The sequence below is a fragment of the Andrographis paniculata genome, unplaced genomic scaffold (genome assembly GCF_009805555.1).
Source record: "Andrographis paniculata isolate CXL003 unplaced genomic scaffold, ASM980555v1 Contig9END, whole genome shotgun sequence".
NCBI classification, from domain to species: Eukaryota; Viridiplantae; Streptophyta; class Magnoliopsida; order Lamiales; family Acanthaceae; genus Andrographis; species Andrographis paniculata.
Genome location: NW_026137639.1, coordinates 3353605 through 3425693, shown reverse-complemented (window position 1 = coordinate 3425693; position 72089 = coordinate 3353605). Strand labels below are relative to the sequence as shown.

Sequence of the window (72089 nt, the reverse complement as noted above, 5' to 3'; positions counted from 1 at the left end):
GCACATCATGCTTGTTGATTTGGGAAGGAATGATGTTGGAAAGGTCATATCTCTATGATATTAAATATGGCTGTGTGGTTTATGACTTCATACTCACTTAGTGTTGGTGGCTTTTAAATGAATCCATTTAAATTCCTGCGGCAATAGTTCATTTCAACTATCCTATAATATTTACTTTGTTTATCTTCTTTTTCATGATTTCTTACACCCTCTGAGCATTTTCTTCCTTTTGTTTTCTTCACTCCATAATTTTATCTTTTGCTATAATATATGAAAGAAAATTTTGTACCCTCCAAGTTATAACTCTATGTTCATTTGTTTGTGTTTAGATTTTCATTTTTCCTGACATATCTTACAAGTAGATGCTTTAAATACTTTTTAGAACTTCAACAGAGCTAAAGAAAACTCGATGGCTGGTGTTGGGATGTAGATTACTATTCTTGAGTATAGCTGTCTCTAAATATTTTATACTCAATTACCTGTCTGTATATAATTTTATATGTTTTCATTCTCTCTAATATTTAGTTAGCACCTCATATTTTGTAGGTTTCTACTTGAATGTTAACTCTTGTCATTCTAGTTTTATTATTTTAGTTGAATTTATGTGTTCAATAGGACATATATAACTTTTGTTTCCAAAAGAATATGCAATAGCTTAGTTTTTAAGCTCTATTTTAAAAACCTAGTTTTCTTATTTTTTCTCAGGTTTTCGTAGTTCACTCAGTTATACTCCAATAAGCCTCCTAGAATATTATAACCCTACTTTTTGTTTAGTACCTTAATTTCTCTCACAAAATCCTAAATCACTCAATCAATCATTGGATAAAAGCACACGTGCATGTGCATGTAAGCACCACTTACACATTATCCGGGTTAAACCAAATACATCATAGTGCATTATCCACTGTTTTTGTGATTCAAGAGAGTCAACATCAATAGAATATGTTTTAGTTAGGAATATTCATGAATGTTACTAAAGTTCCAATCTTTTTTCTTACATCAGGAATGGACTAAGACTAGATTTGGCAATGCAGGTATCGAGACCTGGATCTGTGAAGGTGGAGAAGCTAATGAATATTGAACGCTATTCCCATGTCATGCACATCAGCTCCACTGTATGTATATTTCTCCAGAAATTATCTTGTCATTCATTTTCTGATTATGTGCTTTTGTACAATTTTGAGATGATTAAGCAAGTGATAAACATTACGAATTAAATATTGGTGAGAAGTTATTTCAAGTTCCATCTAGTGTGTGCAGTACTTTCAGAAAGACTGGAAGATAAATGCTCTTTCATATTATTCCATGCAATACTGAAGTCATTAATTAATTTGTTATTTTATCTTTGTCAAAATATAGCTAATGTATTCTTATTTGGATGACTATGAGATGGAACTAACACTTACAATTAACATTTTTTTTTTCCTCTGATTATCGATTTTAAGGTTACTGGCGAGCTCTCACCCAATTTGACCAGTTGGGACGCTTTGCGTGCAGCGTTGCCTGTTGGAACTGTTAGCGGAGCTCCAAAGGTTGTTGAGTAAATTCTATATTGTGTGCATATTTATTATACTTCTCTATTGCACCCATGGTATTCATCTTTCTGATTTTCTTTCTTGTCACCATTCAAGACATACTGACTCACAATGGCTTGCTGTTAAATTATGTTTAATTGTGATTCATACCAATGTTTTTAGGAGAATCTTGAATAGCATATGCTGTTTTTTTCACTCTTCATTATCAAGTCACATAATTTTTAAAATGGTGCAACTTACATCCCCATTTTTGAGTCGCCTTTGCTAAATTCAGTGTTTATATGTTGGTTATTATATATATATATATATATGACAAGGCTTTTGGTGTTTTGACATATTGTTATTTGAAGGAAAATAATTAGTACTTGTAATCTTAAATAATGCAGGTGAAAGCCATGGAATTGATTGATGAATTAGAAGTAACACGACGTGGGCCGTACAGTGGTGGATTTGGTGGCATTTCCTTTACGGGGGACATGGACATTGCACTAGCTCTGAGAACAATCGTATTCCCATCCAGCATGCGGTACGACACGCTCTACTCGTACAACGGCAATGAGAGGCGCCGGGATTGGGTTGCTTATCTCCAAGCTGGGGCTGGAATAGTTGCGGATAGCGATCCTGATGACGAGCAGAGAGAATGTGAAAACAAGGCTGCTGCTCTTGCTCGTGCTATCGATCTTGCTGAGTCATCGTTTGTTGAGAAGTAACCAACCTTACGCCTGGTTTGTCTTGTAGATTTCCCCATTTTGCTCAGCTCAGGTACTAATAACTGGAACTAAGTTGATGGATGGTTTTATGGGAAATAAAAAACAACGGGAGTTGGCGTTGGCTGGGTGTGATCGATCGTTGCTGTGCTGTAGATTGTTATAATGCTGCTGAGGAAGTAAGTGTGCTTTTCATCTGTTTGAGTTTTGTTTATGGTTAAGCTGACTCTATCTGTTTTGTTTTTCCTTGGGTCAAGGAATGGTACCGTTAACCTTATCATATCAATGAGATGGAAAGGCTCAGTCTTCTTTTGGGCGTTTGTCCGATTTGTTTTTTGTGTGTTTGTTTGGGGGTTTGGATTTTGAGTTGGGATTCGAATAGTAAAAATTTTGAATTTAAATAGTTGTATGATGTGATATAAATAGGAGTTATGTGGTGTTTTGAATGTAAAATTAATTTTTAGTATAATATAAAAAAATGAAAAATAGGTGTTTGATTTGATGTTTTTGGGGGAAAAAATTGAATGAATAGTGTAAATTCAATCCAATCCTCCAAACAAACACACGTAAGTGTGTACTAATCGTGTGTCCCCAATTCAACTTAATCCCCTGTACCATACACACTGGTGTATTGGTCGGAGATAGAGTGTTAGGGTGTATTTGGTACATAAAAATGAAGACCGGTAAATGAAAATGTCTTTATTTCTCTTGTTTGGTTGAAACAGACAATTCAGGATTGAAAAATAAATTATTTTTTATTTTCTAATTTCATTATTCTTATATAGTCAGAGAAATAGAGAGAAATGAGTCAGGTTATATGTTTATTTATTTTATAATTTTATATTTAATCTTTATGATTAAATGTTTGTTTATTTTTTTATTATTATTTAATTTTTATATTATTCAAGTTTCATAAATATTATATCTAAATTATTATTACAATAAATTATCAAACTAAAATATAATTTTTTTTATTTAATTTATTATTTTTTAATGTTCGATGTATTTTTTATTTTTTATTTTTAAGTAGGCATATTCTATTTATGCCTTGTATCTCTCCTGAATTCCATTCTTGCAATTGCATGTTTGGAAGTAGGCTGCCCTTAGGGTGTGTTTGGAAGTAGGCTGGGACCGGGCTCCCACTATTAATTATTTCTTCAATCACTTAAAAATGTACTCATTATTATTATTTTTTTTAAAATCAAATTTTTACCACTAGTTTTAATCACTATATGTATTTTTTTTTTCTTTACAATAAAAAATACAATATATATATATATAACTTTTACTTATAAGAAAAAAGAATATTTTTAAATAATAGATAGAAAAATAAGCATATATATTTTTGTTATATAATAATTAATATAATATATGTGTATGTATGAGTGTATATGTATCTATATATATATATATAGAGAGACTAAATAATAGAACTGATTGATGCGACTTTCTCACTCATATTTTTTTTCAGTACACGTATATATAGGAAAAGGAAAAAGGATGTCTGATTAACAATTGATCAACAATTACAGGCGTCATACATATGTATTATAATAATATGCATCCACATTGCGTATACGCGTATTTATAACATTCCCCTTTGAATGCATTTATACAAAGAACGTGTCTCGTTAAAACCTTATTAGGAAAAAATCCAATGGGAAAAAATCCTAATGAATGAAAAAGAGTACACCATTTTTGTATAAATACGCTTCCCCTATTTTGGACTTTATTTGATGTCTTTTGTCCAACGCATTCCAATTTTTTGCACCAATTTGTTGAATGTTGCAGTCGCTAGCGCTTTCGTAAATAAATCTGCAAAATTTTCAGACAATCGAATTTGTTGCACATTAATTTCACCACTTTTCTGAAGATTGTGAGTGAAAAAGAACTTCGGAGATATATGCTTTGTCCGATCGTCTTTAATATATTCTCCCTTTAACTGAGTTATGCAAATTGCATTGTCTTCAAACAAAATTGTAGGAGGTAATACATCATCATAATTCAAGCCACAATTTTTCTGAATATGGTGAGTCATAGACCTCAACCAAACGCATTCACGACTGGCTTCATGAATTGCTAAAACTTCAACATGGTTTGAAAAAGTAGCTGTTATTGTTTGTTTAGCAGATCTCCAAGAAATTGCGGTTCCACCACAAGTAAATAAATAGTCTGTTTGAGATTTTTTTTATGTGGATCAGACAGATAACTAACATTGGCATAACCAATTAATTTATTTCGAGATTTACTCGAATAAAATAAACCGAGGTCATGACTCCCCTGAAGGTAACGAAAAATATGTTTGATACCATTCCAATGACACTTTGTGGGGGATGCGCTAAATCTGGCCAGTAAATTTGCTGAGAAAGATATATCTGGTCTGGTACAATTTGCAAGGTACATTAATGCGCCAATAGCACTGAGATATAGTACCTCAGGGCCAAATATTTCTTCATTTTATTCTCTTGGCCTAAATGGATCTTTACTGAGATCGAGAGATTTGACTACCATTGGTGTACTCAAAGAGTGAGATTTATTAATATAAAATTATTCTAATACCTTTTGGATATATGTGGCTTGATGAATAAATATCCCATTATTAACATGATCCACTTGTAATCCCAGACAATATTTTGTCTTTCCAAAATCTTTGATCTCAAATTCTTTCTTTAGATATTCAACTGCAATTTGGATCTCTTTAGGAGTTCCAATTAAATTGAGATCATCAACATATATTACAATAATAAAAAAATTTGATCTATTTTTCTTTATGAAAACGCATGGGCATATTGGATCATTAGTATAACCTTCTTTTATTAAACATTCACTGAGACGGTTATACCACATTCGCCCTGATTGTTTAAGTTCATACAATGAGTTTTTCAATTGGATGGAATATATGATTCCCTTGGGTTTAATTTGTATGTTTCAGGCATATTAAATCCCTCAGGAACTTTTGTATAAATATCAATATCCAATGAGTTATAAAAATATGCAGTAACTACGTCTAAAAGACGCATATCAAGCTTTTCTTGCACTGCTAGGCTCATAAGGTATCTAAATGTTATTCCATCAACAACCGGAGAGTATGTTTCATCAAAATCTACTCCAGATCTTTGTGAGAATCCCTGAGCCACGAGACAGGCTTTATATCTCACAATTTCATTATGCTCATTTCTTTTTCGTACGAACACCCATTTGTATCCAACTGGTTTTATACCATCTGGTGTTTGAACAATTGGTCCAAAGACCTCTATTTTGTTTAATGAGTCAAGTTCTATTTGAATCGCATGTTCCCATTTTGGCTGGTCAGTTTTTTGCCGACATTCATAAACCGATTTTGGCTCTGGATCCTCATTTTCTTCCATTATATCAAGTGCTAAACTGTATCCGAAGGCATTATCAATAATTGTCTCTTTACGATTCCAACATTTTCTTGAAGTAACATAGTTAATTGAGTTTTCAATAATCTTATCATATTCTTCAAGATCGTGCTCTTCTTGACCAATTATTTCAAGGTTGACTTCCTCATTAAATTGAGGTTTATCAATGCCATTCCTGATATTTTTATGATTATCATAATTGATTTCTCTGTTCTTTCGAGGATGTTTGTCTTTGGAACCGAGTGGTCTATCACACTTTAAGCGTGTCGCTGATTCATTAGCACTTGCAATTTGTCCATCAGGGACAATTATTTTAGCCAGAGCAAGCAGCTTGGATATATGATCAAGTGACTTTGCTCGAGTCATTGAAAGCATCTGGCAACTGATTTGTAATATTTTGCAAATATATAATGCGTTGAACTTCTAGTTCACACTACTTTGTATGAGGGCCACAAAAATTCTATGGGATTTTCCAATTAATATCCCTTTTCTGTTCATTTCTGTCTCCCCCTAATGTCGGAAAATATGATTTATCAAAATGACAATCTGCAAATCTTGCAGTGAATAAATCAAACGTCATAGGTTCAAGATATTTTATAATTGAAGGCGATTCATATCCGACAAAAATGTCCAATCTACGTTGATGACCCATTTTTGTACGTTTGAGGGGTGGAATAAGAACATAAACAGCACACCAAAAAATACGTAGATGAGATATATTTAGTTCGTGACCAAATACTAATTGCATAGGGGAATAGCTATGATAGTTTGTCGGCCCCATTCTTATGAATGTTTCTGCATATAAGATTGCATGCCCCAAGCTAAAACGGGCAACATAGACCTCATCAGTAATGGTCTAGAAATCAATTGCAATCTTTTAATAAGTGATTCTGCCAGGCCATTTTGTGTATGAACACGAGGAACTGGGTGCTCTACATTAATTCCAATCGATATGCAATAATCATCAAATGCATTCGATGTATATTCACCAGCATTATCCAGACGTATAGTCTTAATGGAATTATTGAGGAATTGTGTCCGTAAATTAATAATTTCAACAAGCAATCTTGCAAATGCCATATTGCGAGTAGATAATAAACATACATGTGACCATCTGATAGATGCATCAATAAGCACCATAAAATATTTAAATGGCCCACACGGTGGGTCTATTGGTCCACATATATCCCTGTGTATTCTTTCCAAAAATGTAGGTGATTCAATACCTACTTTAACTGGTGATGGCCTGGTTATCAATTTTCCCTGAGTGCAGGCAACACAGGTTAACTCATTTGAGTTTAACACTTTTTGACCTTTTAATGAACGGCCATGCGAATTCTCAATTATTCGCCTCATCATTATACTACCAGGATTCCCAAGGCGATTATGCCATATTTGAAAATCGGTAGTCTTTTGATCTACCATGAGGTGTGTTTCAACAACACCTAATCTGGCATAATATAAGCCAGTAGATAGTGAGGGTAATCTCTCAATGATGCATTTCTTTTTATCAATAATATTGGTGATTAATAAAAATTCACCATCGGTATCACTCATAGTTTCAATGTGATAACCATTTTTCTAAATGTCCTGAAAGCTCAGTAAATTTCTTCAAGCTTTAGTGGCTAACAGTGCATACTGTATCACAATTTTCATCCCTGCGGGGAGAAATATAATGGCTTCTCCAGAGCCTTCAATTAATTTTGCATGCCACTTATTATATTGACATTCATTCTTTCTTTTCAAATGGGAGAAACATTTTTTGTGTTTCAATATAGTATGTGTCGTTGCACTGTCAATGAAACACATATTTGCATTATCTTGATTGGCATCAATTAACCTTCAAATATAAATAAACGCAATATTAATAAAGACAGATATATGTATTACAAAATGCATTACAAAAAGGTAATATACGATAATTTAAATATTACAAAATATAAAATAATATAATATAAAATTACATAGTATTTCTGTCACTGGGGATTTGTTGGATCTACGAAAAAATCTGCTATATCAAGATGCGTTGTGTCGTAATCCAGAAGATCATCATCAGGGTCGTCATCGTTATCAATGTGATTAGTCTTGACCTCTTTCCCATTTTTCTGCAGTGAGGCTTGATAAAGATCGGCTAAGTGTTTGGCTATTCTGCAGGTATTGGCCCAATTGCCTTCAATGTCACACCGATTACATATGCCGATTTTTCTATTTCCCTATTTAGCCTTTTCGGCTATATCCTGTTAATGTCAAAACTACGGCGATTGTAAGGGGTATATCGACCGTGTTGACTCTCACGACCGCGACCACGTCCACGACCTCTACCACATCCTCGGCCTCGTTTATAAAATGTCACGTTCGCTTCAGGGAACGGACTGGAACCAGTGGGTCGGGACTGATGATTTTTCATCAGTAACTCATTATTTTGCTCAGCTAATAAAAGACATGCAATGAGCTGTGAGTACTTTTGAAAGTTTTTCTCACGATACTGCTGTTGCAGGACAACATTCGAAGTATGGAAGGTAGAGAGAGTCTTTTCCAATCTATCATTCTCAGTAACATTTTCTCCGCAGAGTTTCTACTGAGATGTAATATGATGGATAGCAGAGTTATACTCTGTAACAGTTTTTAAGTCCTGCAAACGTAGGTTAAGCCAATCATGTCGGGCTTTGGGGAAAGTGATATATTTCAAATGCCCAAATATCTCCCTCAATTCATTCCACAAATCAAATGGATATTTCACCGTCAAATATTGGGACGGTAAAGAAATGTCCAGATGGTGACGAATGAAAATAATAGCCTTAGTCCGATCTTGGCTTGTAGCAGCATTTTCACTGGCAATTGTATGAACAAGGCCTATAGAAACCAGATGCATTTCTACATCTAGAGATCAAGTCAAAAAATTATTGCCAGTGAGAGACAGAGGTTTAAAAGAAAATTTTGAAAGATTTTCCATAATGTAGAAAATAGATAGTATAAATAGTATAAAAATAAAACTTACCAAAAATGAAATATGCAAGAGTCTTTGTGCTGATAACGTGTTATATAATAATTAATATAATATATGTGTGTATGTATGAGTATATCTATATATATACAGTAAATGCTAGTTTAAGAAAAAAGTTTAGAGAGAGACAAAATAATAGAATTGATTGATGCAACTTCCTCACTCATATTTTCTTCCACAGTACATATATATATATATATATATATGAAAGGGAAAAAGGATGTGTGATTAACAATTGACCAATAATTACAGACGTCATAAGCATGTATTACAATAATATGCATCCAGATCGCATATATGTGTCTTTATAACAATTTTCTATAACATAGAGTATATATATATATATATATTAAACTAAATTTTTACTAGTTTTACCTTAATTTCAACTTCTAGTCCTACATTCAACATGTTAGTGACTATCCCGTAAGGGATGGCCTGGTGGTGTAGGGGTTGACCGTGAGGTCATGGGTTCAAACCCCCGACGCTTCAGGTCACCAGCTACACATGGTTCGCCTAGTGTAACTTTTCGATTTTTTTAATTTTGTTGTGGTTGCACAAGAGGTATAATATTGATATATGTATATATTACATTAATTTATTCTTATTTTTTATTATAAATAATTTCATAATTATAAACGGTCAATATAAATAATCATATGAAAATTCTAAATAATAATAAATTTTTGATATATTTTAAATATAAATAAAATTTAAATGCAATATTTTTTTAAAAAATAATATTAAAATATTTATTTATTATATATAAGTATCAAAATATTTTTTTCATTACATATTTTAGACTTCTCACATTCTAAGTATTTTAGTTTTAATATATTTATACAATCTTTTAAATATAAAATATTATTATTTTTAATCTGTCTCAAACAATAAATCTATTTATTAATAATGGAATATTAAATAATATGAAGAGGAAATTACTTGTGTTATTATGAGTTTTTTTACTTAAATTTTTTGAGCTATATGATTTTTAAATATTATTAAAAAATATAATATATACATATTAATAATATAATATATTTATTTATTCACAAAAGTTAATTATTTAATACAAAATATCACTTTTTATAATACAATCCTCATATTTTACATATAAAAAAAAATACATCCATTTAAAGACATAAAGTGAACAAACTCTATGATTTGTTTGTAAAATTGAATGAAAAATAATATATATTCCCTCCATTCATTCAATAAACATGCGTTTACTTTTGGCTTGAACTTTATTAAATATCACTCCCTCCGTCCAGCTACAAAGTATACATATTTTTATTTTGGAACGTCCAATTACAAAGTAACTATTTCATTAAATACCCCATTTTTTCCACAAATACTCTTAATTTACATCACATCATTACTTTTATACCAAAAAACAAAGGCAAAAATGTCATTACACTATTTTTACCAATTCACTATTATTTCTTAAACTCCGCGCCAAAAGTAAATGCATATTTTATCCGTGGACGGATGGAATATATTTTAATAATAGTAGGTGATATTTTATTTTTATTTAAAAATTTACACGAAGTATCTATTTGTTTTTTGCTTGTCGAATTTTAAAAATAAAAATAAATTTATTAGTATTATATAATACAAATACAATAATATTTGTATAAAAATATTATACAAATATATAGATATTTTTATTGTTAAATACAATAACACAAAAAATAAATGAAGATTTTGTTAAGAAAAAAAAAAGTAATATCTAATTAAATTTAAGAGGCGTCACAAAATTTGGAAAACAATAGTGTGTGTTTGGTTGTAGGTTTGAGTTTAAATAGTAGAATTCTGAGTTGAAATAATTATTTAATGTGATATAAATTTGTGTTCATATAATAATTTTGAATAAAAAATTAAATTTTAGTGTAACATAAATAATAAAAGATAAGTATTTGGTTTTATATTTTTAAAATATGTTTTTTAGAAATAATTAAGGAACTTATAAAAACTCAAGGAAACACATTTTCGGATGAATTCAAGTAAAATTCCTTAGTCATGAATTTTTGAAAAGTAAAAGAAAATTTACAATGAAGCAATCTGCATTTGGTTATGATCATAAGTAAGCAACGGTCTATTTACTATATAACATTTGCCGTACTTTTTTATCTTTACTTTTGTTCTTTATTCAATATCGTATATGTATCCTCAAACGTGCACCCTATACGGATCATTTATGAAGATAGCTCAATATGAAATTCTTTATTTCTAATTGAATTTAATAACAACAAAATAATATAACAATCTTCCGCAATTTTGATGTTATAGTTATGATACATTCTCAGACTATTCATTATCCACAACAATTAAATGCATAAATGCAAATACCGCGATAATTGAATTTTCATCTTAGTATATTACACATTTTATGTATTCGGGAATCTAAGTGTCCCAAAGATTGAACCTATCAACTCATACCGAACACATGAAGATAATTTACAAAAAACCTTTATTTTTCCAATAATTTACACACAACACTTTACAATTACTGTATCCCAACCACTTTACGAACATATCGAAAGTCAAGTTCAGAACGTTTCTTGAAGCGAAAAAAGTTCATGTTCGTACTAGTAATTTATTTAGTCTCGCCATTGCATCGTAATGTTTTGAAAGAATTATTACAAGATAAAATCTCAACCTAACTTTCTTGTAATTTTAAATGCTTAACTTGAGATATGAATGCATGCACTCTAATCCACTACATGCAAGCTTTCAGTGTTGAATTCAACCCCCAATGTTATGCTTAGAGGAAATTGGGTGTCTTACATGTTTAGATGGACTTTATTCCAACCCCATTGACATTTGTGCACTAATTTAAGGGTGTGTTTGTTTGGGGGTTTGGATTTTGAGTTGGGATTTGAATAGTAAAAATTTTAAATTTAAATAGTTGTATGATGTGATATAAATAGGTGTTAATGTGATGTTTTGAATGTAAAATTGATTTTTAGTATAATATAAAAAATAAAAAATAAGTGTTTGATTTGATATTTTTTGGGGGAAAAAATGAGATGAATAATGAAAATTAAAGTGTCTGCTAAGTTACATTGCAATGAAATATAAACCACAATAATATCCTATATGTGATAAGTTCTTGTATCATCTTGTGTATCCTAGCTATATATGGAGATTACTTGTTATAGTTTTCACTATAAGCCTTAGACATAGTAATTTCATAAACTAAGTTACGAATCCATTTTTCTTCCTTATTAGCACGACTAATGTGATAATACTGTTTGAATAAATATGTGTATGATGTTAAAGAACATGTTCCTTTAAGTTTCATCAGGAAGCAATTAGATCATGTTTAGGCACATTTTATAAGACATTTCAAATATGATATAATAAATAATCTATACCAAGAAATTGTAGTTCCCTGCCTTTTTTTTTTTAATTTACGGTTAGGCTAGCGGGATAGTGTTGTATTTATATTTTATTTTATTTTTTTGTGATGACGTAGAAATTCGTAGTTGTTATTTTTCGAGTGCGTTTTGGGTAAATCTCCGTGTAAATCTAAAAATATGCAAACTAGGCCCAGTAAGACAATTTACACTAGGCAAACCATGTATGACAAACAAAACTTGGAGGCGTCGGGAGTTTGAACCCATAACCGGATAGTGTTGTAATTTTTGTAGAATGTTGTGTTGTTTGTGAAGAATTTCATTAATGATCTCAAGCACAAACAAAAGGATGTGACTTTGTAATACGTTTGGACTTTATATTTAATAGGGTAAATGTTATGTATAATACATCATGTGTTTTATTTACTGCGTGAAATTTTCTTGTGTTAATGTAAAGATTATATGAAACACCCTCCTTATCCAAAACTAATATTTTGTTCTAAATAAAGACCAAAATTAAGCAAGTTTTATACAAATAAAAAATAAAAATATCTTAATATTTTTTTGAATAAAATAACTAAATAGTTCATTAATCCTTCATTTTATAGTTTTTAAAGATAAATTCTTGATCAATTATTTATTTATTTATTTTATTAAAAAAATATTTAAAATATTATATATATATATATATATTTTGTATAACTTGGGTAATTTAATTCTTTATTTAAAAACAAACATCAGTTTTTGACAATGAGGTGTTTCATGCAAACTTTACAGTAACACAAAGGGGTTTCACACAATAAATAAAATAAGAGTGTTTTGTGTATTTATACTAAAAGCACAAGGGAATGTTATATAATTTACGCTATTTAATAAGAAGATAACAAAAGGTTCACTCCTAAGGCATCAAATAGTACTGTATTGGCTAAGGCTAGAGTTGTTAATAAGTAGGATCAGATATAATTTTAAATGTTTGTGTTTGTTCGTTAAGCATTCGAGCTTGTTTGTAGTATTCGAGCTCAACTCATTAAGCAATTTCATTGTTCAAACTCGTGTTCATATTCAGTTCAATTAACCTCATTTGGGCTCGTTCGAGCTTGGTTAGATAAATATGATATTTTATTTTTATTTTTAATTTATATATAATAGTTTATTTTATTTCACTACAAGAAAAAATTATTTTTGTAACAAAACTTTTTTGTCTGTAAATCTACTTTTTCCGTTACTAATGACATTAGAGACGGAATTACGAATGGAATTATGTTAGCTAAGTGAACTTTAGGGACGAAATTCCGTTACAAATAAATTATTTTTTTTGTAGTGTTTATTTTCAATTAATTTATATTAGGGCAACTGGGTTGTGCAAAAATTAGGAGGAGGGGCTCCAACCCACCCCCAAATCCCCCCGTTTTTTCAGCCTCGTACAGTGTTAACAATACACTCTACTCAATTTTTGGAGTGTAGTTTTTGTGATATTTATGTATTTTTGTTAGTTTTTGGAGTATATTGTGTAATTTTATTTTATTTTTAAAAATAATATATAATTTTATATTTTAAAAAAATTATATGAAATTTTTTTTTTAAAAAAAATAATAATATATAATTTTATTTTTTGGAAAGTGATAATTTTATTTTTAAAAAATAATGTAGTATAATTTTATTTTTTTAAGTGATATAATTTTACCTTTCGAAAAGTGATATATAATTATATATTTTTTTTAAAAAATAATGTGTAATTATATATGTTTGAGTTATATTGTAAAAATAAATTAAAGGTGGAGTGTAATTTATAAATATAAAAAGTTATACTACCTCCGTCCGACTCTAAGGGTCTCATTTACTTTTTGCATATTGATATTTGAATATTAATTATTATATCAAAACATATAGTACAAATTAAAAAAAAAAATTGCAAAAATACTTCAATTAGTGTCTCATAATACTAATAGAATGACATTTGTACAAAAAATTATACAATTATAAGGATATTTTTAATGTTAAGTACAATGACACAAAACGTAAATGTGACCCTTAGAAGCGGACGGATGGAGTATAAAATAATATAAATGAGGAATACATAGAGAATATACTTTTTAGAGTAAAAGTTGAAGTTTATGGTTGGAGTAAAATTACTGTAAATTAACTGTATTTTTACTGTAACTACTACAAAAATGAAGTAATGAGTTGGAGATGGTCTTATAAACATATTATTTTAATGATTATTCACAAACGTTCACAAATAAGGCTCGGACTTGTTTGTTAATTGTTAACTATATGAGAATGTGTAACATATTTATGATAGTAGTTGTATGGAAATGTACATAATTATAGTCCTAGAAAATGCGACATAGCATAATCAATGCCACATCGATAACACAATATCGGCTAAAAGATAATCAATATTACATCGATAGTCCAATCTCGGCTAAATGATAATCAATGCTACATCGATAGCCCAATCTTTGATAAACGATAATCAATGCCATATCGATAGTCAAATCTCGGCTAAAAAATAATTAATGCCACATTGATAGTCCAATCTCGACTACATGATAATTATACCAAATCGATAACTCAATCTCGGATAAACGATAATCAATACCGAATCGGTAGCCCAATCTCCGCTATAACATAATCAATGCCAACGATAATCAAACAAAGCACATGAGCACAACATATCACATATCTCATTTGATCAAATATATAATCATGTATTGTCATAAGCTAATTACATCACAGTCAAGTTGCACAGTTCATCACGTTCAACACATTTATCATATCAGAAGTTTCAAATCACATATCAGCCTAAATCCATGCAATCATAATTCACATGTAAGTACACGATTAAACACATAATCAATGCCTAATCATTTCAGGCATAATATGATAGCCATTCGACTTACGATATTTACGTTCATACTTAACTACAGATAGAAATCAACAAGTAGCTACCCGGACAATCCCGTCTAACAATTAGTATGATCTATAATAACAATCAATCCCAAATCATAACATGAACGCCATAATAGCATGAGCTATATGCTTATTCATGGGAGCTCATTTTTCTAACTAGTCCGTTGGTTTTAAAATTTTTTTTTTTTTTCATATAGTAAAACACTATATTTTAGTTATAAAATTCTTATATCTCATAATATTCATATCGGCCAATTATTACATAAAAATTATTAAATGTATGAAGAAACATAAAGTTGCAACACACTGTTATTTTTAATTCAACTCGGATCGATATGAAATTCTTAGAATATAACACTAGGGCTACGAATAAGCTATTAACTGAATAATTACATCAATTGAATAACTAAATAGCCAATTATAATTTTCAAATAATTTCTAGTTTAATACGCTAATATTCAAACTCATATTAAAAATCATAAGTATACAATACACATACCAAGAAATACCGTATCAAAGTCAAAATTGAAATCAGACAACTACATCTTTTTCTTTTCTTCCTTTTTTTTCTTGTTTTTCTTCTTCTCTGCATTTCATTTCCTTCCTACCAAGTTTGGTTTATTTGCTTTGGTGTGATGGTCAAACGTTATATATATATATATATAATTTATATTTATTCTTATCGACATTTATTCTTTTAAAATATGTTCAAATATAATCGATATACAATAAGGGATATAATTTATTCTATAATATTAATTTATTGCTCCCATTAAAATTATTAAAATATTTATTTGATATAATAATATTATTTTATAAATTCTAAAATTGAAATATTACACTTAGGGTGTGTTCGTTTGTAGAATTTTGATAAAATCCTACTATTCAACCAAAATTTCCCCCCCAAAAACATCGAATCAAACACCTATTTTTTATTTTTTATATTATACTAAAAATCAATTTTATATTCAAAATATCACATCAACGCCTATTTATATCACATCATACAACTATTCAAATTCAAAATTTTTACTATTCAAATCCCAACTCAAAATCCAAACCCCCAAACAAACACACCCTTAATGGATTGAATTCCTTGAACTGGAGCAAAACCATTAAATTATACTTACTAAATAATTATAAGGATGATCATTTGGAGAAGGACTATCTACCGTTGAAAATGAGGGGAGGGGAGGGCTTCGGGATGATACAAGGTTATTCTTGCATATTAGAAGTTATTTTTTATGTCGAGGTCTATGGATTTGTGAGCCTCTGTAATATTGTCAAAGACTTTATTCAATATTTGGAGTTTTATACCTGAGTAAAGGGAATGTTACTCGAATATATAATGTGTGCAAAGTTTTTTATCGGGTTGAAATGGTAGAAAAATATTTTGTGAATTATTTTAGGACTTTAAGAGGACATATGAAGAGCTAAATGAAGTCATGTCTTTTTGTCCCGATTTTAGAGAACAACAAAAGCAACGGAAACATATAGTCATTATGAGTTTCTTGGTTGATCTGCGAAACGAATATGAACCAGTAAAATCTCAAATACCGGAGAGCTCTGAAATCGTTTCTCTACAATCCAGAGTCCTCTGAATCGACCTACATCAAGTCTCTTCTAGTGGAGCCGTACTGGGCAAGAAAGAGTACAAGCCATCCAAAGGTAAAAATCGATAAGGAACATATAAAAGTAACCCGAACATCATATATCACTATTCAAAGAAGCCAAGACATGTTAATAAATATTGTAGAAAGTTGCAACTAACTGTGCAAAAGGATCAATTCGCCTATGAAACATCTCCAAAGGGTCATAACTCTAATTTATCCATGTCTCAAGAGAGCCAAATGCATTCATCTACTGTTATCTCGGCTATGGCCACCTTAGGTAACTCTAGTACATGTCTTATCACATTCTTCGGCTCTTGGGTCACTGATTCATGAGCCACAGATCATATAACAAGTAATTCTAATATTTTCTTAACTTATCAATCATATTGTTCTCAATCTCCAATTACCCTTCGAGATGGATCCACTACCCAAGTTGTTAGGCTAGGAACCGTGGATATTGCACCAACCATTACAGTTTTGAGTCTGCCTAAGTTTTTCATTAATTTAATTTTTGTTAGTAAAATTATCTGTCCTTAAACTATAGTGTGTCATTCTTTCTTGGTTATTGTGTATTCAAGATTTGGAGGCGAAGAGAACGATTGACAAGGGATATAAGTTAAGAGGATCGTATATCCTTGACACTTCTATCCGTAAGCCTATCATCTATATATAGATTGGAACCTCCTTTGAAGCTCGTTGTCGTTTAGGTCATCATTCCCTTAAAAAAATGAAAATAATGTGTCCTAGTTTTAAAAATTTATATTTGTCCAATTTTGAGTCATGTCAGTTTGCTAAATATCATTGTGTCAGTTTGAGTTCTAGGGAGATTAATCTTGTCAAGGCTCCTTTCGACCGTGTTTATTCGGTCATTTGGGGTCCATGTCTTGTGTTTTCTAAAAATGGATTAAAATATTTTGTTCCATTTGTTGATGATTATTCTCGAATGATCTGTATTTTCTTTATACGACACCGGTCATATTTTTTTGACATTTCAAAATTTTGTGTTGAGATTCGTACTCAATTTGATCTCCAGGTCAAAATTTTACAGAGTGACAATGCTCATTAATTCATGTAATTTCTATATTGAAAATTTCAAAGTTATTATTTTTTTTATAAAAAATGTAATAATATTTAATAATCATACAATTTTATTTTTTTAAAAATATATATTAGTTAACATATACTCCATCAATCCATTAAATTTTTTCATGTTTTTCTTATTTGTTTATCAACGAAAATTTTGTACTTTTTTTTTTTATATATAGTAAATAACTCTTACATATTTTTTAATTTATATTATTGTGTTTGTTTGTATGCTTTTTCATTGATTTTACTATATGATTTTATATATTCAACACCTAAAAATTCTACACCTACTCTATAGGGTTCACGAGCCGGACAAGAACAGTTTTATTTGTGCAGGTGATTGAAATTGTGTACTGTCCTTTGTCAAAAATTTGTTATGGCCTCAATTAATCCAAGCACCAAAACCTCATCTCCCTTTCTACCTTCTTTTTTTATTTAAGATGGGAAGACAATCCACCCTACCGACGACACCTGGGCGTTGTTGTGGAAGGCAATTTTAGTCCACTGCCATTTGCGAGCTATTCTCCATGACGAGCAAAAGAAAAGAAAAAAGAAAAGAAAAGAGAGGAGAGCAAAGGGAAAAGAAAAAATCACCGAATATTTCAGCTGCTAGCGGCGGTGGACTTTGCCTTATGGAGAAAGCCCGCGGTGCAACTTAGAAGAAAAATGAGAAGAAAGACAGGAAGGAGAAGAAGACAAGGATATAAGGGTGAGTCATGGTCTATTGGCCCATCATTTTGGCCCCGGATGGATGATCTGGATGACTAAACTGCGAGAAGGTTGTACTGTAATGATCGGGTAGAACATTTTCAGTCAACATTGGCCTAATTTAAGTTAATTCAATCCGTTTTGATGGTTGATTAAAAGTGCCCGAAGGCTGGTAGTTTTATATATGATTTTATGTTATAACCGTTTATCCGAATACGTGGGTCATAAAGCAAAAACCGACCAGCAGTTGGCACATGATTGAGTTTACTCGAATGATGACAATTGAAAGGCAGTTTTACGATAATGTATATATCAATCATCATTGACGACATAGAGCATCTTCAATTCTTATCAAGATTTCAAAAAATATTTATTGAAAATCACCACTTTACTTTTACTCGTATATTTTACTTGTTTGTTTAGTTAATTAAGTTCAGTGCTATGAGGTCATCATCTCAAACCCAGAAATCAAATTCAAAGTTCTATTGGAATTTTACTTTTATTTTGTTGAAAAAATCCAGTTTGACAATAATGTATAATATTTTTTAAATTTATATTTATTTTTATTCTAAAAATAATTCTTTTATAAAAATATAACACCAACTATTTTATTACTTTATCACAAATTAATTATTACATCCAATATAATCATTAACACTCAAAATCTTAAAAACAAACGGACTATTTAACATGAGCCAAAAAAAACCGGTTTGAACCCATGACCTCACAATCACAAATTCAACCCCTATACTACCAAACCATCCTTACAAAGACTCTTTGCTTTGCCTTTTGATTTGTAATAATTCTTTTGACTGTTTAATTTTTGTAGTTTGAATTTATGAGATATTCTAGGGTAAATATTCATATTGCAAAGAAAAGATTGTTCTGAATCCAAAAGTTAATTTTATTTTATATTTTTTCTTTTGCTTTTAAAATTTTATAATCAAATTCCACTTGATCATGCCTTTCATATTTTCTAAATTTAGTTTTTTCTTTAATATTATTATAGGAATAGTCAATAGAAATATTAGTTACTTCTACCGTTAACCGCTATTATATATATATATAATATAATATGTATATATATATATATGTTGTGTGTGTATGTGACACATGAAGTGTAAAGATTATGTATAATTATTATATGTGTGTGTATGTATGTTATGTATTAAATATTCAATGCATATGTAGGAGAGAGATTGAGTGAATGATGAGATAAATTTTATTTCATTCAAAACTCATGTATATAAGTGAAGATATGAATACATATATGGTAATAAATGATGCTACATCACATCGACGTTGATGATATATTTAGATATAATTTATATCCACATCTTGAATACGTTACAACAGCTGTATCATTGTTGGTAATTTTTTTATTTTTTAATTTTTTTAATATATATTGTTTTTTAATAATTACAAAAAAATAATAATTAGTTTTATGTATACTTTTAAATGTTGGGTGATGTTGTGCTGACCTAACTGCTATTATGTTTTTATGTACTTAACAAAAATTTTATAGTGAATGCATTTGTGGTGGTTCTTCTTCCTTTCTGCATTTGCTGGAAGGCCTAACTTTTTGTTTAGAATTTTTTTTTTTTTTTTACAATTTTATCATTTTATAGGTATTTTATGCCTTGATCTTTGCTTTATGTGATTTTTTTTCTATGTTATTTAAATCTTAATTGTTGTACTGTTTTATATTAGTGATGCTTGGTAAAAGAATTAAAAGTTAATTATTTATTTTTATGATCTCAAATAATTGGTTAAAAAATAAAAAAAACTAATCCTTTTTACTTTTTTATATTATGATGTTTGGTGGATAAAAATATGAGTCTAAGAATTTTCTTTTTATGATCTTATATTCGGAATACTTGGTTGCAAAATAATATTAGCCAAAAATTTTCCTTTTTCTATATTTGGAAAATTGGAAGAAAATAATATGATTAAAAATGTGCAATTTCTTCTTAAAATATCTTTATTGCACCCCTATTTAGATAGATATTAGTATATGATTTGGCAATTTAAATGTTTTTGGTTTATTCATTTCATAGTCATTTATTATATAGAGAATATTAGGTGACTAAAGAAAGAAAAACATATTAATGATTTACAACTATTGACTTTTTCAATAAGAAAATATAGTCTACCGTACATTTTTTATGCTATTAAGTAAATCAGCAAATATATATATAGAAAAGAAGTACTTCTTTCGTCTCAAACATCGTGCAACATTTGTGTTTGACACGAAAATTTAAGTGGAGTGGGGAATATTAAGTATGATAATTTGAGATAATTTGGATGAAGAGATAAATGATTATTTGTTTTTTTATTTGAGTGATGTGATGGGATAAAGTGAAGTGCATATTAATATATGTATATAAATATTATTAATTATTTCTAAATTTTGAAATGTTGCAGTCAGTTTGGGACAAACAAAAAAGGAAATGTTGCAGGGTGTTTGGGACGAAGGGAGTACTATATTAAAAAATTATAAATTAAATTACTAAAATATATATTTAAGATTAAAACACTTTAAATTTGTATGATTAAAAATGTAGTACTGTTAATATTACAAAGAAAATATGTCTACACATTTAAAAATAGATATTTTATTTATATAAAAATAGATATATTTATATAAATAAATTTATAACGTATTTTGTTATATTTATAATAAAAATTAAACTAAATGCTTTGGTATTTAATATATACCCCCAAAATTAATAATTATGTTTGCTTTTATTATTATTATTATTATTTTTGTTTTAAATAATAATTTAATGTATTTTTTTTTGTTACAGCAAATAGTATATTTGCATTAGAGCCTAATAAAAAAATAAAAAATTAATAAATTAATAAATTATCAATCTTATTCTTATATTTATATATATATATATATAAAATTAATATATATAATACATGATAATGGGATATATTTATCTACAAAGACTAACATATAAATTAATATCATACGACATAATTTCGAACAACAAATTTAACAATTGATATCAATACAAATAAAAAATATATCAATACAATATGTCTATATTTTATATTTTTTTCCACTTTTTTAATTAATTATATTATACCATATATATATTTTAAAGAAAAATAAAAAGCGAATCATACATTTAGTTATATATAAATAATTATAATATTATTGAAAAATGTTAAATAAATTTATACCCATTATAAAATTACAATTTTTTTGTATTAAACCATGCGTATAGAAAGAGGATAATATAATAAAAAATGCTACTACTCTATCCAACAACCATTCACGGGCTACAACAAACTTAGCATAAATAATTAATCCATTTATGCCTCAACGCCTGCTCCGCTCCACGCCTCTAATTTTACAAAATAAATTTTTTTAGTACGAGTGGATAACGTAACACGTGTCCAATGAGGTTATTTTTTATTTTTATAACGTGGAAGTCCGTAGCAGTTTAAACTTCCGATCGAACCTAATACTATGCAAACTAGGCTCAACAAGCAAGTTACACTAAGCTAACCATGTATAGCAGATGATCTCACGATTAGAGGCGGAATCGGACCAGGATGATAGGGGGGCTAATTTTTAAAATTTTGAAACGATCATCATTTATTTGTTATCCAATAATTTTATCAATAGAGTTATCATATTTCGAAAATCTTGCAAAATATCAATCTACATTGACAACTGCATATTATAAGATGAATTTTGTATTATATGAAATTGATAAATAATAAAAATATTTATTAAAAAGAAACTGTTAAAAATATCATTTCCTGTGGATTTGATTGAGAAATTTTTGAAGATTTTTTTTTATTATTATTTATTATTTTTTTTTTTCATATTTATTTTTATATTATCAAAAAATTATTATTATATAAATTTTTTTATTATTCAAAATTTAAATTTTCATATAAATATTCTATCAATTTTTTGCAATTTTTTAATTTATTTATTATTTTTTATATTATATAATATAAAATAAAAACAAAAAATTAAAAATTATAAGGGGGTGGAGTGGGGGGAGGGAGGCTGGAGCCCCTTGTCCCCACATACATCCACCCTTGCTCACCATAATAAGTTCAACCCCTACACCACCGACGGCAACGAGGTTATTGATTTGACGCAAAGGGGCATCCATTATTGTCACACTTCATTGGATTGGCGGATAAATAATACTCGGGAACTTCCGTGTCACATAAATTATTTATTTATTTTTACTTTGGTTTATTTTATATATTTTTTAAAATATAATTATATATTTTAATTATATTTTAAAATTTAAAATTTATTATTTTTTAATTTTAATTAGATTGCATAATTATTTTTATTTTAATTTGTAATTAATCTTATTATATATTCTCTCTCAAATGAAACTTTTTATTTGAGTAGCAGAATTTAGATAGTATAAATTAGTTATTTAAATAATGACAATTAATTATGTGATGATTAAAAAAAAAATAAAATATGTATTTAAATATTTTTAGTATTAATACTTAATAAAATATATATAATATAGATATTATTTTGTAAATAATAAATTTTATATAAATACAAATAAATAAAAAATACATTTATTTATTTATTATTATTATAAATTAGTTTTATAAAAAAACGAAAAGTTTCAAATAAATAAAAATATTTGTTAATTGAAAAGAGAAATAGAAATAAAGAGTTTGAATAAATATTATAGATAAGATATTGAAATTTTAATTAAATTGATTTGTATTTATTAAATATATTTAAAATTAATAAAAAAATTAAAAAAAAATGATCATTTGTGGTGGGATCAAATAGATACCATAATTATTTTACTAAAACACTATTTAGTTATTTATTAATTATATTTTACATAAATTATCGTATAGCAATATGAATAATTTATCCGGATCGAATGAAGTAAATAAATAGGAAGTCTACGAGGTTATTGATTTGATGTTGTTGGTTATTTATAAATAAATAAATAAATAAAAGGTAAATTATATAACCCATAAATAAATAAATAAATAAAGGGTAAATTATATAATCCTACTGTAGTTTTAGTAAAAATTATGTTTTATTTATTGTGTAAAATTTATACTAAACACCATCTTTGTCAAAACTGATATTGGGGTCTAAATAAAGATTTAAATTAAACAAATTTTTGTAAATTAAAAATGCAAAATATTTAAATAATTTTTTTGAATAAAATAAATAAATAAATAAATAATTAGTTCATTTTTTATTTTATAGTTTTTGGAGACAAATTGTTATTTAATTTTAATAAAAACTATAAAAATAAATAATTGATCAATTATTATTTATTTTATTAAATACATTACTTAAGATATTCTATTTTTTTTATTTATATAAAACTTAGTATTTTTTTTTTAGAACAAACGGTTCAAATTTTATATTAGGGGAGTATTTTATACAACTTTTACTAAAAACACAATTTATGGATCTGTCTCTTTACAATGGTTTGGGAAAAAGTTACTATTTTACCACTGTTGGTCCGGATTTTGGAGCCAGACCGCGAACACTAGACATCTTCTGACAGGCTACGCCTTAGCCTGCTATTGACTGCTACGGACACTACAGGGTTACTTTTTTTTTTTTTTTCAAAAAAAAATTAAAATATTTTTTAATTTTTATTATAATTAAATAAAAAATATATATATATATATCATTTTGTAGGGTATAAAATTTTTAATAATACAAATAAATAAAATTTTAAATATATATATTAGATATAATATAAATTCATAAATCATACTATAAATTTTATCAATTAAATTTAATACATATTTATATTATTTTATTCATTATCCATTAAATCAATACACATCAAAAACTCTTCGAACCCCAACCAAACTCAAACATAAGAGAAACAACAAAATTCAAACTGACACCAAAATTCAAACAAAAATCCAACCCCAACTCAATTTTCCCTAAATTCACCTGAAGAAACACACCCTATATAATAGAATCTTTAAATCATCTAACAGATGCAAAGGGAGCATGCATTATTGTCGAAGAGGAAGAGGAAGAGAGGGAGAATCTCTGACCTGTGAAACGCTTGTTTATAAATTATGAAAAAACAAAACACAGAGACACACATCAGAATCAAACAGCCACACGATATCATCATCGATATCGTATAACGCACATTCCCCTTCCCTTCCCCTTCCACCGATTTAATTTGACAGAGATTCTCCATTTCCATACAACCTACCTAAGCTGCTGCTGCTAAAGTTTCTAATTTGCATTTTTGAGGCTCAGGCTGTGTGTTCCGTTCGTCTTCCCTTAATTCTGATTTCAGGTTTTGTATATGTTAATATAGTAGTTGGTTGGTGAAAGCTTATCTGACTGAAAGGGTGGGTTTGGGTTTATTTCGCGATCCATCGATGCCCACCGTCAAGGTTTACATAGTGTAAGTAAGCAATAGCAGCTAACTTTGCAATTTCTTGTTGAACTGGAAATAGAAATGGAATTGGAATGAATTACAACTACCCTTGTGTTGTGTCGCAGCTATTATTCGTTGTACGGACATGTCGAGCAAATGGCAAGAGAGATTCAGAAAGGTGCAAACACCGTGCCTGGTGTTGAAGCCACACTTTGGCAGGTCTAAACGATTTCATTGGAATCGATCAATCTCTTCGATTTTGGATTTGGATTTGGATTTCCCAAAACTTCAGTTTATTTTTCATCTTTTCATTTTTCGGAATTTTGAGTAGAGAAATTGCGAAGATGAAAGTGGAGGTGAGGAAGGTTTAGGAATTTTTCCACAGTTATCTATTCTATTCTCTTTTTTTTATTTCATTGCTCTTAATTCATTCTAGAGAATTTTCCTTCAAGTAGGATTAGATTTTGGGCAAGAAATACGTTCGAATTGAAATTATCGAATTTTGGAGGAATTAGAAGAAAAATATAAGGTGTTTGAAGCTTGTTGGCTATGAGATACATACTCTATTTTGAATATTTAGACTAAGAGGTCAATGAAGACAAGGCGAGGAAGATAAAAGGATTTATAACAGTTCCTTCATATCTTTTGAACTTGAAGGTATCTTAGAAGATGCTCATAACATCCCCACATATATATGTTTATTTACTTAGAATCATCGATACTTGTTTTATGATCAGTCAGTCCTCTAGGATATTATGTGACTTGTGAGAGATTGTTGATTAGTCATCATGAACTCATTGCTAAAAACCCAAATGTCATGTGGCACTAGTAGTTGAGGGTGGGTGCTCTCTTCTAATTAGGTACCCGAAACACTGCCTAAAAGGGTGTTGGAGAAAATGAAGGCTCCTGAGAAGGCAGATGATGTCCCCGAGATCAAGCCTGAACAGTTGGTGGAGGCTGATGGCTTCATCTTTGGTTTCCCGTCACGATTTGGAGTTATGGCTGCACAATGTAAAGCTTTCTTCGATGCCACACATGATTTGTGGGCTACGCAAGCACTTGCTGGTAAGCCTGCTGGAATCTTCTGGAGCACTGGCTTCCATGGCGGTGGACAGGAACTTACGGCGTAAGTAAATTCTTCGTATTTATAATTCCATATAGCCATCTCGTTTCGATTGCTTATATATATATACATATATCAGGTTCTTTGAATAATGTTTAAATCATCAAACCTTTGATAATGTAAAGAGAGAGCTTATGTTAGTTTTGTGAAGCTTATTCATTAAGGTGTGTTAGATATGTTTTGAAAATGTTTTGAGTTGATATATGAATAGTAAAAGATTGAATAGAAAATAAGGGTGTGTTTGTTTGTGGGTTTTAGTTTTTCGGGTTGGATTTTTTAATAATAAAAAGTTGAATTTGAATAGTTGTTTGATGTTATATAAATAGATATTGATGCGATATTTTGAATGAAAAATAAATTGATGTAATTATTTTTTAGGAAAAAAATATTTGAATAGTAAAAAATTGTAGTAAAACTTACAAAAGAACACAACCTAAATGTTTGATTCAATGTAAATAAACGTTGGATGTGATGTTAAATCATCAAACATTTTATATATGTGATGTGAAGAGAGAGTTCATGTTAGTTTTTTGAAATTTATTCGTTAAGCCGTGTTTTTTGACATGTTTTGAAGTTTTGAGTTGATTACAGAATAGTAAAAAGTTCAAATAGAAAATAATTGTTTAATTTAATGTAAATAGAAAACTTTTGGTGAACAATGCGAAAACAAAGTTGAAAGCATATGTAAATAGAGGCTCCGTGTTTAGAAATAACTAGTGGACTAATAGTAAGAGCAACCCTATAGTCTCAAAAATAAAAGTTAAAGTTGAAAAACTTGTGGCTAGTGTGTTTTGGACTAGAATTATTTATGTTAAAATATATTTAGAATCTATATATTATATTTATGGCAGTTATATTCATAGGATTCTTAACCTTATAACAATTTGTATATCACTATAATTATGTACGTATTTTTATGATTAAAATAGAGAATTAAAGTTTATTATTCTAAAAATTTTGAATGTGAAATAGGAGTCGGAGTGATGTTAGTTCAATAACACGTAAATGAAGTTTGAAAGGTGTTTTTCAATAATTGAGATTGTGGGATTGGATTTCTTCCAAGAGTAAGTGGTGTGTTGTGCAGATTGACGGCGGTGACTCAGTTGGCGCATCACGGGATGATATTTGTTCCGATGGGGTACACCTTCGGCAGCGGAATGTTTGAGATGGAGCAGGTGAAGGGCGGATCTTCTTATGGAGCCGGAACTTATGCAGCGGACGGTTCACGGCAGCCGTCACAGCTGGAACTGCAGCAGGCCTTTCATCAAGGCAAGTACGTCGCGGAAATTACGCAGAAGCTCAACGGTACAACAATAACAAATAAATGAATGAATGATCGAATATATGTAATGTAACATCATCATTAATTGTATTGTGTGATGGATGGTACATATCAAATTACAATGCTCATCTCTTCCGGTCTAAAAGATGTATACTTCGCTCCTTTGCACTTTTATTTCATCTCATCTCATGACATGTGTATATATATACATGGATGGTAAAATTTTAACATAAAAAAATAAAATTCAAAAATATATTTCAAATTTTAACGAGTGTCTGAGATCACAGATTTTAGACAGACATTAGATAATATTAATATTGTTAATGTCTTGAAATTTTGTCTGATTGTGATTGAAGATGTCATCCTCTATCGCTGAGGTTGCTTATATACATATCAAACTAAACTGTCTGAAAATGCTTCTATGTCGGTTACCCTTGAACCGTCTAAAAAATTGATTTCACATCGATAATGGTAAAAAAACTGCTTCCACATCGGTAACTATCAAAAACCGCTTCCACGTTGGTTATCTTTGAATCGTCTAAAGCTGCTTCCTCGTCGATTACCGATTTGAATTGTCCAAAAGTGTTTTCTCGTCGGTTACCGATCTATTCCGTCCGAAAAACTTTTTTTACGTTGGTTACCTTTATAGTTGTCCCAAGGCCCAAACTCAGATGAAAACTATCCGTAGAGGCACCGTCCAACCAACCTGGCCTCAACCCGACCGAATGACTATGGCCCTCCACTAGATCGCCACTAGGGCTTAAACTCTAACATCATTTTTTTTTGTACACAACAATATGTATATATAAAAATTTCATCAATCCACGGGCTTTTTAAAAATAAAAAAAAAATAAAATATTAATATTAATATTAGTTTCATCTAAGTCATGAGCTTTTTAAAAATAAAGAATATTAATATTATAAATATTTTCATAGTTAATATTTAAAAATAGTTAAAAAATACTTTTATTTCTAAATAATAAGGGTAAAATTTGATTATAAATTGTTTATTCAAAAGCTAATTTATATAATTAGCTCGTCCGACTTCAAACTTTTATACTCCTTCCATCCCATAACAAAGTATCCATTTTTTCATTTTAGTCCGTTCCATAACAAAGTATCCATTTCCTTTTTCAGTAACTGTACTATCTACCTAACATTACAAATACCCTTATAACTTATAATATATTACACAAATGCCATTGTCTTTATATCACATATACTAATAAAGTTATTTTAGTCATTTCTACTTTGTTCCTACTATATCCCAAATACTAATATTTCTAAAACTACGTGCAATAAACAAATGGATATTTAGTTCCGGGACGGAGGGAGTATTTAGTAGAATTAGATATTCTAGCTATAAAATCCTTATACCTTTTATTTTTGATATCGTCCGATTATTAAATAAGTTTTTTAAAATGATATGAACAAACAGGCTATCACAATACAATGTCGTTTTCAATTCGACTTGGATTGATAGAAATTCATCAATTAAATAGTAAAATAGCTTAAATTTTTGAAAAATTTCTAATTTAATACCCAAATATTCAAATTTATATTAAAGCCGGAATAGAAATCGAATGATCTAAATTTTTTGTTTGTTTTTCTTCTTCTTCCTTTCTTCTCTTCTCTTGTATGCGCGATCTTGCTTCTGCCTTTTTAAGGTAAGGGTTAGTTTTGGATTATTTATATATATATATATATATAGAGGGTAAACTGTTTTTTAGTCTCGTAACTGTACCTCTTATCATTTTAGTCCCGTAAGTGGAACATGTTGCAAACTTGTTCCATAAGTGAAAAATTTTCGCTATTTTCGTCCTCCGGCGCCGGAGACGCCCGCGTGGCTCGCCGAAGGCCACGTGTCCACCAGGTGTCCCGCCAGGTTAGCGACACCTGGTGGACACGTGGATTTATTTTTTTTTTTTAATTTTTTTTAATTGGATCAAATAAAAAAAATAAAAAAATGCAAATAAAATTAAAAATAAATTAAAAATAAGTTTTAAAAAAAATTTAAAAAAATGAACAAAAAAAAAAAATCCACGTGTCCACCAGGTGTCGCCACGCGGGCGTCTCCGGCGCCGGAGGACTAAAACAACGAAAAATTTTCACTTATGGGACTAGTTTGCAACAGGCTCCACTTACGGGACAAAAATGATAAGGGGTCTAGTTACGAGACTAAAAAACAGTTTATCCATATATATATATATTATATTTATTATTATTATTAACATCCTCAGTCCACCATCATTGTTTTCATCTTTACTATTATTATATTATTAAAAGTATATTCTCTCCGTCCCAATACAATAGTCTTGGTTACCATTTTTGTTCGTCACAAAACAATAGTCTTATTCCCATAAATAATCATATTACTATAAAATTACTCTTACTTTTTTATTATTATTATACAATTGCTACTACTTTTTACACTAATACACTCACGAGGCAAAAAAAAGTCTTTTACCAGTACTTTTTACGCATTACCAATATAATATCAATATTCATTAAATCTCGTGTTATTCCTTAAATCTCATATAAAACACAACCCAGACTATAGTTTTGGAAGGGAAGGAGTATTATTTTAATATATTATATATTTTTATCGATATTTATTATTTTTAATAATATTTTTAATTTTAATTAACATATAAAATAGGAATAAAATTTATTTCAAAATATTAATTTTTTGATCTTAAAATATTATAAAAATATTTATTTGATATAATAATATTATTTTATACACTTTGAGGCATTACACTTGTGGAATGTGAGCCGAAGATGGACGTACCCGATTCCCCTCAGCTGGTATGCGTAGAGATACTATCGGCAGAGGAAAAAAGTTTTTGAATTGGACCGGGGGACCCTGCTTGTTGTGCGGCCGGTCCAGCAAATGATACTTCTTGATACGTCGCGAGCCCCCCAAACAGAGGTGGCACGGTCAGAGTTGGTATAGCCAAGCCCCAAGTGACTGTCACCGCTGACAGAGCTGAACCCCACGGGCCCAGAGGAGGTGGGCTGCCCCCAGGGGTGTGATTGGAGGTGGAGCGAACATCTCCTAAGTGATCATCAAAGCTGGTGGGGCGACCGGAAGTGTTGAGCCGTGGTCGGTCATGCCCCCAATGATAAGTAGCTCCTTCTCCGGCAGGGAGGTTTTCCTGACCTTACACCTCCGCAGGTGATGTCGGCACACTTATGTCATCGAACAAATGATTATTGTGCCATTGGGACGCCGGTGGTGCGTACCCGTAGCCCCCCAAATGTCCCTGATATGGCGATGGCTTACCCCGAGGACCGTCAAGGTCCTTGAGCCACTGTCTCATCTAGAAAGTTATTGTTTTCTTTTTCTTTGCTCAATATTATTACGTTACCATGTTGGAGCATCATTGAGGATTGTCCGGACGTATCTCCTTGTGTTGTCTTCACTGAAGGAGCATTTTTATCATCTCCGGAGTTGGCCGCCGGTGCCTTGCCCTCGTGCAGTTCCTCTTCTCTCATCCATGTGATTTCGTTTCGGATGGTCAGCTTAAGAATGTCGGCAAGATACCAAGCGAACGTCAATGCCGATTCGTGGATGGCAGATTGGATTTCCCCACGAATCTGATCTTAAAGAACGCTCGTAGGGATCGTAGCCATCCTGTCCACACCTCTTGGAACTGCTGATCATTCATCATGCGTGACTTATCCGTAAATACGTGGGTTGAAGTTTCTCCGGCGACTTCTTTTTTTTCAACATTGCAGTTTTCTCTGGCGATGGTAATTTGTAATTCCTTAATTGCATAAAAAGTGTGAGATTCGTTGGCATTCCATTGGGCGTGCCAATATGTTGTCGTTGAAATTCATTCATAACGGTCCAACGGATTTAGGCCAATCGAATACAAGAATCAGTTCCCCGGCCTACTTAAGGAAGTATTTAGGCTAGTCTCGCCAATCGGTTCGAATTTCCGTAGCTGACGGTATCTTGATTAACCGATTCGAATTTGAATAAAACACAACATAAGCATATGGAAGCAAATCTGACTAGATATAAAATTGGTTGGACTTGGAATTGGATTCAAAATAAATAAAGTTGGACTAAATAAATCAAACAATAATGCACTCGAATTCAAAATGGTGCTGAAACATAGCAAACGAAATAAGAAAAAAATAAGAAAGCAACACAAATCTGGAAGTAAAAATAGATAATTTTTTTTCTGGAAAATTAAATAAATTAATCCAAGAATAAAAAAAAGGGGCTGCAGTGAAGTGGTTCTGGTGATGATTTATTTTCCCCATCCTATTCTTATTTATATATTTATGTTACGTAAGATCGTCTTCAACCCATCAACTTCATTTATCCATTTTTAACTCTAAATATGTCGTTGTTACAGTAATTTTATTTCAACTGTAACTCCATTATTCACTATTATTCTTCAAATATTCAATTTTTCGTATTATTTTAAACAATTTTTTATTTTTATAATTTAAAATAAAATTTTTAAAAATAAAAATCAAATTTATAATTTTAAAAATAAAAAAAATTAAAAAAATAATAATAAAGCAACGCCAAAAAATAGTGTTGCTACAGTGCAACACCAAAATTCACGTTGCACTATAGCAACGCCAAAATTGGCGTTGGATTTGACGTTGGTTGGAGACAATCGACGTCAAATAAACCAACCCAGCATCTAACTTTTCAAACTCTTTTCAATGTTTTTTTATCCAAATTAAATTTGCCGGACTGGACTTTTGGGCTAATCTAATTCTCATTTGTGATGGGCCTCCGAACTGGATTGAGCTTCTTCGTGGACTGGAGGGCTAATCCTCCGAGTTGAGCCACCGCGCTTTGTCGAACTTGAAAATTAGAGAGTAACAAACGATAATATATGCAAGATAACATATATAAATGATGAGGAATTATAGATATAATAACTCATGACACTAAATTATTAGGCTAAATTGCACAAAATCCACCAGTGGTTTCATAAAATTGCACCAAATCTCTCGTACTTCTAAAACTGCGTCAAACTCCCTCGTGGTTTCATAAACTTTGCGTCTAACTCCCTCAGCGGTCTTTATTTAACGGTATTTGATCTAAATGCGCTCAAACTGCGAAAAAAATTTAAAATCTCAATTTATAAACCCCTAAAATTACAAATATATTTATTTTTTTTATATTTACCCTTAAAAAATAGTAAATATACTAAAAAATACTCCCTCCGTCCCACATAATTTGTCCCTATTTTATATTTTCGTCCGTCCCACATAATTTGTCATTTCCTTTTTTGGAAAATTAATTATACACTTTAATCATATTTTAAAATTTAAAATTTAATTTTTTTTAATCTTAATTAAACTATTTAGTTATTTTAATCTTAATCTATAATTATTTTTTTACTAAATAATAATTATTTTTACTAATACATTTCTTAATTACTTACTAATTATACTTTACCTAAATTCCCGTGTTTACAGTAATACACCCATATTACATGAGACGGAGGGAGTAGTTATTTTTCTCAAATTTTAACAGTTTATTTTTACTATTTTTTTAGGTTAAATATATAAAAAAATAAATATATTTGTAATTTTAGGGGTTTAGAAATTGAGATTATAATATTTATTCGCAGTTTGAGCGCATTTAGGTCAAATACCGTTAAATAAGGACTGGTGAGGGGGTTAGACGCAAAGTTTATGAAACCACGAAAAAGTTTGACGCAATTTTAAAAATATGAGGGATTTGGTGTAATTTCATGAAACCACAAGTGGATTTTGTGCAATTTAGCCAAATTATTATTCAAACAAAAATGTGATATTTAATGTAAAGTTTGCACGAAACACCATTCTTGTCCAAAACTGATATTTAATTCTAAATAAATACCTAAATTACGCAAGTTTTATACAAATAAAAAGTGAAAAATATCTTAAATAATTTTTTTGTATTAAATAAATAATTTATTAATCCTTTATTTTATAATTTTTGGAGAAAAATTGTTGTCTGATTTTTATAGAAATTATAAAAATAAATGATTGATCAATTATTTATTTATTTATTTTATTTAAAAAAATTATTTAAAATATTTTACATTTTTTATTTGTATAAAACTTACGTAATTTAAGTCTTTATTTCGAACTACTAAACATCAATTTTGGACAATGAGGGTGTTTCATGCATATTTTGTATATTTTTAATAAAACATAAAGATGTGTTATGTAATTTACCAAAAATATTTTTCTATTGAATATTTGACCGACACATTCCGTACCATGTGCACTCTTACGTGCACCAATAAGTACATTAGGACAAATCTTCTTATCACCATTTCCTTTTGGTATGACTAACTCCATTGAGTTCGTCACCATAGAACTCGACCGTTAAGGCGAAATAGAATCAACTTGAATTCGGGGCCGTTAATCCGTTCAGTTCAAGAATCATTTATGATACACTAATCATAGATATGCTCCTAATTGGGTTCAACAAATGCTATTCGATAATTTTTTGCAATTCTACCAAACACCCCCTACTTTTCCCGTAATAATCGAGTTTTGCTTCTCGTCAATCGACCTGTATGCTCCACACTGCTGCTTTTTATAGCCATACCCTCCTCTACTTCAGAATTACTTCTTCTTCCTCTCTTCTTAGGTCGCCCTTTTCGCCCTCCTACCTTTTTATTTGGATTTTCATTTTTATGCTCAGAAACTTCCATTTCTAAGTCCACACTGCTGCTTTTTATGTCCTCCTCTACTTCTGACTTGTTTCTTGTGTCTCTCTTCTTATGTCGACTTTCTTTTTTATGCTCCGAAACATCCATTTCTGATTGCCCTTCTAGAATTGCCGTTTCATCAACAGCTGATACGCCTGCACCCGCAAATTCTTCCCAATAATACGGAAATCCGATCATAAAATGTTGGCATATCTGTTCAAGAATACAAGCAAGCACATAAGTAACATTCAGAAAATATGTAGACTAGAGCTTTAGTTGAATAGGCATAGCCTAGGAATATGATTTGATGCATGGCATAGCTAGGGATGGCATACCGTACCGTACCGAAAATACCGATACCGTATCGAACTTTTCAGTATGGAACTTTTCAGTATGATGATAATACATACCAGTACCGTATCGAAAGTTTCGGCACACCGAAATTCAGTATATAAAAACTTTCGGTACGGTACCGGTATATACTACTTATACCTAAAATTTCGATTTTAGTAAAATATCAATATATACCGCTTATACCTAAAATTTCGATTTCAGTACGATACCGGTATATACCGATTATACCGAAAATGTAATCTTAATTTCAAAATAATTAAAACAAAAGTAATAAATATCACTATTCTACACTACAAAAAAATTATGAAAAAATAAATAAATTTTCAGTAGTCATGCATATTTTTCAGTACACTATCATACCGAAATACCTATTATACCGAAATACCGAACTTTCCAAATATTTATACCGATACCGTACCGAAAACTTCAGTATGATATCCATACCGTACCAAAATTTTTGTTATTTTCAATACAATACGGTACGATAAATCGGTATTTCGGCATGTTCGGTAAATCTCTTTATTCCTAAACATAGCGTAGCATAGGAATGACTAAAAACACAACAATATAGGGTACCTCATGAGAGAAGCCATTTTGGAGAGAGCGGTGCCTATTAAGATGTCCATGGACCATAACTGTCTTGCCATCAGCAGTGGCCAGAGTAACAGCATCGATTCTCTTGACAATTGGCGCAGACGAGAAACATCTCACAACACCTCTGCTGTATTCAGGATATAAATAATTATGAAAAAAAAAAAAAAAATGCTTACTTGAGGTAATGTAAAGAAATGAATTCAGTATCTACTGTTTTAACATTAACCAAACAGGAAAATAAATCTAATCTAATCTCATCTCAACATCATAGCAATGCAACTTAATTATGTACTTCTCATACTGAAATATCTAATAACTTGTTTAAACCACAAGGTAAAAAGGAACACTTCGAGCTTCTAGACATTTTTGCAGATATGTGTAAACCAAGATTGCAATTATAATTAGCTAATTAACATTGATTTTACTTGACTTGACTAGGATATAGTAAGTGTTAACAAATACGGCCGCTTGGATACAACAAGTTTTACAAATCTCCACAGAAAATAAAGTTAGTGATTCCAGATAATACACATTTCAAACACACTCCAATCTCCTAGCAGCCATTCAAGCTTCTACTAATTTAGGAGAAATCCGCTAAAATTTGACTTATTTGAGCTTTTTTTATCACAGTCTCTACGTCGAACAAATGATGGGAGAAAGACTGATAATTTTCTCATTCAGGAATAATGGTAACATGTTGTAAACAGATACACCAATAAACAAAATGGAAAAAGAATAAGATTGTAAACATTACTCTCTGGAAGAAAAACCTTCAATTCCTAGTCGTTTGCCATGGAAATCCGAAATGACTTTCACTAGCCACCAATCATGCAACAAATATTCCTAGAAGTGCAGCACCAATGAAAGATGAGTAAACACTTGGTTGGAACCCCATAATGCTTAATGATAAGGAATAGTAAGAGGTTCAAACTTGTTTCAAGTACGACGAGGACACAGCAGAACTGGGAGCAGTTGAAGGAGCTGAGGGGGTTTTTAGTCGATATTTGTGTCGTATAACAGCTTCTGATGGTGTCCCCATTAGGCACAACACGGATGTGACGCTTGACTGGATAAATTAGGATGTTCAGCAACAATGAATGAAAAGTTCACATAGGAGAATTTTGAGCAATACCCTGGCTCACGCTCGAGCCTTTCCCAACTCAAATCACCCAACTCAAATCACCCAACCTCACACTAAAATAAATGCTATACTCAACACAATAAAAAGTAAATGTACTGCCAGAAAAGCATACCAACAATGAAGCATTCACAGGCGAAGTTCATAAAACCAAGGAGACAAGTAAATCAGAAAAATAATACTCAAAACTCAAGCTCAAGCAAACCAAATGTAGTGTAGAATAACTGAAAACACTATCAGCCCACAACTTGTCACCATCAATGCACACAATCTCCACCATGTTCTATCCAACAACACCTTCTGAAAAGAAACAACATTGATACCTGTATAGCAAGAAGACTGGTTGAGAACATAAACCATTGCTAGAAGTAGAAAATCATGCTGAAAAGATACTACTTTGTGCTTACATGAAATTGCTCCCAATGTTAGAAGTATGAAATGATAGATTCAATAAAGTAGAAACGCCAGTCAAAATCATATACCACTGACACTTGATGAACATATCATAGAATGAAAGCATGGTTTCTTTTTTCTTTACTTTTTTTTTTTTAAAAAAAAAAAAAAAGAGCTTATGATTTAGCATCCCCCTTTTCTTTTATGTTATTATTATTATTTGGCATGTAGATCTCGTAGTCACTTCTCGCAGAAACACAAGTTAACTCCCTCAAAACATTTCCATGTCTGGGATATAACTTTAAGTCCTGAGTGTTCATGCTAAACTGTGGGGCCTAGTAGGGTCCATCAAAATATGGGCCAAGCCTGAATCTGAATCTCTAAATAAAAATCTCAAAAGAAGGCTGGAGTCTGGTCAAGTAAATCTAACTAGTACAATAAAAAATCCTCAGCTCATATATATTGCACTATATCACTATTTTCCCTTTGCTAATTGCAATCCACCATAATTAGATGTTTACCTCAAGCATAGAACTTTAGTAACTACATAAAAGTTCAAAACATAATATTGATTTCCGTTTGCCAACAGATGATTAAGTACACTTACAACTGAAAAAAGTATGTCAAGAGAAAAACCTAGAAAAGTTTGAATATATAATAATATTAACACAGCTTCTATCATTAGTAATAAAACTCATCAATCTACAACAGATTTTAGTTGGGATAGAACATTGTCAGCCCTCATTGCTGCCATAGCAATTAATCAAGGAGCATATGCCCCTCAATAATTAGATCACTGAATTGAGGATGAAATGGGGTTTATGATCAACCAAAAAAGGCAACCATGTGCGCACACACAGAGTCATCCCAAGTCTATGTAGATAAATTTGCAAAATTGATCTTCAAAATTACTATATCTTCAAAGGCAAAAGTCATCAGAAAGATAACTCAAGGACAATTAACTAATAAAAACAGAACAATTAATCTCTCACAACCACAACACAGACTGGGGGGGACAACAACAACAAAGGCATTTTTTAAATCCACAACTCCATAAACCATCGTCGAAGATATATATAGGGTATGTTTGTTTGAGGATTTAGATTTTTCAATAGTGAAATTTTGAATTTATTGGTCTTGACATTTAAGAAGCCTCTATAGGTATCAATTTACAAGTTTTACCGGGACTTCATATGAGGTAACCAAGCCAGCTAGATCAATTCTGTCTTCACGCATATACATCAACCAGAAGAAATAACATCATCCAAACACTCACTAACAAATGCATCACCCGGACAACAATCACTAATAAGTATCTGCCATGAGTCCAAATCCAAGGTAATCTTTCTCTTTTCCATCACTTCCAAAACAAAGTAAGCATCATCAGTTTTTCCAGACTTAACTAAACCAACAAACAGAGAACCGAATGTATCAATACGAGGCAAATGTTGACTATGAAGCATTGCATTAAACACCTTCAGCCCTCCAGAGAAATCCCCAACTTCACAAAGCCCATCAACCACCATTCTGTAGGTTGCAGCATTGGGCTTGCAGCCATTAAGCTGCATATCAACCAGTATTTTATATGCCTCCAAAGCTGAATGTGTTTTACACAAACAATTAATCAATATATTATACATAACCACATCTGGCTTTATCTGTCTTTTCTTCATTTCAACTAGCAATGCTTTTGCTTCATCAACTAACCCTCGCTTGGCAAGATCAGTCATCAAGACACCAAAATTCACAACATGCACTTTGCATCCATGGTATTCCATATCGAACATCAGTTTCTTTGCTTCTTTGAACTTTCCCAGCGCACATAAACCTTCCATTAGCAAAGCATAAGTAATTTCATTCCCTTGCCTTCCTTTCTCTCTCATGTCCTTGAAAATTCTTTTTGCCTCATCCACATTGCCCCTTTTGCATAAATATCCTATCTGCGAATTATAAGTGACAACAGTTGGCTCCAATTCTCTGTCAAGCATTTGATTAAACACTTCTCTTGCCTTTTCCCACTCATCCTTTCCCAACCACATTTTCATCATAATATTATACGTAACTGAATTCAACCTAAATCCCATTGTCCGACCATTCTCATAAAGCTCTATGGCTTTGGGAATCCAACCACCATCAACTAAAACATTCAAAATTGTGTTAAAAGATTGAACAGTACGCACACAGTTGAATGACCTCCCCATTTCATGGAAGACCTCCACAGCTTTGTCAATCATACCTGCCTTCCCATAATGCCGAATCAATCCAATAAACATAGCTTCTCCACATTTTATATCACTGGTCTGCAGGAAATCCAAAACAGCATTGATATCCTCAAATTTTTTTGAACGAGCAAGCTTGTAAACAAGAGAGGCATATGAAGGATAGCCATGTTTGTAGCCCATCTTGCGGAAATCATGGAAAACAGGGAGGAATTCTTCGGAGTTTTCACATTGCTTTAGATGGGTGAGAAATGGAATGGATTCACGACGTTGGTTGCGGGTGCGGTTGTGAGGGCGTTGTCTCTTTTGAGGTTTCTTATGAACATCCCCATGGAAGTGTTTGGAGGGAATATAAGCACAACTCAGGTTATTTAGAAACTGCAGTTTTTTTAGGATTACGAGTGCTGAGGAGCTCAATTTAACTTTGAAATTGAACATATGGAAATCAAGTTAAAGTTTTGATAAGGAAATGGATAATGGAAATCAGAAGCTCAAACACACCGAAGAAAGAATAACCAAAAAATCTCTATTGGTCCACAAGTAATCATACTCCCACCTATTCCAAACCAGCCCCACCTTCTAAAACAACATAGCATTAATACCTGCTTTGTTCACAATGGGTAAGATATATAGATGTCAGTAGGTGAAAAGTGCACACTACAAAATGTAGAAAATCATGTGGAGATATCTCAACAACTAATCCAAGAAAATTGATAAGGGAAGGAAAATTAAGGATCACCCAAAACTACCAATCATAAAAGGATGCAAAAGGTCAACAGCAACTGTCTATAAATTCAAACAAAAATTCTGCCAAAATGGAGTCATGTCCAAAATCAAAGTCACAAGACCGGAACATAATTAACTTTAAGCAAAGAAATGCCATCAATAAAGTCTCCTCACAATAAACAACACCAAGAGCATTTTGAGCACTAATACATCCTTGAAAACCTTCAGGAATTATCACCAAACATACACAGAGAGATTAACACTAAAGTTGTACAAATCCAACATTAACTTTGTTACCAAAAATTAAAGAAAATAGAATGCAAAACCTTAAACTTGACTGATATTCACTCAAATCAACACAGTCGATTGCAACTAACACGAAACAATCAAAACCTTAAATGCTCATAACAGCAGCCATTGAAAAAAAAAACTAAAAATTAAAATAAAGAGGAGAAGGTGATATCCCGATCGTTGATTTTAATAACAAAAAAACAAATAAAAAGTAGCGCAAGAAACTTACGAATTTCAGACGAAAAGCAGCCAAAAAGGAGAACGAACGTGAGGAAGAAGATGATGGTGCAGGCTGCTGCGGGAGTGGATGTTTTGTTTAGGGCAAAAAGCATTAAATAAATATTTTGGCGGATTTTTATTATTCAACATTTTCTCAAAAAATTATTAAATTAAATAATTTTTTTTTTTCATATTTTTTATATCATACTTAAAAACTTATTTAGTACTTCGTGCCTTAATAATTTATCAATTTTTATTATTTTGGTCTATTCGATAACAAATTATTAATTTTTTTTTTTTTATAATTGTACTGTGTATCTAATATTACAAATACCCTTCTAATTTACAATTTAATCATTTTACTTTTATTTCTACGATATAATACTAATATTTTTAAAACTTCCTGAAAAAACAAATTGATATATAATATGAGACAGGAAAAATATTTAAAATATCAATTAATTGTTATTTTATATCACATTAATATTTTTATAAAATATATCAATTAACTATTTAAATTCAAAACTATTCTTAAATTTATACTTAAACTTCAAAAATTTTACAAACAAACACTTATAGAAAATATATATTTATAATTAAAATTATTATTTCATACTATTACTTAATATTTTATAAAGTTAAAAAGTATTATTACTGATAAAAAAAATTAATTTTTAATTTTGTTATTTTTATTGTACAATTTTTAATTATATTTCTTAATCATATATTAATATTAAAATATCATTAATTTATACATAAACTATATTCTCTCCATAACAATTGATATTTTTTTTCATTTTTATCAATCACATAATAATTGACATATTTTTATTTTGGATAAACTTACTAAATCAAAACTTATTTACTAAATATAAATCAATTTAATTAACTTCTCAAAATCTGTTTATTTTTATCTTTCTTCAAAAAAAAAATATATCTACATTTAAATTCACCTTAATATAAAATTAATTTATCTTAATTATAAATAAATAAAATAAATATTTTATTTATTTGTACATATTCATATTGCATCTATTTTTTATTGGGATATAAATTTTAGAATATTTAAATGCATATTCTAATTTTTTAATTATATATATTAAAATTATTTTAAAATTATCAATATTATTAATTATACTCCCTCCGTCCCATGCAATATAGGTGTATTACTGTAGACACTGAGAATTTAGGTAAAGTATAATTAGGAAGTAATTAAGAAGTGTATTAGTAAAAATAATTATTATTTACTAAAAATAATTATAAATTTAGATTAAGATAAGTAAATAGTTTAATTAAAATTAAGAAAATTATAAAATTTAAAATTTAAAATGTAATTAAAGTGCATAATTATATTTCCAAAAATAGAAAAGACAAGTTATGTGGGACGAACGAAAATATAAAATAGAAATAAATCATGTGGGACGGAGGGAGTATAAAAAATTAATAAAATAATATCATAATTTATTATTATTAACTAATTAAATATAATTATCATTGTGTACATAATGAAAGGTATAAATTATCTTAGGACTAAAAAAGTATCATTAGATATATATATCTATATATAACTACAAAGAGGCCGAATATAAAACAATTATACATAGTTTTTTTTTTCTCCAAAAGAAATAATAAAGTACTACAAAAGTTCAAGTGTATGCTTTCGTCCGAGACGGAAGGGGAGAGTCTTACTCCATCTGTCCCACTTAATTTGTTTAGTATTTTTATTTCAGCCTGTCCATATAATTTGTCATTTTCTTTTTTGAAAATATAATTATACACTTTAATCACATTTTAAATTTTATAATTTATAGTTTTTTTAAAAATTTTAAGTAAACCATTTAGTCATTTTAATTTTCAAATATAATTATTTTTATTAAATCATAATTATTTTTACTAATATACTTTTAAATTACTTACTAATTATATAATATCTCTGTGTCTGAGCTAAAGTGGACAATTTAAGTAGGACGGAGAGAGTAATTAATGCACCAATATTTTTTATAATTTTCTTTTAGTTTAAAATTTTGAATTTATTATTTTAACATTTCAAACCAAAATAATACTATTATTTGACACAATTTTCAATAAAATACATTATTATTCTAACAAAAACATCACATCATAATAAAATTTAAACAAAAACTAAGGGTGTGTTCTTTTATGTTGGGTTTGGGAAGATTTGGTTTAGGTTTGGGTCGGATTTTAATTTTTAGGAGTTTTGGAATCCGCGTTCCTTTGGTGTAGTAGGTTTATATTTGGATTTAGTGGGTTTTGTTGAGCAGTGATGTGATAGATAATGATTGCACTGATGTGATTATTAATTTAGTTTAATTAATTATTTATACTGCGTCCATACCACTTGTTATGTCCACCTTTTTATTTTTGTCCATTCCACTAATTTTGTCATTATTTGTAATAGTGTTATACATTTAAGTCTTATTTTTAAAAATTTAATTTATAATTTCATTAATTTTAATTATATTAATCAGTTATCTTAATCGTAATCTATAATTATTTTTACTACACGATGCTTACTTCCAGTAATATATTTTGAAATTATTGTCTATGTATCCCCTCATAAATTGTCGTGCCTACAGTAAAACAAATAAAAATTCCGGAAAAGAGGGAGTATTACATAATAACATGCAATAAGTATAAAGTGTGGCGTTTTACCCGCGGAAGAACTTCTAGGAAAAATGGTTCCCGGTAGAAGCCTTCGGTTACGTACGGCCGGCCTAGTGCAAAAAATATTTCTTTGGTGCAAATTACGTTTAATATATAATATGACCAATGTACCCGACATGATAGAGTATGCCGAAAATAAAATGTTAACAACCGTCAACGACAAAATCACATCATGCACATATGGCGTCCAACAGACGGGCGGTACAATTCCAATTGGACCGAGACTTAGGTAAGCCAACAAAACGTCGAAAGGAAAACGAGTACATGATGTCGTCGCCGAATACAAGTAGCACCTAGTTTGTTCATTGAGCAAACAAGTATATTATCACTTACGCGATAGTCGCAATGCACCCGACGAGGATGGCCCTCCGTCCAACACTGGAGAGTGCGCGCACAATGCATCAACTCTGCGCTCAATCGCCAGTAGGTGAGCCTCGATGCGTTTCTCCATCTCCTCAAGACGGCGGTGGAATCCGACAACGACTGCATCTACCGGATCCTTGCTCGCCTGAATTGCTCATAGTTTTGTCAATGTGCGTAACCGGATCCCCACGCCGTCGCCTCTGGATTAGGCCCATTTGCATGAGGACGTCAATGCCACCGGGCTTCATCTTCGACGCGGGGCTCTCCACAAATCCCGTCGTGACTCCTAGTCCATGCGCCAGCCGATTCACGTACGGACCGATACATATGACCCGTAAACGGCCGTCGCCTGCCTGCCTAGCTAGTAGTTGTGCAAGACAATACCCGAGATGGATAGGAAACCCACGCTCCATGCTCCATAGATACTTTAGGTCATCCCGCGTGATGACGCTACTACTGGAGTTACGCCCTGTTAGAGTATGCACAAGTATGTAATGTATATACCTCAACGCGGGTGAGCGGAGTGCGGATGCCTTTGACACTCCAGGATTGTATACTTTCGAGTTCGTGATGGAAATCCAATACTGCTCCTGCACGTCTTGCATTTCTCCTTGCAACGATTTGGACTCGACTGTCTTCGCGAACTCTTTGTCGTACAGACCCATAGCAACGGAAAATTCGGTAACAGAGAGCTGAAACATTGCCGAGGCGGAAGGTAAGTGTGGCGGGATAGTCGAACTCGTGCAAGTGCTTCTTGTCAACGGCTAGGGTACTCAAGAACTCCAATGTCAACGTACGTTGCGTGTCGTCCTTTATGTCGAAGAAACGTCCCCAAGCACCCACCCCGAGGTACCTCTCACACTCACTCACTGCATTAAGCGCAACAACTACCTCTTCGGTTATGTAACATCCGGTAAGAAAAGTTACCTTCTTCAGTCAATTGAACTTCTCCGCATCCGCCGGGTTCTCAAATGGCCTCAAAGCTTGGTCGTCGGAGGCAGGAACCATGGATGGAGATACGCCGGTGATTTTCTTAGTATGCCTGGCCCTCTTCTTCACGGGTGCCATGCCGATGAACAGGCAGCGAGGATAACCTAAAACATACAAACGCAACGAAGGAGAAAAATTAGTAAATAGTTTAAAGTGCACAGCCACTCAAAAAACAGGGAAAAAATATGATTCGTACGGCCATGCATTAAGAAATGCATTTACACGCGAATCGAATGCCCGCCAGAAAAAAACAGGTACTTTCGCATGGCAGTGCATCAAAGCTGAAGGAGAAAACAGATAGTGGTAACAAAAGGAAACAGAGAGATGCAGGTACGTATGCACGTCCATGCAAGTGTGTCTTAGTTTCACTGCTTCCCCTAATAAATACAAGTACCATACGTGCTCTACACGAACAGAGATCTACGGCACAATACACACGGCCGTGTGTGATGTTTCGCATTGTTTCGGCTTTCAATGAAGACCGAAACAGAAAAATAAAGCCCACCCTGCACGGTTGTGCACGATGACGCTAGTATTGCATGAACTGAATTTTTCCTCGATGGCGGGTCTCCGCAATTAAAGGTGACATGGTATGGCATCGTCGTTGTCTCCGTTCGCTATAAAACATCAAACGAAATACTTAGCCTTCGAAGTCAATATTACAATTCACATTCAACACACTACATAACCATCTATGCCGATTACATAGAAACGAACATCGGAAAATTGTAATGGTATGTTGGCTCTGCCTAAACATCCATTACGTCGAACCGATCGATTACACGTAGTAGCAAAAGGTTACACACTAGGGCTGAGGCTTGCTTGCAACTATGATTTAAATGACAAGCCAGAAGCATACGACGAACACTACGATCATTGAAATGACTGTCCACTTGCAGGTTCGCCCTTTATGTGGTCGAAGCTCTGCGTCCGTTTCGGTAGGGAACCACAATTCCCAGTTCCCCGTCTGCATTCTTTTGTTCTGCCCATTCCTTACAGGTGTTGTACTTGATGCTCCCCTAGTGAACGGTTGTTGTGTTACGGCATCTTGTACTACGGTGGCCTCCCACTCCGAACACCACCAAAAGGATCCTTGCCCATGAGGGCAATATGGGCAAGAAAAGTAAGGACGGCCAGGGTTCTTAGCGTACGCTTATGCGCTTCAGCATGAGTGTTCCACATAGAGCACATCGGGGGTGCACTTCATGGGACAACATTTTGAATCAACTGCGACACATAGAATATGAAGAATGTCCAATGCTATTGTCATACAGACAAACCGGTATACGCTAATATATTACGCAAATACGTTACAACATTTAAACCGTAATGCAGAATTTGAAAGTATGGCCAAAAGGGCCCTAACTTAGAAATTCTAATTACCATACGTCTACGGATTAGTTTTGATTCCCTCGTTACGTTTTACCTATCTCTGCTTGTCCACATTCCATTAGCAAGGTGTTCGCGAAACTGATTCCTGTGTGGGTTGTCAAATAGTTCCAGGTACTCATCCGGGAGTGGGTCGCCCGTGGTTGAGTTCCCCGTTTCCTCAAGTGCAGGTTTGCTGCCTTCTCCGTCGTGGTTTTCTACGTTCTCGCCCGCCGCTACCATCAAATTGTGCACAGTAGCACACGCTTGGACCAAGTTTACTTGCCGGTAAAATTTATAATTCGGCATCGGACCTCTTAGGATTGCAAACCTCCGCTTAAGAACCCCGAAGGCTCGCTCGACGACATTGCGAAGTTGAGAGTGTCGATAGTTAAATAATTCTTTCGGACCACGCGGACCCCCTGGAGTGTCGCGAAATGTTTGCAAATGGTAGTGATAGGAGCGAAAGGGTGTAAGTGTCAAGGCGGAGTTGGTGTATGCCGAATCCGCCAGATAGTATTTACCTATCACACCCCGCATACGTTAGAGGAGTAGGCATGGGTACACGCCCGTAAGATAACTTCGAGTACGAATGTGGGTAGACTAACCTGGCGGGGGTAGAGGAAAGTCTTGTGACACGGCTATTGCGTGATTTAGAACCCGGGAGGCATGTGCACTCCCCTCAAAACCCGCATATACATAGACGAATCGCATATCATGGTCTACAACGGCCAAGATAGACTGCTCGGTATGTCCGTGCCGACTGCGGAAATGCGGTGCATCCGCAGCAGGGACGCTTGCATGGATCAAGGTACCATCAAGGGCCCCAACGCAATCCTGAAAAGGAGGTTGTAGGATAGTACAATAGTAGTGATTTGAAGTGGTAAGGTACAATAACGACCACAGAGAACAAGTTATACCTTAAAGAAAGGCATAAAGTGTCGGTTGTTTGCAATGCGAGGGTGAGTGATACTTTGATCTGCAGGGGAGACGACCTCGAATCCGAGTAGACACAATGCCTCACTTACTCGTTTCACGTGGCGCCAGATGGTGTGCGTTGAGTGTTGAAATCTCTCCGCCACTGCTACGATGCCTATTAGAGTGGGAAATTGTATGTAGAAAGATCGCGAGAGCCTCATGAACCCCTACACGCGTCTGTACATGTGGCTTAATTAATCTTCGCACAGTCAACGTATCGCACATACGTAGGAAAGTCTCCTTCGTCACTCGTAAAATATTTTTAATCCTGACCGGATGTCCATTTATAAGCTCTTGTGTAAAAGCTGAACCACTCAACATGGAGTCATAGCAACATCTTGGCTGCAAGCATTGTACAAATGTGGCTGCGGCAATGCCGGACATGCCATGCAATGCCTCCACGTATGCTACTTCCATCCGCTCTTCGTCCGACTCATCGCGCCTGATGGTTTCCTCTTCATCCTCTTCCCGAGACTCTTCATCACTAAAGGCAGGATAACCGCCGTTACCATTGTTGTCGGCGTTGGAGTTCGTCCCAATATTAGTCGCCATAGTAACTGAATAAAAAGGGTTAAATCAAACATAGGAAATTTCAACAATAACAATCAAGCGTACTTCTAGCCGCTTGCAAGGGCGGCACAATTGGAAACATTCACTCAAACGACTACTAGATAAGGTACGACCACGTAAGATGACATAGTCGGTTCCATAAACTTAAAACGTAAATCAGGTTCCATGACTACTGCGCCGCAAAAAAAAAAAGGCCCACATTCTCCGCCGCGCGGGCGTCCACGAGAGGAAGAGCACTTGATGGTCTAGGAAAGATATTTCGCGTAACGCGCGGACCAACGCCACATCGGGAAGATCGGTGAACGAGTCGAGAATAGCCCTGCGCTCGGAGGAGGGTCTCGCGGCGCTCATTGTCCCTACCAAGTAAGCTCTGTTGAATCATCTCTTACCCCCTCTGAATTTGTCCTTCAATTCGCCGTGTGAACTCTTCATTCACTGAGACTTCCCCACGCCGACGACGAGGGTCCCCAGACCGATTCTGCATTGACGGGCTACTGGTATAGTCCTCGTTCATCGTCGATGTCCCGTGCGGACCATCAAACTCATCGCGTAGGTCTTCTACTCTAACGTTAGATGGACCGGCACTCCTGGGGTCCGTTCGTTGCGTCCTTCTCTGCGCCGAATCCATGCCGCGTGGAGGGGCACGGTTCGATTGGCCGGCGTCCCCGTTGGCATAGTAGCCCTTGAACATTTCATGACAGTAATCAAAGTGCGCGAACGGCCGCATCAGTAAGTGGCCGTCCCCGGGATGCGCCTGCAATTCCACAACCGCTACCATCAAAGAATGCGCTAGTCCCCTACGTTAATTATGTGTTGGGATGAAAAGTGCTACCGATAACCAAGCAGCTTTTTGAGCCTTGCTAGCGAGTACCACCCCTGTCGTCGCGTCCCAACCAAGTCCTGTTTGACGTACAACAAGGTCACATAGATGGCCGTATTGAAGTTTCATCCGCTTGAATTTTCCATAGAGTTGCTCGTAATCGTAGTCGCAGCCTGTTTCCTCGAAGAACTCCTTTACTATTTCCGACCACACCTCTGGAGGAAAGTTTTTCCCCTTCATTTCTTCGGCAACAAAGTGCGTCCAACATATGTGAGTGAAATATTGTTCTAATTTGTAATCCCAATGTGCTGGGGGACGGGGCACAACTCCCTCAACAGCACGGCGACAAGGCATCTACGAAGGAGAACAAGAGAAAATACGAAACGAAGTACAAAAGCAATAACTAGGAAGAACATAAGGAATGATGTACTTTCACGATTGACGGCGCAGTGCAGATGGGTACCTTTCGTTTTCTTTTGCGGCTATAGACGATTATAGAACTCCCGACGGAGCTATGGGCATCCGGGACATAGTGTGCCTCCAGCTTCGCACTCTCTTTACGGACATGTAGAGCAGGGAAGACAGGAATATTGCAAGCACATTTATTGCAAACCAATAGGAAGAAGGACTTGAACAATTACGATTATTGGGGATTAAGGTACATCAAACATTCCATATAGCCACGTCATAAGTTCGCACCCCTACCGGATTCCAATTGTAAGAAGGCGTACCTCGTTGACATTGTCGAAGATCACCCCTTATACGCGATCGGACATAAAGGCCCGCGAAGATTGCTATTCACGGGTTCTCTGGTGTATTTGTACGAAGGGAACCCCCTACCGTGCACCACTGGAAAGGAACGAAGGAATACTCAATCGAAGGCATGACATAGTTACAAAGCATCAGATGGATACGCACAATATCATACTCCGAGGGGGCTCCATTCGGGTTTGGCGGTGTGACTATCAGCCCGCTCGTGACAACGTTAGTACGAGGCTACTTAACGACTTACCTATTTTAGGAGAACTCATATATTTGATTCGTCACCGCTACATTTCTAGCTACGTTGACGAGGCTCTAGGTGACACTCGAATTTAGCAACAATAACACTACAATACGAGTGCATTTTGCGTTACCGATTCCACACATCTAGTGGGATCGAAGATCGTACGCCGACCGGCATTATTACGAGTACGACCAAACCATTGGCGCATTCTTATTTTGAAATGTAGTTTGATAGAACGTCCTCCTACAATTTACACATTCATCTTCTATGAATTCTAATCTAGTTTAAACTACGTGAGTACACACGCCCCCGTAGCAACTGTGAGGTGAGTAACAGCAAAGTTCTTCTACAAAACGTCGAACCTGAAATTACGACACACATTAACTAAGGTAATGATGTACATCTTCCTGTCTTCGGACCAAGTTAGAAGGTCTAACGGAAGGAGTAACGGGGGGTGCGTCCGAACGTGGTCGTCCTCCTCGCCGGGCGTCGAACCCGACCAAGGGCGACCGGAGGCGCGGCGCGATGCTTATAATTTTTCCTAAGAAATGCCCACAACACCAACAAAATAACCTACGTCGGGTAAACGGCATACCATACATTTATGCCTATTTGAAATTTGAAACCCGAGGTGACAGGGAACTTCTTCCCGTGAAACGAAATGCTATGGCTAAACCCGGCGGCACAAAATCTTTAAATAAATAGACCCACGTAAATACGACACCTACGGACTACTCAAATCTGTCGAACCCCCGTAAAATCGAAAACGGAAGTGAAATTCTGGCGTACCGTGAATGACGAAATGAGCAGGGTAAACGTTTTCTCGCTGCCTCCCGGTTAACGTCGACCCTCGCCCAATTCTACAAGACGGACGCTTCCCTCGCTGAGATCTACAGAGATGGACCCTCCAAATTTGCTTGTGGAGATGGGGAGGATGGAAATCGATTATGATAGATGAGGAAGAGGAAAAAAAGAAAAAACAAATAAAAATAAAGGAATAGTGTAAAACAGTCAAAACCTACTTGTGTAGGTGCAGAGGCTGTCAGGGGTAGGCACAGTCTCGCCCCCAGAATTGCTCACACAGGAATCCAATAGTAGATTTGGGAAACTATGGCCTAAAGGAACATACCACCATTTCAAATCAATTTCAAACAATAATCAAACAAAATATTAAATTAACCACTTATTAAATTCATTATTTTAATTATTCTTATATTGTAATAATATAATAAGTTATTATTATTTATATAATTCTTACGCAATAAATAAATAAATAATATATATCTAAACAAAATCGAAACCAAAACTAATAGGTTTTTTTTTAATAAAACTAAAACATAAGAAAAATTAAAAAAATATATTAAAAATGAATAAATATAAATTGACAGTCCAAATCCGAGCCAGCCATTTTAAACTGTCAAATAGGAACTAAAACCGTAATTCCAAAAATTTCGATTTCAGTTCAACCTTTCGATAAATCGAAACCGACGGTTTAAACCGTAAATCGTTTGGACTGTAATAGGATTGTTATATTGTTTTTTAAGATGGAACCACTATTTATGAAAGGAGATTTGTGCCTTCGAAATACTATATAGTGTGTTTGTTTTGTATTTTGATATTTTTAATATGAGGTATGAAAAATTATGTAAGTAATATAAAAATAAATAGTGAATGTAAAGTAAATATATTTGCATTGTGTATGCTATTAAAAAATATTTTTCATTAACTCTTTATAGATAATCAATAATATCATATTTGTTTAGTTGTAGTTTAAAATTGATTTGAAACGAAGTGTTTATTTAAAATTTTATTTGAATAATATATATACATATATCTTAAACACATATATATGAAGAGTTATACGGATGACTACCTATCTTTACGTTATTGTCCTTAATAGTGTAAGATTTGTTATTTACAACAATTGTACTAAGTGGTAATATTGTAGGCAAGTATGACTAAATTTGTCAATTACCCCCCGCGTTGTCAGTTATTATTAGGATATTTGGTGTTGTTGAGGGTTGTGTTTTTCCATTTCAATTTGCTATTTTATAGTGATTTACTTGTGCAAAATATATAGATATGAATATTATTTTGTACATCTTAATATTTTTTCTAATACAATAATTTAGTTACAATATACTAATGTTATGATATATATAAAGAAAAATGCATTTGAAACTAATGCGGTGGTTTTTGAATTTGTTGAGCACGCAAAACAAAAAATATTTGAGTTCGATTTGACAGTTGTTCTTGCATAAAAATGAAAACATCTGAGTTTGAGCTTGAAGGCCGTCTCAGAGTAGTAATCGACCAATTCTATCAATATATATCGACAATAATTAAAAAATATAATATAAAAAAATTATTTTGAAAAAATAAATATTTTTTTTTAAAAAAAAATTGGTTGGTTGCACTGTTATAAATTTTTCTTATATATAATTAATTTTTTTTCTCCTCTTTTTATCTGACCAATTCGGTGAGCGACTTACTTTTTGTTTTAAAAAAATCTATATTTATATTCATATAATGTAATTTTTAAAATTTAATTAGACATTTAAAACATATCAATATTAATATAGAAAAACAAATTAACTAAAGAAAAGTATAATATAAAAAATTATTTTGAAAAAAAATAATAATAATTTTTTTTTTAAATATATTGTTGTACTGTTACAAAAAAATATATATATTTATATAATTTATTATATTTTATTTTCTCCTATTTTCATCACAATCAACTAGATGTCTCCTCTTTTCACCCATTTAGCCACATTCTCTCATCTTTCCTTCCCAATCGACTGTACGGTTTTACTCCTACCATCCGACCCATTCTACCACTTTCTCTCCTCTTTCCATCCCAACCGACTGGACGGTTCTCCTCATTCCATCCGACCTATTCGATGGTTAGACATTTTTTTTTCATTTTCTCTATTCCCTATTCTCTCTCGTAATCGTTTATTTATTTATATTTATATATTCATATTTATATAATGTAATTTTTAAAATTTTAATTAGAAATAATACAAAAAAAAATCAACTAAGAAAAGTATAATATAAAAAAATATTTTGAAAAAAATAAAATAAACTTTTTAAAATTGGTTGGTTCCACAGTTATAAAAAAATATATATATATTTATATAACTTATTATATTTCTTTTTCTCTTCTTTCTATCTCATTCTACCACTTTCTCTCATCTTCCCATCCCAACATTGTTCTCTCTTTCATAATGGTTTTATTTTTAAATTTATATATTCATATTAATATAATGTAATTTTTAAATTTTTAATTAGAAAATTGAAATATATCACTATATATATTACATTTTGTAGAAAATAATTTTTTAATAAATTTTAAACACATATATAGGATGAGTTGTACGAATGACTACCTGTTTTTACGTTATTGTCCTTAATAGTGTAAGATTTGTTATTTACAGCCGTTGTATTAAGTGGTAATATTGTAGACAAGTATTACTAAACTTGTCAATTAACCCCCGCGTCGTCAATTATACTTAATATTGAGTGTTGTTGAGGGTTGTATTTTTCCATTTAAATATATTATTTTGTAGTGATTTACTAGTGCAAATTATATTAATATGGATATCACTATGTAGATTGTAACATTTTATTTAATACATTAACTTAGTTACAATATTCTAATGCTATGATACATAAAATATGCATTTGAAACTAATGCAGGAATTTTCGAATTTGTTGGGCACGCAAAACAAAAAATATTTGAGTTCGACTGAACGGTTATTCTTGCAAAAAAGGAAAATATCTAAATTTGAGCTTGAAGGCCGTCTCAGAGTGGTAACCGACCAATTTTGTCAATATATATATCGACAATAATTTTTTTTAATAATACATAAAAACAAATAAATTAAAAAAATATAATATAAAAAAATAATTTGATTTTTTTTTTTTTAAGATTGGTTGGTTGCACTATTATAAAAAAATTTATTTATATAATTATTTTTTTTTTCCTCATCTTTCCATCCGACCAATTCGGTCAGCACTTCCTTTATGTTTAAGAAAATATCTACATTTATATTCTTAATTTTTCTAAATTTATATATTCATATTTACATATTTTGAAAAAAAATAAACTTTTTTAAATTAGTTGGTTGCATAGTTATAAAAATATATATATTTATATAATTTATTATATTTATGTTTCTCTTCTTTCTATCTCAACTTAACAGATGGTTCTCTTATTCTCATCCAACCAATTCAGTCACTTTCTTTCCTATTTTCATCCTAACCAACTGGACGGTTCTCTTCCACCAATTCGTTGAGACACTTTTTTTTTTTTTTTTTTTTCATTTTTTCTCTAATCTATTCTCTCCTTCTTTCTCATAACAGTTTATTTTTAAATTTATATATTTATATTAATATAATATAATTTTTAAAATTTTAATTAAAAATTAAAAATATATCAATCTATATTACATTTTCTATAGAATAAATTTTTAATAAATAACTAAAGAAATATATATATATATATATATATATGTGTGTGATAATTAGGAAGTTATGACCTTGATTTTGTTTTCTTTTTACTCTTAGCTCTCTATCATGTTTTAATTTCAAGAAAGCTTGTTTTATTCTTGTTCTTCCAGGTTCATCACTTTATACACCAGAGTTCATCCCTTGCTACATTCTTTCAGCCCTTGCTGCATTCTTTCAGCCCCTGCTGCAGCGGCATCACCTCTTGGAGTCATTGCAGGTGCATGACTAGCAACAGTGACGGAACCAGCTTTGCAGCTCGAGGGGGCAAAATTATTATATTTATTTGTTTTTATTTTCACCATTTATTTTTAGTTTCAACTTATTTCGAGCTTGTATTTATTTGAAACAGTCATTCAGTTGTTTTTGTGTACAAAAAAATAATACTCCCTCCGTCCCATAAAAAAATATCCATTTGCTTTTTGCACGTAATTTTAGAAATATTATTATTATATTAAAATATAGTAGAAATAAAATAGAAATGACTAAAATAACCTTATGACATTTGTGTAATATATTGTAAGTTGTAAGGGTATTTGTAATGTTAAGTAGATAGTACAGTAACTAAAAAAGAAAATGAATACTTGGGACGGACTAAAATAAAAAAATGGATACTTTGTTATGGGACGGAGGGACTATAGAACTTTCTCGTTGATTCATTTCTACCAACTTGATGTCATTTTAATTTTTTTTTAAAATTTTTATTAACACTATAATGTGATTGTGAAGAAAAAAAAAATAAACGAAAATAATATTTAAGATAAAATATTTTATTTTTTATATAATATATTTATAAATTAAAATATTATATATTATTAAAAACTAAAATAATAATAATACAGAGGTTTACGTAGAATATTAATCTCAAATTGGAAGACAAATTTGATTAATAAATAAAAAATTAAAAAAAAAGTACATTTAAAAAAAAAAATTGGAAAAGGCTTGGAGGGTCAGTTGACCTCCCAAGCCATCCGTCACTAAGTAGCGACATTGGTAAAACTTTAGGCTCCAGTAGCTAATCACCTTACTCAGATACTTATAAAAATAAATCAAATAAGCACTTATCAAATCTCAGCTCAGAAACATAGTTCCAGGTAGCAACAACTTACAAAACCTACGCTACCACTATGTGACAGAACCAGCTGTAAAAATTCGGGGCGGAGGGGGTGCAAAATTGATTTTTTTACACAAAATTTAAAACTTTTTTTACTAAAAAAATAAAATTTAAAGACTAAAAGTATAAATCAAAAAACAATCAAACGGATAAAATTTTTATAATTTTCTATATCACAAAATAAAAAAATTTAGAGGGATAAATTACTATAAAATATATAATTTTATTATTTTTTACATCAAATAATATATATATTTTGAGGGTTGCGGTCAACTGACTCCCTAACCCCATGTAGTTCTGCCCTGCTACTACTTGCTATATCATTCTATTTTTCCGTGATTCTGAACCATTTTATTGATATAGACTGATAGACCTTTCATTTGAAGTACATACGTAGAAAGCCCATAAGAAACGATGTGCAGTCTGCAACCATGGACAATTTGTTTAGCTTTTTTTTAGGTCAAATATTGGCTAACAAGCAAGTAAATAATCAATGAATTTGCAGCTTGCTGTTTTAGGTGGCTCTTTCCTGGGAACCTTCATCTCTGAGAAGGTTAGATAGATCACTGAAGAATTACCCGTTGGTTAATTGTTGTTTTTCTTTCCCCTAACGTGGGTATGACTCAGTGTGGGGCAAAAGATAAGCGGGGCAAAAGATAAGCACCTGTTGTTGCATTGCATCTTTAATTGGAGCTGAGTCTGCTGACACATCGCATGAATGTGTGTTGAACATACTCTTCCCTGTATTGCAAGAGATATTTGACCTTATTTATAGCTAGAGGGGACAACAGTTGCGAGCAGCTAAGAAGTTGTTTCAACTGCTGAGCGGTTAGACAGTTGGGGGCGATTATTCTGTTGAAGCAGTTGCACTAGCCATAACTCCCAGGGCATCAACGCAGCTAAGCGGGGCTATCCTTGCTGGCTGGTAGCGGAAAGGCTTTACCGCTCCGAGTTAGATACTTAGGCATTTCCTTGGAGCGGTTCACTCACGCTTCGTTGCGGCGGATGTCTGGTCGCTGACTCGAGCGGGAAGAGCGTCGCTTATTGAGCGGACATCGTCGTTGCTTGACTTTTAGGACTTAACTTTTCTGGACCAGAAATATCGCTTAAAAAGGCCAAAAACATTAATAATCTCGAAAAACCAATTCGGGATCATGTCAAGCAAAATATATCAATAAAGTATACTATAAATAAGATATTGTAATGGTTTTCACACCGAAATTCAAGTAATACACAGTTTTGTCAAACAAAGAATATGCTATTATTTGGAGTTATCAAACCTCCTCACACTAAACCTTTGTTCGTCTTCGAACAAATTCAATCGCGTGAATAAAGAATTGCCCCGTTCAAGGCAGTCAAGTATTGCCTAAGATCAGTGCCATGGTTATGGATAGAGTGAATCTTAAGCATTCAAAACTTGTCAGCTGATTTAACATGAGCGGAGTCATCCAAATATAATCAACTTTGCTAGCTCAGCGGGGACTACTTTTTTGAATAAGGGAACCTTAAGCCGAAGGATGTGGAGAATCAGTTTTTTATTTTTATTTTTATTACTCATTAGATTTGCAATGGGTCACGAGTTTCAAACAAACATTGTGTCTACTCGTGACATTATTTGATTTTCACACACCTAGGCCTTTTCAATCTCCTTTAATCATTCTTGCTTTGCTTACATCGTATCTCAAACAATATTTAAGAATTTCTCTTTTCAAGTCATCTTGTTTGAGCGAAGTCGATACACAAAAATTCGTTTGCCTTACCGAGTATGAGAAAAATGAAACGAATGGGGCACTAACCTTTACAAATCATATCAGCGGATTTCTTGGTTTAACTTAAGTTTAGAGCTTGCAAGTTGTCTAACCCTACTCTAAAACATATGATAAGACTAACATAACGATGTATTAAAAGGATTTCAAGTAATATCACATGTTTGGAATTATGATAGGCATACAGTACTGAAAAATTCAACTTTGTTACCAAAAACCTGTCAGTTTCATTGATCAAAAATTATGTACAAGCCTTGCTATTTTCCAAAAATATGTACATGACAGGGGAATGGTCCGAATTCATTTGTCCTTGGGGCCCGTGGATCCACATCCTGCCGAAGGAGATTTCTTGCTTTGCTGCCGCACTAACTCCTCAATTAACTCCTCAATTCGCTGCACTCTTTTCGTTATATCAAACTGTTGTTCCATGATTATCACATTCTGCTGGGTGATGGCTGCGATGGCCTTAAGAAGTTCAGTTTGGCTCACACCCAGACTTGCAACTTGAGTGTCCAGCGCGCTAACGCACGATTCTAGTGCGGCGTTCGTCTTTCTTTCAGCAGTCAGTATCTCAGCCAAGTTCCCCAAGTGTGAGTCAATTAGTGATTGCAGCATAAGGTATTGGCTGAGCATCGCTTCATCGAGTTTATCCAGTCGTTTCCTAATAGTTTCGACTGTCGCGCGGGAGGCTGAAGTGGTTGCCTCCGCGGGTGCTGGTGATTGTCGCTCGGACTCAGATGAGCTGACATCTACTGGCTCTGGTTCATCCTCGGAATCGGGTGCTGGTTTGGGAGTGACATCCCTCAAGAAGACAAGCTGCCAAGCTGCCTCGTACTCCAGCTGTTCGGCTTTCTTCCTCTCCAAGTATCTTTTGAAGCGCAACTGGAGTTGGGTCAGCGGCTTCCAGTATTTCAGTAGTTTGGCCAGCACCTTTATTTTCCTCTTCTTCTCTCGCTCAAGCTGTTGCTTTTGTTGGAGCTTTTGTATTTCCGCAAGCAACTGAGCTTTTTTCTCTATAAATTTCTTCTCTTCTTTATCCTCCTCCTCGTCGATTAATGTTTCATATGATTTTGCTGAGGCAGGAGTCTGAACTTCTGCAGGTGTCATTGTTTATGTTGGTGTCTGAGGGCTATAAGGCATGGATTTGTCTTCGGTCGCCCCCACCGTTGCCCCTGTCGCTTGCGGGGACACCTGCAAAATCGGGAGAGTTGTTATAACTGCTTCAACCTCATCGGTTTCATCATTTCCCAACCACATTTTCATCACAATATTATATGTAACTGAATTCAACCTAAATCCCATTGTCCGACCATTCTCATAAAGCTCTACGGCTTTGGGAATCCAACCACCATCAACTAAAACATTCAAAATTGTGTTAAAAGATTGAACAGTACGCACACAGTTGAATGACCTCCCCATTTCATGGGAAGACCTCCACAGCTTTGTCAATCATACCTGCCTTCCCATAATGCCGAATCAATCCAATAAACATAGCTTCTTCACATTTTATATCACTGGTCTGCAGGAAATCCAAAACAGCATTGATATCCTCAAACTGCAGTTTTTTAGAATTAGGAGTACTGAGGAGCTCAATTTAACTTTGAAATTGAGCATATGGAAATGAAGTTAAAATTTTGATAAGGAAAATGGCTAATGGAAATCAGAAGCTCAAACACACCGAAGAAAGAATAACCAAAAAATCTCTATTGGTCCACAAGTAATCATACTCCCACCTATTCCAAACCAGCCCCACCTTCTAAAACAACATAGCATTAATACCTGCTTTGTTCACAATGGGTAAGATATATAGATGTCAGTAGGTGAAAAGTGCACACTACAAAATGTAGAAAATCATGCGGGCATATCTCAACAACTAATCCAAGAAAATTGATAAGGGAAGGAAAATTAAGGATCACCCAAAAACTACCAATCATAAAAACATGCAAAAGGTCAACAGCAACTGCCTATAGATTCAAACAAAAATTCTGCCAAAATGGAGTCATGTCCAAAATCAAAGTCACAAGACCGGAGCATAATTAACTTTAAGCAAAGAAATGCCATCAATAAAGTCTCCTCACAATAAACAACACCAAGAGCATTTTGAGCACTAATACATCCTTGAAAACCTTCAGGAATTATCACCAAACATACACAGAGAGATTAACACTAAAGTTGTATAAATCCAACATTAACTTTGTTACCAACAATTAAAGAAAATAGAATGCAAACCCTTAAACTTGACTTATATTCAATAAAATCAACACAATCGATTGCAACTAACACCAAACAATCAAAACCTTAAATCCTCATAACAGCCGCCATTGAAAAAAAAAATTAAAAAAATAAACAAAAACGAGAAGGTGATATCCCGATAGTTGATATTAATAACAAAAAAACAAATTAAAAGTAGTGCAAGAAACTTACAAATCTCAGACGAAAAAGCAGCAAAAAAGGAGAACGAATGTGAGGAAGAAGATGACGGCGGCGGGAGACATGGAAGAGGAAGGTGAGTCGAGTGCGTGGGAGAGGCTGTGAAATGAAATGGGTTTGGTGGCTAAGGTTAACAAAATTATTTAGGAGCTGGGAGGGTGGGCTAATGGGGACGAGGAACGGAAGGAAGGAGAAGAAGAACCGGTGTAGGCTGCTGCGGGAGTGGATGTTTTTCTTAGGGCAAACAGCATTAAATAAATATTTCTGGCGGATTTTTATTATTCAATATTTTCTAAAAAAAAATATTAAATTAAATAATTATTATTTTATATTATACTTAGAAACTTATTTAGTATTTAAAATATCAGTTAACTTTTAATTTTTATCACATTCATTAATATATTTATAAAATATATTAATTAACTGTTTAAATTCAAAACTATTCTTAAATTTAAACTTAAAATGCTTATAGAAAATATGTATTTATAATTAAAATTATTAGGGCAAAAATTAATTTTTAGTTCAAATATAATTAAAATTTATCAATTTTGGTTCTAATATAAAAAACTCATCAATATTAGTCATATACTAAATAATTTCAATAAATTTTGGTCTCATTATAAACAATTTCAATCAATTTTGATTTCAACGTTAAAAAATTAACGGAAATTGCTGACGTGAACGTAACAGAATTGACGTGGCAGCTGACCTGAAAAGTACACGACTATGTACATTATACACTATCATGTTGTCACATGATCATGTATATTTCAGTATACAATTATACACGATTATGTTTAATTCACACGGATGTATACTATTTTGTTTTTGGTCTAAACTTTTCCTTTATTTTTTAATATATTTTTTAAAAATAATATTTTAAATTTACAATAGTTGATATAGTTAAAATGGAAAAAATCGATAGTAATCGAAATATAATTAAAATGTATTAATTTTAATTCAAATATAAAAATTTATAAGATATGTTCTTTCGAAAGATTTTGTCTAACATTCTACTATTCATCTAAATTTTTTCTCTTATAAATATTCAATTACACAACTATTTTTCATTTTTTATATTATATTAAAATTTTATTTTACATTTCAATATAATTTCAAACAATTTCAACATAGACACATATATAATTGTATTGAAATATAAAATTAATTTTTAATACTATAATATACAAAAATAAAAAAATAGTAGTGTAATTGAATGTTTTTAATAGATTTTTTTTTTTTTAAAATAATAGAATTTTAAGCAAAATTTTTCAAAAGAATATAGTCAATAAGATTTTATATTTGAACAAAAATTGATACATTTTAATTATGTTAGGATTACTATTGATTTTTTTTCCATTTTAACTATATCAATTATTCTAAATTCAAAATATTTTTTTTAAAAAAATATAACAAAACAAATAAAATTTTAGACCAAAACAAAAAGATATACGGCCGTGTAGAATTATACATGGTCGTGTATAATTATACATTGAAATATACATGACGGCGTGACAATATGACCATGTATAATTGTACATGGTCATGTACTTTCCAGGGTAGTTGTTACGTCAACCCCGTTACATCCACGTTAGCCATTTCCGCTAATTTTTTTAACGGTGAGATTAAAATTAATAAAAATTGTTTACAATTGGACTAAAATTTATGAGTTTTTTTTTTTTTTTATATTGGAGCCAAAATTGATAAATTTTGGTTATATTGGAACCAAAATTGATTTTTTTCTTAAATTATTATTTCATACTAGTATTACTTAAGTTTTTATAAAAATAAAATTAAAGATAATATTAATATTAATAAAAAATTAATGATTAATAATAATAATAAAAATTTAATTTTGTTATTTCTATTATACCATTATCTTTAATTATATTTCTTAATAACGTATTAATACTAAAATATCCTTAATTTATACATAAATTATATTATATCCATAACAATTTACATTTTTTTTATTTGTATCAATCACATAATAATTGACACATTTTTATTCTGAATAAATTTATTAAATCAAAATATATTTAACAAATATAAATCAATATAAATTAACTACATAATATATAACATAATACATAACCTATGACTCACTCAAACTATGTTTATTTTTATCTCATAATTTTTTTTATCTATATTTAAAACTTACATTTTTATAAAATTAATTTATTTTAATAATAAATAAATAAAAAAACGTTTTATTTATTTGTACATATCAATATTGCATCTATTTTTTATTGGGATATAAATTTCGGAATATTTAAGTACATATTCTAATTCTTTTTAATCAAATAATTAAATTTATTTTAAAACTATCAATATTATTAATTATATAAAAAAATTAATAAAATAATATCATAATTCTCTATTATTAACTAATTAAATATTATTACCTTAAATACGGTGTCCATAATAAAATGTATCAATTATCTCAGGACTAAAAAAAGTATTATCAAACATATAAATACAAAGAGACCGAATATAAAACTATTATACATATATTTTTTTTTCTCCGATCAAAAAAAATAAAATATTACAAAAATTCAAGTTGATGCTTTTGTCCGAGACATGACGGGGAGAGTATTACTCCGTCCGTCCCACTTAATTTGTCCATCATTTCTATTTTCATATGTCTCATTTAATATGTCATTTCTTATTTTGTAAATATAATTGTAAACTTTAATGACATTTTAAAATTCATAATTTATAATTTTTTTATTTTAAGTAAACTATTTAGTCATTTTAATCTTATTATATAATTATTTTTTTATCAAATCATAATTATTTTTACTAATACATTTCTTAATTACTTACTAATTATGGAATACCTAAAACTCTGTACCTAAGTTAAAATAGACAATTTAAGTGAAACGGACGAAGTAATTAATACACCAATATTTTTTATAATTTACTTTTAATTTAAAATTTTGGATTTATTCTTTTAACATTCCAAACCAAAATAATATTATTATTTCACACAATTTTCAATAAAATATATTATTTTTCTAACAAAACATAGCATTATAATAACATTTAAACAAAAACTTAAATTATTTCAAATTATAACCAAACAAAATATTAAATTAACTATTTATTAAATTCATTATTTTAATTATTTTTATATTGTAATAATCTAATAAGTTATTATTATTTGTATAATTCTTACACAATAAATAAATAAATAATACTCCCTCCGTCCACGGATATAGTATATATTTACTTTTGGGCGGTGTTTAAGAAATAATAGTATTTTAATTATAGTAGGTAGTTAAAAATAATCTAATGACATTTTTGCCCTTACTTTTTGGTATAAAAATAATGATATGATGTAAAGTAAGGGTATTTGTGGAAAAAAAATGAGGTATTTAATAAAATGCTTACTTTGTAATTGGACGTTCCAAAATAGAAATGTATATACTTTTTATCCGGACAGAGGGAATATATATCTAAATAAAAATAGAGACCAAAACTAATAGTTTTTTTTAATAAAACTAAACCACAAGAAAAGTTAAAAAAAATATATTAAAAATGAATAAATAGAAGACAACACAAATCGGAGCCGGCCATTTCAAATAGAAACCAAAATCGTAATTCGAAAATTCCGATTTTGGTTCAATCTTTTGATAAATCAAAACCGAGGATTTAAACTGTTTGGACAAATGTAGGACTGGGATAGAATTGTTTTTTGAGATGGAACAACTATTTACGAAGGGAGACTTTGTGCCTTCGAAATATCATAGTGTCTGTTTGTTTTGTATTTTGAAATTTTTAATGTGAAGTGCGAAAAACTGTGTAGGTAATATAAAAATAAAAAGTGAATGTAAAGTAAATATATTTGCATTGTGTAGGCTAATAAAAAATATTTTTCATTAACTCTTTATAATTAATCAATAATATTATATTTGTTTGATTGTGGTTTAAAATTGATTTGAAATGATGTGTTTATTTGAATTTTTGTTTAAATAATATATATTTTTATTGAAAACTGTGTGAAATGAGTAAGATTGATTTTGGATTGAAATGTTAAAACAACACACTTTAAGTCTTTATTGTTATTATTATAATTATCATTATTAATATAATATATTACATATATTTATATAAAATAATTTCTCTATTTTTTAATGCAATTTTATGTTTTAAAAAAGAGTTTTAATTATAAATATTTCTAATTTGTCCACTAAATTTACAATTGACTGTGAAATTATAAAATATAAGAAATATTTAACTATAAATATTTCTAATTTGTTGTTTCAATAGCAGGGAATATGTATTGGAATTAGTGTGAAATTTGCTAATTGTAGACCCCATATTGTTTATCACAATTATTTATACTATTTAACCGATGAATTTTCAGGTTGAACATAGGAATTTTAAGTCACGAAAATTAGTAGAAAATCGACTAGTGAAAAATGGCAAAAAAAGTATTAAAGGGTTCGCTCATGAGCGAGCCAGAGGGCCGATTTAAAATAAGGCCGAATTAAAGAAAGCAATTATTAAGATTTTCGTTTACAAAGGCACGGCCGAAAAGACGTGTCAGCCTTTCGTTTGAAACCGGTGACCCCTCACCGGAGCTCTCTCCATAAGAATATGATGATTTGTGAGAGAAGACACATGTAGAAGATAAGAAAAAAACATGGAAAAAAAATTGAGAGGAGCACAAAAGTTTACTCATTGAGCTAGGAGTGATTATTAAGATTTTCGGTTTGAATTTTGTCAAATTCGAATGAGTTTGAAAATTCAATTTTTTTTAAAAAAAAATCAATCCAAATTAAATCAAAATAATTACAAAATCCGAATTAAAAATTCGAACTAAATTGAATTTTTTTTTAAAAAAAAGAAGCTATTTTTTTTAAATTTTAAAATTCTATATATATTTTTTATTTTTTTTATAATTTTATTATAATATAAAATGTAAATATATAATAAATAAAAATAAATGTATTGAAACATAATTAATAATTTTTTATTTTTATTTAAATAATATTTTTATTAAAATATTAAATACATATAATAATAAAACATTACCCGAAAAAAGAAGAATTGGCACAGAAATAGTGTCGCAGAGTGTCACGAATGTATATAAGTCGCGATAACAGTACCAATATTAATAAAATATTCTTTCAGTGCAGAAATTTGCGCCTATTTATTTAATTATATAATAAAATAAGAATACGGTACTATTTTTTGTGTTTTAATCTTAATATTATTGGAGGAAGTGTTTGTTTCTCAACCACAAAGCTTTATTGTGCATGACAATGAAAATAAAGTCTATCGATTAAATAAAGAGTTGTGTGGACTAAAGCAAACACCTCATATATAGTATGACAAGATAGATTCTTTATTCGTTGAGCATGGATTTACAATAAGCAAAAAAATGGGCTCATTCTTTACATAAATAGGGTATTGGAAATTTCTTATTAGATTGATTTGACATTAATGACATAATTTATTTTGGATCATCAAAGTCTATGGTGGATGAACTTGAATCATGCATGATGAGAAAGTTGAATGTTATGTTTGGGGCTGTTGACATATTTTTTGGAGTTTGAAATTATTCAAAGTGGAGATGAAATTTTTTTTATGGCAAAAGAAATATGCCAAAGATTTTTTTTTGAAAAAGTTTAATATGTTGAAGTGTGATGTGTTATCTACTCCGATGAACAACAATGAGAAATTACAACGAGAGGATGGAATAGCGAAGACTGATCCAACATTCTTTAGGACTTAAGTTGGAAGTTTAAACTATTTAACTTACATAAGATTTTACATTTCATTTTTTGTGAGTGTTTTTTTTTTTTTTGTTTTTTTTTTCAGATTTATGCATAATTCGACAAAGCAACATTATGGAGCTAAAAGGAGAATACTTTGTTATGTAGCTGGAACGATCAATTTTGGATTTTGGTACCAAAAAAAAAAAAAAAAACAAAATACCAAATTTAAGACTCAATCGCTTTTTTGACAGTGACTGGATAAGGTGTTTAGATGATCGCAAGAGCATCTCCGGTACTATTTTTCTTTTGGTTCTAGAGCTATGACATGGAGTTCTAAGAAGTAGGAAATTGTGACTTTGTCATCTTTAGAAGTAGAAAATGCAATAGTAACAACAATAACAAGAGAAGCTTTATGGTTGAGAAAAGTGTTTGAGCGATGTGAACATAGAGCAAAAAAGGAAGCAACATTGATCTTTTTGACAATAGGTCTGCAATAGTTATGTCCAATAATCCTATATTTCACGGAAGAACCAAACATATCTACGTGCAACATCATTTCATTCGGCAGCTTGTAGCAAAATGAGTGATTGCATTGGAGTTTTGTGGCACACATGAGCATGTAGCTGATATTTTGACAAAGTTCCTCTCTCAAACAATTTTTTTAGTAAATTTATTCATCTTAAACCTATTAAAAAAATATAAATCAATTTAATTAAATTTCTAACTTCTTACAGGATCCATTCAAAATCTCTTAATTTATATCTCTTTCCTCAATAAATAAATATTTTTATTTATATTTATTATTTTTAATAAAATTAGTTTTAAGTTGATTATAAATAAATAAATAATTTTTTTATTTTTGTATTATAAAAAAATTTATTCTCAATAAAATGAGATCCATATTGTATATATTTTATTGATATATAATGCTAGAAATATTTAAAATACTAACAAAATTACATATATAAAAAATAATAAAATAATATCATAACTCATTATTAATAACTTACTAATCTATAATCTACAATACGGTGTCCTTAACTAATAAAGTCATCTTGACCGGAAGTATGTACTAATTATCCATTTTTATTAAATATGATATTTATTTTAATAAAATTATTAAATAATTATAAAACATATACTAATAATTTTCTTTTACTTACATACTTTAAAAAAAGCAATGCGATCATCATATTATTTTAAGGGTTTATAGAGTTTATATTGTTTTTATAATATATATTTATTAGATTTTTTTGTACTTTTTTATTTTCAAGTGTGTGCTTTTTTACCCATTAAACGTTGCTATTTTGTTTATATTAGTAATATTTTCTATTTAAAATACAACTATGTTATTAGTTTACTAAGTTTTTTAAATAATACTATTATATTAGTTTGGATATAATTATTACTTTCTTCCGACACACATTCGTTTATAGGATTTCATCCAAATTCTACAATTCATTCAAAATTTTTTCCCCCAAAAACATCAAATCAAACTCATATTTTTCATTTTTTATATTATACTAAAAATCAATTTTATATTCAAAATATCACATCAATACTTATTTATATCACATCATACAACTATTCAAATTCAAAATTTTTACTATTCAAATCCTAACTCAAAATCCAAACCCCCAAACAAACACACCCAAGAAAACAGTAAAGCGACAAATTATTTTTAGAGTTTATAAGGTTTGTATGTTGTTTTGTTTTAGATTAGTTTATTTTATGTTTAAGTAGGAGGTTTGTGTGCTATTATTACATTATATATTACGTTATATATGTGATATTTAGTTCTGTAATATTTGCTAGTTAAAATACTACTATATTAATATAGTTTAATAAAATTATTAAATAATATTAATATATTACTTTAAAATATAATCATTACTTTTTTATGATATACAATAAAACAATACTTGTAGGATTATGTTTAGGTATATAGTTTATAACTTTTTATTATATATATATTATTATATTTGTAGTACTTTTTAGTTTTCATCGTGTGTGCTATTTTATCGATTAAGTGTTGTTGTTTCGTTTAAATTATTGTATTTGAAGTTTTAAATAGAAGCTTGTGTGTGCGCTTTTATTTCATTATATGTGATTTTTTTAGTTGTAATGTATGCTATTTATACTAAATATGATATTATTTTTTTAATTAAAATATTAATAATTATAAAAATGTAATGTCTTTTATTGGCACACGTTAAAAAGACGGTGCGGCCATCGAATTAATCTTAGGGTGCGTTTGGTATAGATTAGTATAAAGAATGACAATGTAGAGAAATGATAGTAGAAAATAAAATTACAGAGAAAAAGAATTTGATAGAGAATATGAATTATTCTTTTGTTTGGTAAAACACAAAATTCAAATTGAGAAATGTAAAAAAATATAATGCATAAAGAAAATACGCTATATTGTTAATTGAAAAAACAAAAAAATCGGCCACTAAAAATTAATAAATTAGATAAAAAAATATCATTGTATTTTTTAGCTATATTTTTAGTTTGATAATTTATTCAATAATAATTTAAATATGATATTTTCATGAGATTTGTATAGTATAAAATTTTTAAAATAATAACTAATAGTAAGAAAAAAAATAAATAAACATAAATTAAATCGTAAAAATTAAATGTAAAAAAATTAAAATAAATAAACACACAATGAACTCTCTTTATTTCAATTCTCTCTATTTCTCTAAATAATTAGATAATAAAAAATAATTATTTTCCAACTTCAATTCTTTGTCTCAACCAAACAAAAAAAATAGAGATATCTCATTTTTGTATGTCCTAATTTCTCTATAACAACTATCTCCTTAGAGTTTATAGGGTTTGTATATATATATATATATATATTTATTATATATTCATTATATTTGATTATTTGTTGTGCTTTTTTATTTTTATGTGCGTGCTTTTTAACTGATTAAACGTTGTTATTTTGTTTAGATTGATGCATTTTTATTTTTAAATTGAGAGTTTATCCGTGTGTTATTATTAGTTATATATGTAATTTTTTTTTTAATTTTTAATATGTGTTATTTATCTATTTATATTAAATTATAATATAATTATTTTAACAAATTTATTAAATAATTTTTAAAATAAAAGACACGAGCATTAAAAAAGCATTAGAACCGCAAATATTTTTGAGGTTTTTATATTTTTATGTATATATATATATTAACATGTTTGTTGTGAATTTTTATTTTTATGCGTGTGCTTTTCTACTAATTATTTTTAGCTGATTATATTTTATATATAAATAGGGAGTCTGGTTGTGCTATTATTATTTTATAGATGTGATATTTGGTTATTTAATAATTGCTATTTAAAATACTACTATGTTATTACTTTGATAAAATTATTAAATAATACTAATATATTACTTTAAAATATAATTGGAAAAAAATTAATTTTGGTCGCAATATAACCAAAATTTATCAATTTTGGTTCAAATATAAAAAATTCATCAATTTTGGTCCAAATATAACCAAAATTTATCAATTTTGGTTCAAATATAAACAATTTCAATCAATTTTGGTTATATTATAAACAATTTTAATCAATTTTGGTCCCACCATTAAAAAACTAACGGATATTGCTGACGTGGACATGACGGAGGTGACGTGGCAGTTGACCTGGAAAGTACACGGCCATGTACAATTATACATGACCATGTTGTTACATGACCATGTATATTTCAGTGTATAATTATACATGACCATGTTGTTACACGGCCATGTACAATTATACACGGTCATGTTGTTACATGGCCATATATATTTCAGTGTATAATTATACATGACCATGTTGTTACACGGCCATGTACAATTATACACGGTCATGTTGTTACAGGGCCATATATATTTCAGTGTATAATTATACATGACCATGTTGTTACACGACCATGTACAATTATATACGGCCATGTACATTTCTGTTTTAGTTTAAAATTTTATTTTCTTGTTATATATATTTTTTAAAAAAATTATTTGGAATTTAAAGTTAAAATGGACAAAATCAGTAATAATTATAATATAATTAAAATTTATCAATTTTAATTCAAATATAAAAATTTATAAAATATATTCTTTTGAAAAATTTTGTCTAAAATTTTATTATTCATAAAAAAAAAATTTCTCTTACAAACATCCAATTACACAACTATTTTTTAATTTTGTATATTATAGTAGTATTAAAAATTAATTTATTATTTCAATACATTAATTGGATGTTTGTAAGAGATTTTTTTTTTTTTTTTTGCTAAATAGTAGAATTTTAGACAAAATCTTCAAAAAGAACATACTCGATAAATACTTATATTTGATCTAAAATTGATATATTTTAATTATATTATGATTATTATAGGTTTTTTTTTTTTTTTTTTTTTTCATTTTAACTATATCAACTATTCTAAATTAAAAAAAAAAAGTTAAAAAATATAACAAAAAATTAAAATTTTAGACCGAAACAGAAAGGTACACGACCGTGTAGAATTATACATGGCCGTGTAACAACATGGTCATGTATAATTATACACTGAAATATACATGGTCATGTAACAACATGGCCGTGTAATAACATGACCATGTATAATTATACACTGAAATATATATGACCCTGTAATAACATGGCCGTGTATAATTGTACATGGCCGTGTAACAACATGACCATGTATAATTATACACTGAAATATATATGACCATGTAACAACATGGCCGTGTACTTTCCAGGTCAACTGCCACGTCACCTTCGTCATGTCCACGTCAGCAATTTCCGTTAGTTTTTAAACGGTGGGACCAAAATTGATTAAAATTGTTTATAATGAGACCAAAATTGATTGAAATTGTTTATATTGGGAATAAAATTGATGAGTTTTTTTTATATTGAAACCAAAATTGATGAATTTTGGTTATATTAGAACCAAAATTGATGAGTTTTTTTTTTTTTTTTTTTTTTTTTTATATTGGGATCAAAATTGATAAATTTTGATTATATTGGAACCAAAAATTAATTTTTTTCCCAAATATAATCATTAATTTCTTCTGAAAATCGCAAAAAAATAATATTTGTAGGATTACCTTTTCAATTATGTAGTTTATAACTTTGTAGTAAATAACAACAATGCTTTTTTCTATACTTTTTCTTATGATTTAATGTTTGGTATGTGTGATATTTTATATTTAAATATGTGCTTTTAATGTTTGGTGTGTGTGATATTTTATATTTAAATACTTTATCCGTTTATTGCCAATCTACCAATTTGCATTTAGCGTCATTGTTTTCAATATTGAAAATATCTTTATATTTGTATAATATATTGTACAAATGTCATTAGAAATATTTTTTTCATTTTTCTTGATTTGTACTACGTTTAGATATAATAATTAGTATTCAAATATTATTAACATGCAAAAAGTAAATGAATAGATTGGCAGTATGTGCTTTTAATGTTTGGTGTATCTAATGTTTTATGTTTAAACTTGTGCTTTTTCTGTTTACTAGGTTTATTTTTGGTTTTAAAAGAAAATTTAAAAATAAAACTGTTGATGCCGATTTTCAACAATAAAAAGTAAAATTTGAAAATAGAAATTATCTTCGAATTTGATAAAATAAATGCCCGAGATTAAGAATCTTTAGACACCATACGATATATAAATAAAGTAGGAAAAAATAACTACTACAGACTAAAAAAGTAAATGGTGATCCCCAAAAGCAATTCACTGAATTTGATGTCGATTGAAGATGGTTTCTTTAGGTCATGAAACGACCTATTTAAAAACCTATGTCAACCGCCACAACCAGGTCGTGCCTTCATATCCGCCTGGCGGTTGTAACCTCTCTCAACCGTCTTAAAACTGCTTTTCACCCGACCTGCACACTTGCTGCTCCGTCTCCTCTTGCCCGTCTTTCATTTGTCCGACCTCCGTATCAGTCACTTCTTCGCCCGACTTCATCTTACCCGACTTCGTATAGGCCACCTCATATTTCTTCGCTCGACTTTATTTTACTCGACTTCGTGTAGACCGCCTCATCCTTCTTCGCCCGACTTCATTTTGTCCGACCTCTATATCCATCGCTCACTTAATCTACAATTTCTCTTGATCCGAACCTATTTCAGACCCTACCACGATGATCAGGCCCATTGGACTATACATTAGTCCAATTTACAGGCCCATTCTAAAAAACCCTATACATTGATTTTTTCTCGCTCAACAACTTGCCTCCTCCCGCCCGACTCCTAAGCGTCACTTCTCGAACTGTGTGAGACGTGACGTTTAGGGGTTTACAGCACAGTGCAATCATTACACTGTTTCATGTCACATCGCAGGGTTTATGTAAAACCCTTCTCTTACCCTTTCCATACTCACGCTCTCAAACTCTCGAAATCCTCATTTTTCTCTCCAGTGTTCATCTTCTAAAAACCTTTTCTCTTTTGTCTTCTGTAAACCCTTCACCAATGGCTAACCAATATGTCACTGCTCTTCCTTTCGACGGGACTGACCCATCGGTGCCTTTTGTGGCTTCGAGGGTCCTTACCTTTACCATTCGCCCTTATTGCACTACAAATGAAGATGCCGACCGAATGAGATCTGTTATCTCTCAGGTTTCCCAAATAATCATCAACGATGCTGCGTTCAAACCGGAACATCTCCTGGTCAGCATCAGGACTTACCTTACCGATCCCAAAGATGTCTATCGCAAATGGCACGCGAGACTGCTCCCCCACTTTGAAGAACAATGGAGGAGGCAAGGTATTGACAAAGCATCCTCCTTTTGACTCAGCCCCTTCATCTTCACGACAAGGCCCTGCTAGCAATGGCAGCCTTCTGGCATTCCCAGATGGGTGTCTTCTTCCTCCCTTCTGGCCTATTGGCCCGACCCTGATGGACGTGGCCATCATTGCCCATTTTCCTATAGTGGGTGATGACCCTGTCCTGGTTTCCTTCGAGGGTCGGAAACCTTCGCCCGACCATACTGGTTGGGCCCTCGCCAAGCTTCCCGAGAAGGAGAGAAGCTGGACCAGCTTTGTCACCAAATTTTTGGGCGAGGAAGGCACCCCTGTGTCCGAGTTGGAACACACAACGTTCCTCAGTTTTTGGTTGTGCAGGTACATTTTCTTTTTCTTATATCTTTGTGTAAATTCAAAGTTGGGTATTTAGTTTGGTTTTTCTTTTCTTTGCAGATATATCATTCTCTCCCCCTCCAAACTTGTCATTTCTTCCTAGGTCGACCTGGCCAGCGGCCAATTTTTCTCATTAGGAACCTTATTTTTGGCCAACCTTTTTGAGGGGTTAACTCGAGTGAGCACACGCCTGACCGATACCAAGAAGGCGGACACAGCTGCTTCGGGACCATTTTGGTTCCTGGAGCTGTGGCTTCGCCTCTACTTCCCGACCGACTTTTTTAGCCGACTTCCTATCACCCCGAAATCACAAAGGTCGATCGGCCTTGCCTTAGCCAAACTAACTAACCCCCAATTCCTCTAATCTTCATCCATCCAACCATGTCATCACCCAAAATTTGACCGAAGACCGAACCAACTCCCGCTTTTATGTATATGAAACCCTTGTACAGTACACTAATGAGCTTTTTTGCCTTTACGCCGACACACCTTATCCCCGATCGCATCCCGATCCTCTTTCCCATCCGACCTATTCCTTTTCCTGGGACTCCTCCATGAAACCCCGATCTCTATTTTCCAGTAAGAGGTCGGATAAGAAAAATTATAGATCGTTTTATACTTTTAATTACCAGCCTCAATTTTTGGCCCGACAGTTCGGTTGCTGTCAGGGCCTGCCGGGACCACTAGCCCGACCTCACTTTATACTTCAAAGCCTAGAAAGGGCTGGTGATCCCCGAGCTTATCTCAACCTACCTCTCCCAACTTACCGACTACATTACCTCCAACTCCTACTTACCTTTCCGCCCAAAACCTTCGACGGCTGAGTCCTTCCCCGCTTGGTGGTTGGCCACTTGGTCCTTAATTGCTCCTCCAACCAGCCAGTTGGTTGGAAAACTTTTCCCGCCCC

The 72089-nt window shown here is 31.2% G+C and overlaps 5 protein-coding genes across 18 annotated transcripts in view; 2 read left to right on the top strand and 3 right to left on the bottom strand.

The window, feature by feature from the left end:
* Positions 1–2645, top strand: part of LOC127244247 (anthranilate synthase alpha subunit 2, chloroplastic-like) — a 17269-nt gene extending 14624 nt beyond the window's left edge. Inside the window, exons 8-11 of the mRNA XM_051264693.1 lie at positions 1–43; positions 1035–1115; positions 1446–1532; positions 1922–2645. The exon at positions 1–43 is cut by the window's left edge and continues 110 nt beyond it. Of these exons, the coding sequence (XP_051120650.1) occupies positions 1–43; positions 1035–1115; positions 1446–1532; positions 1922–2245 (535 nt within the window). The 3' untranslated portion in view covers positions 2246–2645. The remainder of the gene's footprint in view (positions 44–1034; positions 1116–1445; positions 1533–1921) is intronic.
* Positions 2646–24321: 21676 nt separating this feature from the next.
* Positions 24322–27270, top strand: LOC127244403 (probable NAD(P)H dehydrogenase (quinone) FQR1-like 3). Of its 3 annotated transcripts, XM_051264929.1 has the most exons (4): positions 24322–24718; positions 24817–24910; positions 25552–25817; positions 26899–27270. In XM_051264929.1, exons 1-4 carry the CDS (start codon positions 24693–24695, stop codon positions 27140–27142), a joined length of 630 nt encoding a protein of 209 aa, XP_051120886.1. In that variant the 5' UTR covers positions 24322–24692; the 3' UTR covers positions 27143–27270. The 3 variants fall into 3 exon arrangements, with proteins under 3 accessions (XP_051120886.1, XP_051120888.1, XP_051120887.1); XM_051264931.1 differs by lacking the exon at positions 24322–24718 and having other exon boundaries at positions 25521–25817; XM_051264930.1 differs by lacking the exons at positions 24322–24718; positions 24817–24910 and adding an exon at positions 24919–25047.
* Positions 27271–33292: 6022 nt separating this feature from the next.
* LOC127244134 (kinetochore-associated protein KNL-2 homolog) lies at positions 33293–39809 on the bottom strand. Its single transcript, XM_051264485.1, has 6 exons — positions 39724–39809; positions 36091–36188; positions 35659–35793; positions 35482–35570; positions 34710–34854; positions 33293–33992 (listed from the first exon to the last, which is right to left on the bottom strand). Exons 2-6 carry the CDS (start codon positions 36121–36123, stop codon positions 33597–33599), a joined length of 798 nt encoding a protein of 265 aa, XP_051120442.1. The 5' UTR covers positions 36124–36188; positions 39724–39809; the 3' UTR covers positions 33293–33596.
* A 7243-nt stretch (positions 39810–47052) lies between these two features.
* LOC127244460 (uncharacterized) lies at positions 47053–47727 on the bottom strand. The gene is made up of 2 exons (XM_051265017.1): positions 47500–47727; positions 47053–47421 (listed from the first exon to the last, which is right to left on the bottom strand). Exons 1-2 carry the CDS (start codon positions 47725–47727, stop codon positions 47053–47055), a joined length of 597 nt encoding a protein of 198 aa, XP_051120974.1.
* An 8283-nt stretch (positions 47728–56010) lies between these two features.
* On the bottom strand, positions 56011–58542 carry LOC127244133 (uncharacterized). 12 transcript variants are annotated; one of them, XM_051264479.1, is made up of 5 exons: positions 58310–58542; positions 57564–57664; positions 57341–57404; positions 57177–57240; positions 56011–57076 (listed from the first exon to the last, which is right to left on the bottom strand). In XM_051264479.1, the coding sequence occupies exon 5, from the start codon at positions 56990–56992 to the stop codon at positions 56186–56188; it is 807 nt and encodes a 268-aa protein (XP_051120436.1). In that variant the 5' UTR covers positions 56993–57076; positions 57177–57240; positions 57341–57404; positions 57564–57664; positions 58310–58542; the 3' UTR covers positions 56011–56185. The 12 variants fall into 12 exon arrangements, with proteins under 12 accessions (XP_051120436.1, XP_051120433.1, XP_051120432.1 ...); XM_051264476.1 differs by lacking the exon at positions 57177–57240 and having other exon boundaries at positions 57284–57440; XM_051264475.1 differs by having other exon boundaries at positions 56011–57240; positions 57341–57440.
* Positions 58543–72089: the final 13547 nt, after the last annotated feature.

Bases quoted from the DNA above. Each gene is read 5' to 3' on its own strand.
- LOC127244403 (XM_051264929.1), top strand. From the start codon at position 24,693: ATGCCCACCGTCAAGGTTTACATAGT. The intron at 24,719-24,816 runs GTAAGTAAGCAA...GTTGTGTCGCAG, and splicing joins ACCGTCAAGGTTTACATAGT to CTATTATTCGTTGTACGGAC. The intron at 24,911-25,551 runs GTCTAAACGATT...TCTTCTAATTAG, and splicing joins TTGAAGCCACACTTTGGCAG to GTACCCGAAACACTGCCTAA.
- LOC127244134 (XM_051264485.1), bottom strand. From the start codon at position 36,123: ATGGTGACAAGTTGTGGGCTGATAGTGTTTTCA. The intron at 35,794-36,090 runs GTTATTCTACAC...TAATTTATCCAG, and splicing joins GTGGGCTGATAGTGTTTTCA to TCAAGCGTCACATCCGTGTT. The intron at 34,855-35,481 runs GTAATGTTTACA...TCCTGAATACAG, and splicing joins GAAGGTTTTTCTTCCAGAGA to CAGAGGTGTTGTGAGATGTT.
- LOC127244460 (XM_051265017.1), bottom strand. From the start codon at position 47,727: ATGAAGGGGAAAAACTTTCCTCCAGAGGTGTGGTCGGAAATAGTAAAG. The intron at 47,422-47,499 runs GTAGCACTTTTC...GTGGAATTGCAG, and splicing joins AAAAAGCTGCTTGGTTATCG to GCGCATCCCGGGGACGGCCA.
- LOC127244133 (XM_051264476.1), bottom strand. From the start codon at position 56,992: ATGACACCTGCAGAAGTTCAGACTCCTGCCTCAGCAAAATCATATGAA.